Source organism: Myotis yumanensis, unplaced genomic scaffold (assembly GCF_028538775.1).
Source record: "Myotis yumanensis isolate MYYU_CA2020_CCGP unplaced genomic scaffold, mMyoYum1.0.hap1 SCAF_13, whole genome shotgun sequence".
Classification (NCBI taxonomy): domain Eukaryota; kingdom Metazoa; phylum Chordata; class Mammalia; order Chiroptera; family Vespertilionidae; genus Myotis; species Myotis yumanensis.
Window position 1 is genome coordinate 49,702,845 of NW_027223764.1, and position 62,679 is coordinate 49,765,523.

General features: G+C 47.7%; 2 protein-coding genes across 4 annotated transcripts in view; both read left to right on the top strand.

Annotated features, from left to right (window-relative positions):
* Nucleotides 1-6,556, top strand: part of LOC139022064 (pulmonary surfactant-associated protein D-like) — a 40,476-nt gene extending 33,920 nt beyond the window's left edge. Inside the window, exons 2-6 of one of the 3 annotated variants that reach the window (XM_070433083.1) lie at nucleotides 455-653; nucleotides 2,188-2,268; nucleotides 2,687-2,758; nucleotides 3,344-3,427; nucleotides 5,981-6,556. In XM_070433083.1, the coding sequence (XP_070289184.1) occupies nucleotides 458-653; nucleotides 2,188-2,268; nucleotides 2,687-2,758; nucleotides 3,344-3,427; nucleotides 5,981-6,441 (894 nt within the window). In that variant the 5' untranslated portion in view covers nucleotides 455-457 and the 3' untranslated portion in view covers nucleotides 6,442-6,556. Of the gene's footprint in view, nucleotides 1-431; nucleotides 654-2,187; nucleotides 2,269-2,686; nucleotides 2,759-3,343; nucleotides 3,428-5,980 lie in introns of those variants that run through there. The other 2 variants (XM_070433084.1, XM_070433085.1) reach the window with 2 other exon arrangements.
* A 24,816-nt stretch (nucleotides 6,557-31,372) lies between these two features.
* On the top strand, nucleotides 31,373-39,530 carry LOC139022062 (pulmonary surfactant-associated protein D-like). Its single transcript, XM_070433081.1, has 6 exons — nucleotides 31,373-31,422; nucleotides 33,453-33,651; nucleotides 35,184-35,264; nucleotides 35,683-35,754; nucleotides 36,340-36,423; nucleotides 38,969-39,530. The coding sequence occupies exons 1-6, from the start codon at nucleotides 31,420-31,422 to the stop codon at nucleotides 39,427-39,429; spliced, it is 900 nt and encodes a 299-aa protein (XP_070289182.1). The 5' UTR covers nucleotides 31,373-31,419; the 3' UTR covers nucleotides 39,430-39,530.
* The last annotated feature ends 23,149 nt before the right edge of the window (nucleotides 39,531-62,679 follow it).

The following is a 62,679-nucleotide window of genomic DNA, read 5'->3' on the forward strand; positions in this document are numbered from 1 at the left end:
TCCATGCAAGGCTACAAGTGACAGGAAATGGGATTGCCCAGCCACCTTGCTGACACAGACAGGGAGACGGAGGTTCAAAGAGGGGAACTGTCCTGCCCAAAGGCACTTCATGAGTCCTTCCTGATGTGACAGGTGGCCTCAGTGAGGAGTTCACATCCCAGCCGTGCCGATGGCAGTGAAAGGGAAGTCACTAGAAGGGACAAAACGGGGCATCTGAGAAGAGGTAGATGTTGCTGATAACCATGTCAGAGTTCAGCTGGGTAACTCATGCCCTCCCAGGCCAGACTGTATGGCCGCCTTGTCCTAAATTGTTTTTGGAGTCCTGCTGCTCCTGATCCCACAGAAGGGGCGAGGTGGTAGGAAAGTGCCTCTCTGACTTCCGGGCGCTGGGCTAAGTCCTAACCCGTGTTCTGAAACCAAGAGCATGTCCTTTCTCTTTCTGTCCACCCTAAAGGCCATGCTTCTTCTCCTCTCTGTGCTGGTCGTGCTCACACAGCCTCCATTGTCAGGGGAAGCAGAAGTGACGATCCTTCCCCAGAAACCTTTGATTGATGACTGCACCCTGGTCACGTGTAGCCCTGTGGAGAATGGCCTGCCTGGTCGTGATGGACAAGATGAGAAAGACAGCCCCTCAGGCGAGAAGGGGGATCCAGGTACAGCTGGGACCGTGGGCTTGTCCTCGTGGGCATGGGTGGCCACTGGAATTGTAACCAACTCAGCAAGTCTGGATGTTCTTTGGGGAAGCCCTGGAAATGGAAGCCCACCTCCTTGGGAAGAAGGCCCCTAGACATTCAGTCCACCTAAAGCACCTCGCTACCAGTTGGCAAATGACAGGCTGCCCTGAGCCTTGAGGTGTTATTCCCCTCCCCTAGCTGTCAGGATTCCTCCCCTAGGATCTTCTGATTCCTCTCACCCCAAGAATGAGGAAATCATGAGTAAATGACTGGTCTTTGGCGCCCCGTAGAACCAAGCTGCTGCACTTATAGTTGTTCATGTGGTTGAATGATTTCTGTGCAGTGTGTGAAATATCTAACTAAATTCTACTGCATGAGAGGTGGGCAAAGATGAGGCCCTGTGGCCCCACACTCAGGCCTGATCAAAAGGATTTACCTAAATACACTACGGAGAGGAGGAAAAGGAGCTCATTTTTTATAACTGGACATTTGTAGCTTTTGACCTCACCGATTTTGCCCACCACCCAGCTCCCATTTAATGTAACCACCAATAATCTCACCTCTGCATTTAAGGGTTCAGATTCTTTGTTGTTGTTTTTTTATAATCCAGATGTAAGTGAGATCATACTGTCTCTGTCTTAATTTGTATGACTTATGGCACTTAGCATAATTTCTTCAAGATCCATTCTTGTTGTGGCAAATGGTAGGATTTTTTTTTTGTGGCTGAATAATATTCCAGTGTGTGTGTGTGACATTTTTATCCATTATGAACACTATTAGGTTGTTTCTGCCTCTTGGCTACTGTAAAGAAAATGTTGCAATAAACATGAGGGTATGGATATCTTTTCAAATTAGTGTTTTATTTCCTTTGGGTAAAACCCAGAAGTGGTATTTCCTGGATCATACTTTTTTTAATTATCTTTTTAATGTCTTAAGGAAACTTCCTATTGGTCCCCATAGTGGCTGCACCAATTTACAATCCCACCAACAGTGCATAGGGGTTCTTCTTCTCCACATCCTCACCAATACTTGAGATCTTTTGTGTTTTTCATAGTCGCCATTCTAGGAGGGGTGAGATGATATCTCATGGGTTTAATTTAATTTCCCTGGTGACTTATGTCAGGGAGCATTTCTGATATAAAGTTTGGTCCTAGGAAAGGGAAAGCAATGAGTCCATGGCCAAGGTAAAAGCTGGCAGATCCCCTGCTGTAAATCCTCAGCCTTGGGACAGGGAAAGTGCACTGTATGGAAATCAGACAGTTCTTGGCTTGACCCCCCATCCAGCTCTGGCTGGCCTGTTTCCTGACCTAAGGATACTCAGCATGCCAGTGAAGCCAGGCCATCACCACTGGCAGGCCTTGCTGCGGCCTTTGCCCCCCGCACTCCCAGCTCTGGAGGACACAGAGAGTGGGGTGCACAGGCCCCTAGTTCTCTTTCTCCAGGTGGAGCTGAGGAAATCATCCAGAGTGCAGACACTCTCAACAGCCTTTGTCTCAATCTGTTCCTTCCTCAGGAGAAGTGGGTGCCCCAGATGTGCAGGGTTCTGCAGGAACAAGAGGCCCCCCAGGTCCCAAAGGAGAGAAAGGTGCCCCTGGTGAGTGTGGAGACCCTGGGTTTGCAGGGAAAGCAGGTGAGTGATGGGAAAAGCTGGGGCGGGCCTTCGGTCCTCCTGTGTCCACCTGAAGCTGCGGAGGCCTGTCCCTCCCCTGTAACCCGCCAGCTCAGAGTTGCAACACTGGGCCTTGGGGAGTCTGTGCAAGGAGGTGCCTCACTGGGCTTGAGCTCTGTAACTGGGGAGAGTGCGGTGTGAGCAGCAGGGACAGTCCGCATCCTGGGAAGGCCGGGTGCTGGGTGATGGGACAGTACTGTACAGAGAGGGTGTGTGACTGGCTATGGGACAGACCGTACGTGGGAGGGTGTATTGCTGGACAATAGCACAGCCCATATGCTGGGAGGGGGAAATGCGGGAAAATGTGTGCCGAGCTCACCCTCCTCTTCTTGTCTGATCTCAGGCCCTGCAGGACCCATGGGTATACCGGGAATTCCAGGTGCCTGGGGCCTCTCAGGACCGAAGGGGGACAGAGGTGATCCTGGGTCCAGAGGAGAAAAGGGAGAGAGTGGGCTAACAGTTAAAGTCACCTTCCTTAGCTCTGGGCACCCCACTAGGGTGCAGAGGGAGGAAGGCCTTCTAGGTCAGTGGTTAGCTCATTGTGGGGGTGGTGGTGTGTGAAAGCAGGAAAGGCTGTTGGACTGAAGGCAAGAATATGAAGCTCTGGCTTAGACTTAAAATACGGGGTAAGGCAAGCCTGAGCAGCTTCCCATCTGATCACTGAGACAGCTCAGCTCTCTTCCCAGTTCATGAGAGAGCTTTGAGCATCAAATAACACAGGGATGGGGAGTACCAGAAGGACGTGCAATCCACCCCCCTTTCAGGAATGTGCTCCCAGACTCTCAAAATTGGCTGTGAAATGTCATCTGGATCAGAGTTAGTGGGATGCCAGGACCCTGTTGGCAGCAGGGGCCAGCTGTGTCAGTGGCTGTGGGCTTCCTGGGGCCCAGCTTCTTACCCTCCCCCAGGAATACCTGTCACTGAGCACCCTTCCCTTGGGACCCGGACTCTTCCCCTGGATGTGAGGGACTGGTCTCCACTGAACCTCTCTCTCCTGCAGACATCACTGCTCTGAGGCAGCAGGTGGAAGCCTTGCAGGAGCAGGTAGGACGCCTGCTGGGAGCCTTCCTTCAGTATAAGAAAAGTGAGTTCTGGACTTGGAACTGAACCTGAGCCAGTCGCCAAGGGCAGGCCCCAGGTGGGGTCTGTGTTGGGTTTGGAGTTGGCCGGGCCTGAGGCAGGCCTGGTTCTAGGATTGGGGGCTCTAGGGGGGTGGAGGGTTTGGACGATGGGCTGGACCTGGGCCTTGGGCAGCACCTGGGACTAAGGATAGAGTGGGGCAGAGCAGAGCAGCCACATCTTCCAGGAGCTGGAAGCAGATTCAAGGGACACGGAGCAGGGTGTGGCCCCTACACCAGTTCAGTGGGCTGGCGCCAGCATGTTCAAGGCTACCAGGCTCCAGCCCCACCATCACAGCCACCTGTGACCCGAGTCAGATCAATGCCCCAAGCCCAGTGCAATTCAGACTTCCCCTCCTGCCAACCTGTGCTGGTCCCTGGACACCCCACTACCCAGGATGCATTTCTTATCTCTATGGGGCTGGGTGTGCAAACTCCTCAAGATGTTGTGCCCAGCCCACAGCAGAAGTGACTCCAGACACTGTCCTCAGAGTTGGGGCTGGCATGCTGTGCTTGCATTCAAGGCTGTGAGGGTCTGACCTTGGCATGTGGCCATTGAGTCTCAACTGAGACAGGCCCTGGGTCCGGCAGTGGGCAGGCTGCCTCTGGGCTCTGCCCAGTGCTGGGCTCTGCCTGGGTGTTCATGGTGGAGACTCTCCCCCAACCTGGGTGCTGAGGAGTCAGAGGCTCCAGCAGCACAGCCCAGTGCCTGTGCCTGTGGGCATCTCCACCTCAGACCCTAATTTCCCCCCTCCTCCCCGCTTTCCCCATGTCAGCTTTGAGCTCAAGTAATTCAGCAAATCTCAATGATCCAAAGAGGAGTTTCTGTAGCAGGAGAGAATGCAGGGGTGAGAATTAGGGCTCCTATGTACCTAAAACCACTAAGTACCCATGTACCAAGGGTGAGGTTTCAAGCATTTAGTATATCTCCCTCTCTCCACAAACATGCATGTGTGCTCACTCCCTCATATGCACACTTAGGAAAACAAAGGAAAATTTGTGATATACACCTGCCACACATGTGTGTATTACACACATGCCATCACTCACCTCACATCATCTACACCCATGAGCACCCACGCATATACAACATAGAAGGTGGGCCTTCAGTGCTCCCATGTACCTTCAGATGGACACGTGGCCTTGTTCGTGTATGCACACACAGACCCACCCGGGTGCATGTAGTGAATGGCAGAGGAACTCCTGTCCAGGGCTGCTCTGGGTGCCCTCCTGAGCCTGTGGAGAGTCTGGCCCCTGAACCCTTGTGGAAGGGTCACAGTGGGTCCTGGTGCAGCCTGGGCTCCTCACCAGCCCTTTGGGGCTGGAGCACAGCCCTCTCAGGAGCCCTGAAGGCTTGTATGCACGAACCCAGAAGTCAAAGGGATGGAAAAAGAGCCCGGCCAGTGTGGCCCAGTGGTTGATTGTCGGCCTATGAACCAGGAGATCATGGGTCCATCCCTAGTTAGAGCATGTGCCTGGGCTATGGGCATGGTTCCCAATAGGGGTGGGCAGGAGGCAGCCAATCAATGATTCTCCGTCATCATTGATGTTCCTATCTCTGTCTCCCTCTCCCTTCCTCTCTGACATCACTAAAAAAATATTAAAGCACACACACACACACACACACACACACAATAACAACAACAGCAACAACAAAGGGATAGAAAATGAGATGGAATGAAAACATATAGTTAAATGTCGCACAGTGATGCTTTTATAAATTGTATTCCCATCTTAGAGATGAGGAACTGGAAACCCCAAAAAAGGAAGTGACTTTCCCTTGTCCACCTGGACAGTCATGGCCAAGGCAGGGCTGAATACCTGGCCCTCTGACTCCCAGACAGGCCACTCCCCAGCACTGACTCTCTCCTGCCCCTGACGCCCATGCACACCTCTCCGCTGTCCTTGTCCTCTCTCCCAGCTCTCCAGCCTCACCCACATGCACACCTAGAGGCCAGCACTGGGCGCACACAGTGCAGAGATTAGCACAGTGCTGCCCTCAGATGGCCCACCCTCTCCTCTTCTTTCCCACATCCACACCCGGCACAGACCTCCCTGTCAATGCCACATGCCCTGCTGTTATGCAGGGTCCACAGTGAGATCAGAGTGAGCACCTTCCTTGTTTTCAGCTCTCAGAGGCTGCACGATGCCAAAGCTTCCTGGTCCCACCCAGTACCTGGGAGAGCGATTCTGCCATGCAACATGGGGTGCAATAGAAAGAGCACGTCTCAGCTCTAGTGTGAGATCAGATAAGGGTGACCCCCAACTCTACATGTGATGGTCACATGATGTTGAGCCTCTTACTTAACCTCTCTGAGCCCAGTGTTCTCACCTGTAACTAGACAGACAGATCTACCTCCCAGAGCGTACCGCGGACCCAGGGTCTCACCTTTGTCCTTCCTGGTGCTCTGAGGCCCTATATGGGAGGCCTGGGCTCTGGTTGGAGCACAAAGGTCTCAGAGCCATGGAGCTTTGGCAGGTGCCCCCAGATCCCCAAACTGACTGTGCTCTCCTCCTAGTGGAGCTCTTCCTCCATGGCCAAAGTTTTGGCCAGAAGGTCTTCAAGGCAGCAAGGTTTGTAAAGCCTTTCCAGGAGGCACAGCAAGTGTGCGCACAGGCCGGGGGGCAGCTGCCCTCCCCACGCTCTGCAGCTGAGAACGAGGCCTTGAAACAGTTGGTTGAGATTGAGAACAAGGGTGCTGCATTCCTGAGCATGACTGACTCCCAGACGGAGGGCAAGTTCATCTATCCAGGAGGGGAGTCCCTGGTCTATTCAAACTGGGCCTCTGGTGAGCCCAACAACTATCGAGACAATGAGGACTGTGCGGAGATGTACACCAATGGCCAGTGGAACGACGGGCCCTGTGAGGAGAAGCGCCTTGTGATCTGCGAGTTCTGTGTCCTTGGGGTGGGTGAGGCAGCCTTGGTCCAGGAGCCTGGCCCAGACCTGTGTGCTGCCAACATGACAAGGAAGAGCTGACATCACTGTGGCTGGGCTTCTGCACAGAGCTATGGGATGAGGCCAGCCAAGGGCTCCCATGGAACTCCTCTCTCAGAATAAAATACGAAACTGGCTTCACACACTGGCTGCTCTGGCAGAGGAATTAGGGGCCAGCCTGCTTTCCCAGTTGCAAGGAATAAAATTAGGCCCCAAAATCTAAAGCTCCACCTCAGCCCTCTGCCTCCTCAAACTGTCAATCCAGCAAGTCACTCCCTCCTCTGTCACTCCCTCCTCTGTCACTCCCTCCTCTGTCACTCCCTCCTCTTACTTTGGTGTCCCCTTATGGCAGTTCCTTATCATCCTCTTTTTGCTAGCCCCTCCCCCTTTTCTTGACCACTAAATGGTGACCTGCTCAAGATTTAGCTCTTTGTTCTCTCCCCTCCTCACCCTCACTCCAGGGAGGAGCTCATTCCATCCAGGGCTCAGATCCCTGGCACCCACATTACATGCCTGCTCAGAACCTCCCAGAGCCCCGGACTCCTTGGCCAATGCTAGCTAGAGGATGTGCCTGGGAGGCCCAGGGATTGGCAGTTCCAGTGGCTGAACCTTCTTCTAAGGCCTGAGCGCCGGAAGGTTCACAACGCCATGGGCTGACCTGGCAGGTCATCTGCCTCCCTGGCAGGACTGTGTGGCCCAGTTGAGTAGCCTCCTCCGCATCCCTGCACACCAGGACCTCCTTCTGCCCTGTCATTGTGACTGCCTGTCGGCTCATGGGAGGGAGTCCCACCTGCACAATCCCCATTCCAGCTGAGATCTCAGGCACAGAGGGTCCAGCCAAGCTCAGGTTCACCCCCAGCCCTCCCCTGGCCTCAGTCCAGGAGGTTTTTCCCCCATGCCGCCTCAGAGACAGCTGGGCAGTTCCTCCTCCTCCTCCCACAGAGAGGGGGGAGACTTGCTCAAGGCCCCAGGTGTGTCAGTGCTACAACTTGGTCACATGAAAGGACATCTGATCCCAAACCTTATTTTCCTGGCCTGTCAACTTTTAGGCCAAAGGCCTCTGTATACCAGTTGATTTTAATGACACTTGTGCTTAAGAAATTGGAAGGACACCTGGATGAAGCCCAGGCTCATAGGAGAGGCAACAAGACAGGAAAGCAGCCCTCCTTTGTTCCCAGGGACCAGAGGCCATACCCCTCTTCCCACCACTCAGCAGCCACACCTCAGATGTAGGACAGCAGGTCTGAAAGCAAAAAGCCACACATAATAACCTTGGTGTCAGATGGGTAGGGGATTGATCAGGATGATCACTTAGTAAGTTATGTATGACTATCCACTGGGATGTACACCTGAAGTTAATATAACACAGTATGTCACCTATAATTTAAAAATGAAAAATCGTTCAAATAAAGTGATTATTGATAGGTCTAAAAAAAAGGAAAAGAAAAACCACACCTCCCAACAGCACACAGCTCAGTGTCTCTGCTGAGACCTTTTTCCTGTTACTAAAAAAAAAAAAAAAAACCCCAAGTCCAGGTAGCTTCTGAAATATGTCAGTTATGCAACAGGGAGCAAATAGTCTTCAATTTAGAAGTCACACCTGGACACCATCCACCAGGGAGCTTAGAAAGGTATTTCATTGCAAATATAAAGGAAAAAGCCGTGGCTATGGTTTAAGCCCAAGGAGGCATTTCTTTTAAGAATGAAGAGTTCTGAGGTGGCTCAAGGACTGCAAGTGCACAAGCAGCGCTGTGCGGTCTCCCTGCTTCTGCCTCTGTGCATCCTCACCTCTCTTCTTCCTTCTCCCACCACCTTCTTCTGCTTCAGGCTCTCAGCTGCCCAAGCACAGAGTCATGTGTCACACAGAGATCAGAAACGCTTGCTTGTTATCAGGTCAAAATTCCTGTGGAAGTGAATCTGCCTGTCTCAGATGCCCACCTTTGTCCCAATAGACTAGGCCTGAGGGTGAACCACAGAGCACAGTATGGCCATTGGGACCCATGGAAGGTCATGGTGGTCTGGCAGTCCTTCTAAAAGTGACCACTTCCCATCCTAGCACATAAGGTAACCTATTTCTTTGACAAAAGTAGAAGGAAATGGCATAACTGACTCAATAGGGAGAAAAGATGTGTCCTGTGGGGTTGAAGGCCAGGAATGGGGAAATCCCAGGCCCTTTAGATCCACCTCAGCACAGGGTCCGGTTCACTCTCCAGCACAGAGAACAAGTAAGGAGGGTCATTTTGGTTCTGTAGACACAGCCCGAGGAAAGCCATGGACTAGGGCAAGTATTTCAAAAATTCAGGTTTTAACCCTTTCTTAGCACAGAGACCTCTCCTACACTCACATTCATGGGCAGAGGTGAACACGGGCCTCAAACAGTATTAGTCCTGCCCCACGCATAGTAGTCTTGGTCCCTAGCATAGTAGCCTGGGTGCCAAGTGAAGCCAGGACTGCGTGACTCTGACCTCTCAGGAGATGCTATGACCCTCACAGTGCCAGGTGACGTCCTGGGAGCAGCCTGGGGCCCTTCCATGTGGGAGGGTGACAACCACAGCAGCTCCATGGGGAAGTCCCTGCTCAGTTCCATAGTATATTCTCAGATCACCTCCTGGTTCTCAACCCTCCTGCTCCTCAACCAACCCACTTCCCAGCATGAGCTGACAGTGGGGCGCACTCTGGTGTTTGCTGGTGTTAGGATATTCTATCTTTGTCCTGAATTTCCTCGACATAAAACACCGAGAACTGAGTTGCTTAAGTTCGGGGCATTCTCAATCACTCTTGTCTTCGGATATCCTTAACTCAAGCTTAATGGTGTGCTTGATCTTTTCAAGCTACCGGTGTTTATACACTAGAGCCAAGAACCCAGGTATCTACTAAAGGGGACAAACTATTTATAAGCTAAATATTTATCAGGATGGATCTTTCTGGACCTTGAGTGAGATTTGGCGGTAGTCACTGCAGCATATGTAGCCCACGTTTACTGCATAAATTTTGAATATTAACCTACTTGACTTTCAGTTACCTAAGCAATACAGTCTCTCTCAGGCTGCCTGATCAAACAACCTTGAGCCACAGAAGGACTCACGAAGGCCCTCCCTACCTGAGCAAGACAGTACTGTTCATATTTGTTCAGTAAGAAGACAGAGTGAAAAAATGAAAGAATTGAGTGAATGAAATCCTGAATTCCTATTTGTAAGCCTGTTTGTACGGTTGAATAAAGTGTTTTCAAGACATTTCCAGGCCCATTGACCTGAGGAAATAGCACTGTGACCCCACTGCCTGCCTCTCTGCACTTTTATTAATTCCCTGAGTGCTTCATTTCACATGTAAGTGGCTGGGTTCAGGCCAAGGTCAAAGGTCAGATGACAACTTCAGGCCAAGGGAATGCTTTCTGTGATCAGAGTGCTGCATTGGGGCAGGAAAGGGAGGGTACAAGTGCTGCTGGGTTTTGAGCAATCCCAGGACAACTGACCCTGGCCACAGAGGCCTGAGAGGATAGGAAGAGGACGAGAGGGATGTGAGTTTTCTAAAGACTCAGTTCCAAAAAGGACTGAGGCTGGAGGACCTCATCAGGAGGTCTTATGATGGAATAAACAACCTAGAACAGTCAGAAAAATTACTTAAGAAATAATGAGAATGGAGTTGGTCCTCTTATGTTAAAAGGTTTTATAAAACTAACAAAATTGTAATAGTGTGTTACTAACACAGAAATAGATGAGCCAAAATGTAAAGGTCACCAAAACCGTACCCAAGTATGTCTATACATATATGTCATATATGCATGATAAAAATAGATTACCAAGATTATAGGAAAATAATGAATGGTTCAATTAATAATTCTCAGTTAAATGGTTAAGCATTTAGAAGAAAAATAAAATCATATTTTTTACTTACATATAAAATTCAAAATCTGAATTAAAATATAAAACTTCTCTGCCAAAAATAAAGCAACGTAAGATTAAAATTAAAATGCTTATTTATCTGCAAAGTATATAACATAAATCAACAAGAAAATGATGACTATTGAAGTAGGAATGAGAAGAGAAATATCTAAGAATGAGAAGAGAAAATTCATGAAATAAGATATACTGATGGCCAATAGTAATGAAACATGAAAAAATGTAAAATCTTAGTAGTAATTAAAGAAACTCAAATTAAACAGCAATTATTTTCCAAAAATTTATGGACTAGAGTTCAAACTATTCTAGAGGAAAATGTACTTTACAGTCATTATTAAAAATGACAAAATAAAAGCATGGACATTGAGTGTGGTGTTAAGCCATCTCGGAAGCATCTATCCATCCTCCATCTCGGACCGTGGGTGCTTCCACCTCTGGACTCCCCAGACGCCTTCCACATGGTGCATCCTAAATGCACCCACCATTCCTGGTCCCTGCCCTTGGGATGCTTGGGAACCAGGCCTCATGTAAGGGGAGAGGCTCACCAGGAACTGCAGACAGAGCAGGAGAAAGGGTCCTCAAAGGAGGTCAAGGTTTACTCTCCAAAGGATGCACTTGCTGGGTAAAGGGTCACACAGGCAACTCTCCTATGGAATCTGAAAGAGCTTTTGTGGTCCCAATGCCTCGGTTTGTTAAGTGAACAAGAAGCTGAACTCGGCAGAAGCACCAGGCAGAGCTGGGCAGTGGGTTCTTTTCCACACACCATCTCAGATCCGTTGGTAGTCACTGCAGGGTTAAAACGGCTCCGGGATCTCATCCCGGCTGAGTATATGGCAGTTGAGTGGCCATGCCTGCTGCTGATATGGGGGAGGAGAGGGGCAACACGTGTGCTAGTGTTTGCTGTTCTTGGTGTAAGAGGACAGGGCTCCACAGGACCTGAGGGAACCCAACCAGAGGAGCCACTGAGCTGCATCAGTGAGCAAGTGAAGGCACCTTCTGGGTCTCCTGCAATAATTCCGGTGCTCCCATCAGCTGGGCTTCCAAGAAGCCCAAGGACACTTACAACACAGAGTAACATCTAGTGGGACAACAATGTCATCGCCACTGGAGACCCTGCAGGAGATCCCCACCATCTCTATGTGGGCTGAGGTCTCCTAGGTGTCCTCATGGGTCCCAGGGCAGTCTCTCAAGTTTCCTTAGTTACAGGTCCTCAGCCTGAACTCCTCTGTACCACAAAGGTCAGAGGTAAACACTTCGCAATGTTGTAAAAAGGAACCTGGTTCAGAGAGAAGTGCACAGTCTCTCCTGGCTGATGCTGATGTGGGGGTGAGGGGTGCAAGGGGAAAGAGGGTAGCATAGAGCTTGATTCTGGTTGAACTTCACAGAGATACACAGAGGTAGCTAATGGGGATGCCCACACACCCAGCCTCCACAGAGCCAGTTCTAGCCTCTCAGGGATTCTGACATCAGCCTAGACCAGTGATGGCGAACCTTTTGAGCTCGGCTTGTCCAGCATTTTGAAAAACCCTAACTTAACTCTGATGCTGTGTCACATATAGAAATGTTTTGATATTTGCAACCATAGTAAAACCAAGACTTATATTTTTGATATTTATTTTATATATTTAAATGCCATTTAACAAAGAAAAATCAACCGCCCAAAAATGAGTTCGCCTGTTACCTCTGACACGTGTCTAATAGGTTCGCCACCACTGACCTAGACACAGAGATCTGAGGAGGGCAGATAAGAAGGAGGATGGAGTGGCACTCTGAAGATCTCACAGTGAAGGTGTGGACATGAGAGATGCACAGACAAGGAGCAGAGAATTCACCAGTTCCAGGGATTGCTGGACATGAGGGCTATCTGGTCACCCAGTGGGAGAGTGTGTCTGCCTCTGGCCCTACAGGGGAGGGGAATTTAGGAAATGCATTCTAACTGGGCATAGAAATCAGGACAGAAGGGAAGAAAGCAGGAACATCTGAAGTTGCAGACAAGGGCCCTACCACTCACCTGGCCCCCATGTTGGTTCTCTGAGTTTGCTAGCCATGTCTTAGAGACACCAGCAGAGGGCAGCATTAAGCCACTGCTCCTGCTGCCCACCTAAGCCCAATTACAGCACCTGAGCCCAGAGCCATATTCCAAAATAAGTCTTACAGCTTCTCTCTTGGTTCCAGCTTGGTGCTGAGTCAAACTCCAGAGAGGTTGTGGGGTCACACATTTTTGGGGACTGCAGTTCCTTTGTTTATTTGTTTATTCTTTTATTCATTCAACAGTTATTGAGAGTGAGGTGGTTCCCAGACCTGTTATGGGTCCTGGGACTTCATTGTATGACTCAGATGATCATACTAATCCCTGTAACACCAAGAAGGAGTGCTTGCATGACATTCATTAGGGCCAGTGCTCTTCTGGCTGCCTTACTTGTGCCAGTACATTTACTCCTCACAACCCGGTGAGGGGGCACTATTCATAACCCATGTTTACCAAGAAAAGAACCAACGCTGAGAGTGTGTGTGACTTGCTCAAGACCTCATGTGCATGGGGTGTGAACACAGGCAGTCTGGCTCCAGCGTCTTCTCTTTATTTTTTAAAATATATTTTGATTGATTTCAGAGAGTAAGGCAGAGGAGAGAGAGATAGAGACATCAATGATGAGAGAGAATCACTGATCAGCTGCCTCCTGCACACCACTCACAGAGGATCAAGCCTGCAACCCAGGCACTGGCCTTGACCAGAAAAATACCTGGGACCCTTCTGTCTGCAGGCTGATGCTCTATGCACTGAGCCAAACCAGCCAGGGCTCCAGCATCCTCTTAATGACTTTGCCACACTGACAAAATCCAACAAGTAAATGGTCAGGATGATTTCAGATGTCCACCACTGCCAATAAGAAAATAAACTTGGGTGTTGTAATGGGGACTAGGGTTGGAGTAGCCTTACATTCAATGGTCAGATAAAGGCTTTGAAGGGGAAGACAATGGTGACAATAAGAGCCAGGACCTGCAGGAGGGGTATCATGTTATCACCCACACAATCTCTGTTGAGCCCTGGGATTGTAGTGCTCAGCTCAAGGCCATTTGTGAACACTTTGTCCATGACCAAGCATGCACATACCTCACCCAGAGCCCCTGACACCACCCAAGGCCAATGCTCCTCAGTGAGGGGTGTGCATAGTAAGGCACTGGATATAGGCTAAGTGTGGGGGGTGTGGAGCTATGGACTGAGGCTGCTAACAGCAGGTTGCTGGGAATTTCAACCACTGGGTCTCCTGGTTTCTATACAGAAACTCACACACTCACACATGCACAAAGATCCCAAATTCATGTGCACAATTCCCCACTCAGGGTTCACCTGTGCAGTGCCTCACCTTCTCTGACACTCGGCAGAGGTGTTCCAGACCCAGGCCCATTGCTAGAAGCCAGGAGGCAGTCAGACCCTGGAAATGCAGAGGGAACGATTTGGGTCAGCAGTTGCGTTTTACTAATGGGACATGAGCAATTGAAGGATGTAATTTGACATCAGACATGTAGAGTTAAGCAGGACCCCCTTCACCTTCTGAAGGGCTACACGGATGGAGAAGCCCTAGCCCCTGGCTTCTGAGTCTCCCTATGAAGGTAAAAGGCAGGCAGAGAGCTGCTAGGATGGTTGTATTTCCTTGAGCAGTGGTTTCCAAAACTGGCCAAACATCTTGATGGCCTAGGGACCTCACCGCAGTGAAGGTCTCTGAGCTTCTCATGCACGGGGTCCAGAGCAGAGCCAACTTGATCCTATGACTCTGCCAAGCCTTCCAGGTAGCTCTGCTGGCACTCCTCTGAAGAGCCACATGAGGTGGCAAGGAGGGTTACAGAGACAACATCACTTTGCAAAGTTCATTTCCCGACATCCCCATGATGACATTTGGTCTCTTCCTGGTTAATGGGTATGAATCCCTGATTCTTGGCGGGTTCTAATGCACAGGTCAGTTACACAATTATAACAAACAACCTTCCAGGTCAGAGGCCCTCTGCCACATGCAAATACAAGTCCAGCTCTGACTGTGACCCGGCGCTGGTGGACCTCTGACAGCCACACAGAGGGAAGCAGGTGGCCCAGTGCACAAAGGAGGGTTGAGGAATGCGAGTGCCAGGCCACTAGCCTGTACCCCAAGACCCCATCCTCTGGCATGGGCATGGCTGAGAGTGAGAACAGCAGAGCCTTAGGGCTCCACAGAAAGATGATCCTGCAGGAATGAGGCCCTGCAATTCCAGGTGCAGAGCCCAGCTGGAGCTGGGCCTTGAATGCTGCAAGATTTCCCTCTGCTTGCGGAAGCAAATCACACTGGCTGAGTCTATACACCCTCAGGAGACCGTTTACTTACATGTACTTTAAATTCAAGGTTCCCTTCTTGAGAGCAAGGTAGACTCGCCATTCTAACTTTCTCGGTCTGGCTTTCTATGGACTTGAGAAACAGGTGATCAGTGTTCAGGCCACAATGACTTTGGACAAAATGGCAGGTAACAAAGACTGAAAACAGTGCTGAGATCCTGCAGCGTTTGCTCCTGAAATGGGCCCCACGGATCTGAATCTGTGTGACCATTGACTCCTCCAGCTTTAGCAGGGAGAAGCCTTGACAGAGCCATTTAGATATAGAGATGGAAGCACAGGGAGCTCACATGCCACTCAGTGCATTAGGCAGGGAGATGCTTGCCAACCTTGCATTTCCCACCAACCTACCGCCTCTCCTCCAGCCTCAACTTGGCACAGACACCCAGGCCTGGTTCTCTCTTGGACCTCAGATTCCAGGCTCCACAGAGGTCTCAGCACCAGCCTCCTGTCCATGAATGCACTGAGCCATGACCTTCAGGTCCTCACTCTTTGCAAGACACAGCAGAGAAAACTGCAGCTCAGATAGGCCTGCCATTTCTTGGTCCAAAAGCCAGCCTGGGAAAGGATTCGGCAAACAGCGGGGCTCAAGAGGTCCCTCAGTCCTCCCAATTCCTGATGTCCAAGGGGAATGTGCTGCTTAAAGCCCAAAGGCCTGTCTTTGGAGCCCCTGGTTTCATTAGGTGCCCTGTGCAAGAGGTTGTCATCTCATATCCCTGAGTGAAGGGAACTGCGAGCCCTTAGCCCGTGGGGGAGTGAGAGAGGCTGTCTGGAGAGTTTTCTTGATCCATATAATCCTCTTGTTCCAGGTCCTGGGAAGCCTGGATGAACTGTAGTTACAATCTTTAGATTCTCATGAGAATCCTGTATCTTTAGATTTATGCCACCTTCACCGGAGCTAACTTGCATGGGTTCCACTACTTGCTGATAAGAATTGGAAAGTAAATTGCAGGTATGTGGTGGCCTCAATCCTAGTTTGAGGAAGAATGATGGCAGGCAGATGCATTTAGAGAGAGGAGCTCTGAAAAGACGACCAGATGCGAGGTCAGGGAAAGAACAGGCAGAGGAGAAGGCTGGAAGGGGAATGGAAGAATTTGAGCTTTTCCTGTAGATTTTTACTGTTTCTCTGACTAGGGGGCAACCATTACATATGGGTAAACCAATCCATGTGAAGTACATGACTGTCTTCTACAATTTTATATCTAAAGATACTGTCCTTTATGCACAGTATAAACTTGAACACATTCCCCTCAGGGGAGAGCATAATCCCCCTAACCCTTACAGAAAACAAAAAGAATTATATAACGGTTACCAGTCCATTTTCTCCTTGTTTCCTTGGCTGTGAGAAAATTTAGGCCTTAACTCTCATGCTGGGTGGCAGTAATCCTTCTTTGCTGAGTCATCGTATGTGTATCTTCCTTTCTTCTTAACAGTTTCTGTTCTTTCCTTTTTCTATTTGCCTTGATGACTGGTTTGATATGTGCCTCTAAACATGAAGTAGTCTCCCGCTCCTCTGGTAAGCAGAATGGACTTTAATTGAAAATAAAGAACTGTTCTGCTTGACATTACAAAGTTACTCTTGGCATTGCCCCCAGGTGCAGTGCCTAAAGGAGAGTCTCCTGGGATTGAAAACACACCGATGTGACAGTCTAGGTATGCTAGATGCCTGATCCTGCCCTGTCACCCCTACATTGCCAGCCTTCAGCATTTCCCGGGCCACTTCTCACCCCTGCCCTGCAGTCCTGCAGAAGGAGGGCACCTGGGAGAGGCCTCTCTCTACATTTACTTGTCAGATCCAATCTATGTGGGGATTTTTTGGTGTGTTCCCATTAAACAAATACTCATCAAGAACTACCTAAGTTTAGGGTGCTCTCTCTGGTAGTTCAGATACAAAGAAAAACAGAATAGAAAAATAATTTTAATATAAATATTTTATTAAGTTTCCTTTGGCACATTCATGAACTATATTTCAATCTTATTTGGTGAATGGCCTCAAAGTGGAGCCAAAATTCACTCTCTCCAATTGGCTGCATGGGTTCTACAGCCTCTCAACTCCACTGATCCTGAGATTGCTACAAACATGCATGGTCATGAGCAGGATTGTGAGCCAGCTTTGCTGGGTAGAGTAATCTTGGTTGTAAGTCGTTGCTATTCATCACTTTGAATATTTCCTGCCACTCCCTTCTGGCCTGTATGGTTTCTGTTGAGAAATCAGCTGACAGTCGTATGGGTATTCCCTTGTAGCTAACTAACTATATTTCTCTTGCTGCTTTTAAGATTCTCTCTTTGCCTTTAACCCTTGGCATTTTAATTATGATGTGTCTTGGTGTGGTCCTCTTTGGATTCCTCTTCTTCGGGGTTCTCTTCACTTCCTGGACTTGTAAGTCTATTTCTTTCATCAGGTAGTGGAAGTTTTCTGTCATGATTTCTTCTAATAGGCTTTCAGTATCTTGTTCTCTCTCTTCTTCTGGTACCCTGATAATTCGGGTGTTTGTATGTTTGAATTTGTCCCAGAGGCTCCTTACACTATCTTCATATTTTTGGATTCTTTTTTTGTTTTGCTTTTCCAGATGGATGTTTTTTGCTTCTTCGTATTTCAAATCTTTAACTTGATTCTTGGGATCTTCTAGTCTGCTGTTGGATCTCTGTATATTATTTTTTTAAAATATATTTTATTGATTTTTTACAGAGAGGAAGGGAGAGAGATAGAGAGTTAGAAACATCGATGAGAGAGAAACATTGACCAGCTGCCTCCTGCACATCTCCCACTGGGGATGTGCCCGCAACCCAGGTACATGCCCCCGACCAGAATCGAACCCGGGACCTTTCAGTCCGCAGGCCGACGCTCCATCCACTGAGCCAAACCGGTTTCGGCTCTGTATATTATTTTTAATTTCAGTCAGTGTATGCATAATTTCTGACTGGTCCTTTTCCTTTTCTTTTTTTTTTTTTTTTTGGCATTCTCATTAAGATCCTTGAAGGTCTCACTAAGTACCTCAGAGGTTCATAGAAGATTCTTGAGTAACCTTATAACTGTGGTTTTGAACTCTATGTTCTCCATTAGTTTGCTTTCCTCCATTTCTTTCATTTCTGACATGTTTATTTGTCTCTGAATTTTTGGCTGACTGCAAGGACACGCTGTGTCTATAGTGGAAGAACTGCTGTGCTGGAGACACCCTCATGGGGTAGGACTTGCTTCAGTGGAACTTTGATGCTCACTGAGTCTGCTTCTTTTTTTACCTGCACACTCACGCACGCACCCATGCTCACACACATGCACATGCATGCACCCATGCACCTGAGTCTGCTTCTTGAGTGTGTCCCTTATGGATGTGAGGAGTTGAAATCTGGTATCTGACCACTGGGTACCCTGGCTCCTGGATCTCCAAATCTACCACTGTGTGAGTCCACCCAGCAGGAGCTACAGCGATATCAGCAGATTTCTCCCCTTTTTGGGGGTTTGGAAGTTTTGGAGCTCTCTGACCTAGCTGCAGCTTGTTAGGTTAGGCTGCAAAATGGCAGGTCATTCCTTTGTGCTGCTGCGCACAGCTTGGGTGGGGATGTAAATTGAGTGGGGCAGGGTCTCAGAGAATCACCAGGACGGAGCAAACAGAAATGGCTTTGGTCAGCCGTCTTCGTGACTCCTGGCATCTCCGCGACTCCGTGTCTCTGCGTCCCCGAGTCCTGCGCCCCCACAGTAACAATGATCCCTGCAAGCAGTTCTGTGAGAAAGCCACCCTCGCTTTCTGATCCACTACAAGACAGTCCAGTTTCTCCCCGTAGGAGTTTGGGAAGCCAGAATCTCGCCGTAAATGAGTTCAGTGCATTCAAGAGCTTCTATCCCCTTCCGATTGAAAAAAACTGTGCACCCAGGTGCAGCCACCTCGTACCCGCAGCTCTGTACCTCTGTTCTTGGGGCCTCTGCACCTCCTATCCGGTCTCAATGCACTTTTTTCTTTCCTTCTAGTTGTAGAACTTCCACTTGGCCAGCTTTCCCATGGTTCTGGATGATAGCTGTTTTGTCTTATAGTTATTATTTTTAATGTGGTTTTGGGGGGTAGCACGTACAGGTTTATGCCTTATGCCGCCATCTTGGCTCTCCTCACTCTCCTTTTTGAAAAGTTTTCTTAATCATGCTTTCGTTTCTTATTCCAGGCGAGCTCCTCAATCTCTATTATAAAATCCCCTTGGCCAGGATGCTGTCATGTCCTAACAACAAAAGACTGGTCACCAGGAGGCTGTGTGAAAGCCAAGGCTTGGGCGGTGGGTGGCGCTGTGTGCCTGGGGAGGCAGGTGCGGGTGGGCAGGAACTTGACTCTGGGTCTCCCGGCCCAATGGGACTTGGGGTGTCCCTTGGCATGGTGGGATCACTAGTATTCTTATAATGATGATGGGCCAGTGGGCAAATATTTATGTGAGGTCATCACTTTTGTTTTCTTGTTACTAATTATTTTATTTCACTTTGGATGAATTGATTTAGTTCCTCTATTCATTACTCTATTGCACCAGGGATCTTTTTTATTATTATTAAATCTTTATTGTTCAGATTACATTTGTTCCTCTTTCCCCCCGCCCCCCATAAGTCCCCTCCTCCCAGTTCCCATCCCACCCTCCGCCCTCACTCCCCACCCACTGTCCTCATCCATAGGTGCACAATTTTTGTCCAGTCTCTTCCCGCATCTCCCACACCTCTTTCCACTCCAAGAATAGTCAGTCCATTCCCTTTCTATGTCCCTGATTCATTATAATCACCAGTTGATTCTGTACATCAGATTATTTATTCACTTGATTCTTAGATTCACTTGTTGATAGATGCATGTTTGTTGTTCATAATTTGTATCTTTACCTTTTTCTTCTTCTTCCTCTTCTTAAAGGATACCTTTCAGCATTTCGTATAATACTGGTTTAGTGGTGATGAACTCCTTTAGCTTTTCCTTATCTGTGAAGCTCTTTATCTGACCTTCAATTCTGAATGATAGCTTTGCTGGATAAAGTAATCTTGGTTGTAGGTTCTTGGTATTCATCACTTTGAATATTTCTTGCCATTCCCTTCTGGCCTGCAAAGTTTCTGTTGAGAAATCAGCTGACAGTCATATGGGTATTCCCTTGTAGGTAATTGAGTCTCTTTCTCTTGCTGCTTTTAAGATTCTCTCTTTGTCTTTTGCTCTTGGCATTTTAATGATGATGTGTCTTGGTGTGGTCCTCTTTGGATTCCTTTTGTTTGGGGTTCTCTGCGCTTCTTGGACCTGTAAGTCCATTTCTTTCACCAGGTGGGGGAAGTTTTCTGCCATTATTTCTTCAAATAGGTTTTCAATATCTTGCTGTCTCTCATCTTCTGGTACCCCTATAATTCTGATGTTGGTGCGTTTGAAACTGTCCCAGAGGCTCCTTACACTGTCTTCATATTTTCGGATTCTTTTTTCATTTTGCTTTTCCAGTTGGGTGTTTTTTACTTCTTCGCATTTCAAATCTTTGACTTGATTCTTGCGCTCCTCTGGTCTGCTGTTGGGTGTCTGTATAATATTCTTTATTTCAGTCAGTGTATGCTTCATTTCTAGTTGGTTCTTTATCACAACATCGAGGGTCTCATTAGATTTCCTGAGGCTCTCATCAAGTTTATCGGCAGTTTCTAGCAAATTATTGAAAGCCCTCAAAAGTGCTTTTTTTAGCTCTATATCCTCCATTTCTGTCAGGTTTTTTTGTCTCCGCATTTTTTATGCTTTCTTGGTGCACCCCCTTGTGGTCTTTGTGCACAGTCTTGTTGTAGTTAAGCCTTAATTGTTGTCGGCAATACTAGGGGTGAATTAATCTCCAGGCTAACCCCACCAGGGATCTTATAAAGCAGACCATCTTCATGCCAATCTTGTGACAACAAACTTAAACCCAACACCTGAGGGGAGCAGTTTCCTCCCGCACATCCTGGAGCCTGGCATTGGCTGCTCCAGCTGAGGGAGCTGGTCCATCTGCAGTGGCCATGAAGGGTGGCCAGGAGGGTTGCAAGTCTGTTCTCAGGTGCCTGTGAGAATCCCTTCAGGCCCCAAGTAGGACTGGGAGGAGTGAGAGTGCTGGGTCAGGAGGCACAGGGGAGGTCTGCCAGTGGGGCAGCGGAGAAGGGCTCCTCCCACCTGGCCCTCGAGTTCCCTGACTGGTCCTCTCAGCCCACGCCCTGCTGAGATGAGCCTCTTACCTGAACTGTCTCCACGATCTCCTTTTAGACCCTTCACTCCTTGTGTCCCAGGAGCCCCTCTACTTCCTGGAGGCCCCAGTTTCCCTGGAGGGCCCTGCAAGCCTCGGAGCCCCTGCCCTGTTGGAAGGTGAAGGACATGTGGCCCAGTGTCTGTCTCTCATTCTCTTCCTCCAAAAGCTCAGCACTAGATTCTCGTTCACTCCAGAAACCACAGCAAACTAGTGGTGACCTGAGAAAGAAAGACCTCCTGCCTCCAGCGCCAGCTGCCCGGGCTGCAGAATATCACTTCTTACGGACAACAACACACCACCGATTCCCCCGTTGAAAGGTAGGAACCAGGTCACAGCAGCGTCTTTGTTTAGGAGAGAATGACAATGTACAGGAATTATCCTGAGAGATTCATGCCCATCATAATGTAAGGGGAGCCTGCTCATGGCTCTGTCCCAGATCCCTCTGGGGAGTAAAGATTCAAGAAGTCAGACCAGCCTGGGTACCTGGTTCTCCTTTTTCTTCCTTGGCTCCGTCTTGCCCATCTCTGCCTGGGGTGCCATTGGTGACCGGGATGCCACAGGCAATCACTGAGCAGGCCTTCTGGGCATCTTCACAGGTTGTGGGTTCTGAGAAAGACAGTCACCACACACAGAAGGGTGGGAAGTGATACAAACCACAACATGGTCCTCACCTGGTCGTGGAGAGAGTGAGGGAAAGAATTGCATCTCATCCCGTGTAGCCAACATCCGCTACCACCTCTGGTGTGCTGGCCCCTGTGCTCGGGACACAGACACGCCAGCTTTGACTCTGAGTTTCTCCCAGGCTGCTAAGGAGACAGACAACTTACACATTAACTACTGTAATGTGTAATACTCAGGAAACCATATTATGGTTTCATATACATAATGTACTGGCTGAGCTCTCAAGGCCTCTAAAAACCATATACTTTTTTGCCAACTGAATTAGAATTCTTAATTCTTAGAAAACTTGACTTGTGGTGACATCTAAAAGCAAGTAATTAGCATCTTTTTGGATTGACATTTTACAACTTCTAGAAATAGGTGTTTTTCATTGGCAAATAGACTCACATTTTCAAGCAACATACTTCAAATAAAGTACAAAATTTATTCATTTACAGATTCAAATTTATTTGTTCTTACCAACGGTATGAGATTTTAAAGTTAATTATTACCCAAGCCATTTTATTGACAAATTTTGTAACAGAGGTAACATGAACTTTGTTTTGTAAACCCAGGCAAAACAAAGATGTATTTTATGTTAATAACTTTGAAAGACCTTCACTAACCTTAAACCACCATTTGAATTCTTGGTAATTATTGCATTCCTTTAGTGTGTTGCTTAATTCCCTAGTGACCTTGCCAACTTTTAAAAAGGCTGGAAATGACGGATGGTATTAGGCTTGGACACCTTCCACCACTTCAGTTTTTAAAGTGTCAGTTTTTGCCTCTCACAGTTCGGGGGGCGGTGGGGGGCGGATAGTACCCCTACTGCTCCTACTGCCCACACAGAGTTTGGGGGAAACACCATTTCCTGCACTGTCCCTGGGACCACAGCTTCCTCGGGGCCTCCAGAAGAATTTTGGGGGTTTAAAAGAACCATTTTCTTTTCTTTTTAAAATATGTTTTTATTGACCTTAGAGAAAGAGAGGAAGGGAAAATGACAGAGAGAGAAACAAAAATTGGCTAACTCCTGTGCACCCCCTACTGGGGATGCAGCCTGCAACTCAGGCATGTGCCGTGATCAGGAATTAAACTGGTGATCTTTCGGTTCATGGGATTATGTTCAACCAACTGTGCCACTCTGGCCAGGCAAGAGACCCATTTTCTTTTCTCTCCTTTTTTTTTTTGTAAATCATATATCTGATTTATGTATTCAAACTGTATAAAGGACACATAAAATTCAATAATAAAAATAACAAAAACTCAATTTTAAAAATGGATAAAAAATTTAAATAGAAATTCCTATAAATATAAAGGAATACCAATAAACATGTGTAAAGTTTCCCATTAAGAAAATGCAAATCAAAACCACAATGACATTTCATAACCTCTAGATTAATTACGATAAAAGACAGAAAATAACAAATATTAGCACGGGTGAAGAAAAATTGAAACACTGGTACATTGCTGGTGGGATTGTACAATATTGCAGCTTCTTTGGGCAGTTCCTCAAAATGTTAAACATAGAGTTATCAGATGACCCATGCCCCCAAATTCCAAAATATACCCCAAATAAATGAAATATATATTCATACAAAAACTTGTTCATAGCAGCATTATTCACCATGACCATAAAGTGGAAACAAACCGAATGTCCATAGAATGACGCATGGTTAAGTAAAAGATTATTCAGCAGCAGAAAAAAGGGAATGAAATATTGATACATACTGCAATCTGGGTAAATCTCAAAAATATTACGGTAAGTGAAGGAAAAGCAGCTACAAAAGACCATATATTGTATGATGGCATCTACTGGTATACAAAAGTTCAGAAAAGACAAATCTATAGAGACAGAGAGTAGATGAGTGGTTATATAGGGCTGGGGCATGAGAAAATGGAATGATGAGTAATGAAGAGTGACCACCAATAGGTACAACGCTTCCTTTGGGAGTGATAAAATAAAAATACCTATAATTACATTTTAGTGATGGTTGTAGGATTCTGTAAATATATCAAAATTCACTGAATTACCTACTTTATACTGCTGAGCTTTATGGCATGTGAATTATATCTTAAGAAAGTATTTATAAAATGACTGAGAATGGGGCTGACATGAAAATTGGTACAAGCACTTTGAAGAACAATTTGGCAACATCTAATAAAGTTCAATATTCACACATACCTGGCAATTTCACTCTTAAGTATATAACTAGGCACAAGGAGACAGGCCCAAGAATCTTCATTGTAGCATGACTTTCAATAGTTGAAAAAAACCCAGAAACTATCCAAATGCTTATGAAGAGATGAATGGACAAATTGGGGGCATATTCTTAAAATGGAATACCACATAAAATGTATCAATGAAAATAAATCTCAAAAATAGGACGTTAAGGTAAAATCAAACTGCAGAATGACAAACATAGTGTGATACCATTTGTAGCTCAAAACCATGCCATACAACATCACATACCACTTTTGGATAAAAAAAAATGTGTAATAATAACATAAAAAATTCTTAGGAATAAAATCCATTAATTTCAGGGTACACATTACTTCTTTGAGAAGGACAGTAAAGAGACCCATTTTCTTTATTTTCCTTTCTTTTGCCAGTGCCAGCTATCACACCACTATTTCCAGGACTAAAAATAGTCCTATTGGCGTTTTCCTGGTGTTGTGGAGCAACATTCTCGAGAATAAGACCACCGACTCCAATTAGGTCTTAAACAGCAAGCGAGGATTTATTGAGCTGGCCAGCGACTACAGTTACAGCACCCTGCTGAAGCAGAGGTTGAACTGCAGCACTGACTGCAAGAGATACATTTTATTATTAAATTCTGTGGAGGCCCAGAGAAAAATGTGCCTTTCAAATTCTGGGCCCCCAATGTGGAGGAAACTCTCTTTATTCATACTTTTTCCAGTCCTTTGTCTCTCCAAATTTGGAATGAGACTTCCGGGCCTTCTGAGAAAGAAGGCCTGCGTGCTGGGAAGGGGCCATGAGACCACATCTCAAGGCCTGGACGGATGTCAGTACCTTCTTATCTATGTGTTTTAGGAACAGACAGCAAAGCATGAGCCGTCCGGCCAAAGCACCAGATATGCAGCCCAGCACACAGGTGGTTTGAAACTGTCAATTAGGATTGCCACCTAGGTTTTCCCCACTGCATTCACACCACCTACCGTCTTGCCTCCACCAACTGGACTACGGGACTTGTTCTGCAAAGAGCTAAGGTCTGAGGAAAACATCAGTGTGTTGCTTGCTGATTTTTTTTTTTTTTTTATGATTTCAGAGAGCAAGAGAGAGATAGAAACATCAATGATGAGAGAGAACCATTGATTGGCTGCCTCCTGCACACCTCGTACTGGGGATCGAGCCCACACACCGGGCATGTGCCATGACTGGGAATTGAGCCTGGGACCTAAGCTCTACCCACTGAGCCAAACCGGCCAGGGCTTGCCTGCTGGTTTTAAAGAAATAAACCAGAGGACTGGCTGTGAAGGACCTGGGTTTATTAGACTTATGTGGACACCGGTGGGGCCTGCTGGTGAAGGTTTCCGCATCACAGGCTTTCACAGCTCATGGTTATAGAGAGTCCAGAAAACAAAGCAAGCAGGTGTGGGCAGGGGTGGGGTGTACCTGTGTTCAAACTAGTGAGATCAAAATGCCAGCTGTTTCCCTGCAGTTTGCAGTCTGGGCTCACACACTCACCAGGCTCCCAAGGTCCCACGGTCCACTTCCAGATGGCCTTCCTCAGAGTCCCACAGGGTGCGAGGCTCACATACCATACACTGGTATATGTTAGGGATATTTCCAAAAGCATAAAGGACTCGGTGCATATTCCATGATGCTAAGATTAAAATAAGAACCTGAAGTAAGAGAGATTTTTAAAAAAGCTTTGATGACTTAGGGAGGAAGATTAACCTTAAGGCTGGGCAACTCAGGGCCTTTGTTGACCTTTGCCAATGAGATTGAAATAATGGAGTAGGCAGACAGGCACTAGTGACTGGAGTTGAGAAAAGAATTAAAGGAAGGAGTTGAAAGTCTGGTGGAAATGTTTTTTGGAAGCAGCTTGATAGAGGAGGCACAGGGAAGATTGTCACATGTGAATTCAAGGTACTGAGAGAAAAAATAAAATAAAAAACAACTCATGTGAACTTGGGATTATTGGGGAAGGGGAAAAAGAGCAGCCAGATAAATTAGTTTAGGCTGAACCTTACTTTGGTTTGCTCTCTTAGTCTCCAAACTCCTTCAACACTTCCAGCTTCGCACATGTCGCCTCTCCTGCCTCAGAACACCCAGTGCTGCCCAGATGCACTGGCTGAGCTCTCAGGGCCTCTAACTCCCAGCAGCAGCCAGGACCCATCTACAGGCAGGACTCACAGGCCTCCATGAGGTCATCTGCCCATCAAGCTGTTCCTGGTGCTTATCCTTCATTTTGGTGGGGGAGGCATGATCTATGCTGGAATCTAGTCAGAAACTCCCTCCGCCTGCACCTCAGCCATTGACTTCCCCAATTAAAAATCGTACTTTCACCTGCTTTGTGTTCCTCTGGGCATATTCCTCTTCTTAGAGTTGGACCTCAGGCAAGTTAATGTCTGTGCTTCAGTGTCTTCAGGTAGCCAAGACCCTTGTGATTTCAATGCCCCTATTATTTTGGCAACTAGAATAAAATAATTTAATTCTTTTCTTTCTTTTAAAATTTATCTATTTATTGTATTAAATTTACTGGGGTAACATTGGTTAATATGATCATATAGGTTTGCAATGTATATTTCTATGATATATGACCTAAACATTGCATTGTGTGCCCACAAACCTTCGTCAAATCATCTTCCATTACCATACATTTGGCTATTTTTTTTATTTTCCCCCTCTACTACCATCCACCTTCTTTTGTCTGGTAACCACCATGGTGTAGTCTGTGACTATCAGTTTCAGTTTTATATCTCACATATGAATTAAATCATATTGTTCTTAAGTTTTTCTCACTTTCATTTTTTTCTTTTTAAATCTATTTTTATTGATTTCAGAGAGGAAAGGAGATGAAGAGAAAGAGGTAGAAACATTAATGATGAGAGAGAATCATTGATCAGCTGTCTCTTACACACCCCACTCTGGGAATTGAGCCAACAACCTGGGCACCTGCCCTTATTGAGAATTGAATCGTGACCTCCTGGTGCATAGGTCAACACTTAACCACTGAGCCATGCCGAACAGGCCTGACTGACATTTTTTGCATAGGATTATATTCTCAAGGTCAGTTCATGTTATCACAAATGGCAGTATCTCATTTTCTTATGGCTGAGCAACATCCATAGTATGTACGTACCACATCGTTATCCAGTCCTCTATTGTACTACACTTGGGTTGTCTCCATGTCTTGGCACCGTGAATAATGCTGCTATGAACACTGGGGTATATATATCTTTGTGAATAAATGTTTTTGAGCCTGGGGGTAGATACACCAGAAGAGGGACTGTTGGATTCTATGATTATTCTTAATTTTTTGAGAATCATCCATACTGTTTTCCATAACAGCTGTACCTGTTTACATTCTCACCAGCAGTGAATGAGCGTTCCTTTTTCTTCACAACCTCTCTAACACTTGTTATTACCTGTCTTGTTGATAATAGCCATCTAACAGGTGTGATGTGGTATCACATTGTAGTTTTTCTTTGCATTTCCCTAGTAGCTAGTGAAGTTTAACATGTTTTCATATTCTGTTGACTGTATGTCTTCTTGGGAGAGCTGCTTGTTTAGGTCCTCTGCCCATTTCTTTATCAGATTGTTTGTTTGCTTGGTGTTGTCTGAGTTCTTTATGTATTTTGGATATTAGCCCCTTGTTGGAGCTGTTGTTTGCAAATATCATCTCCCATTCAGTTGGTTGCCTTTTTGTTTTGTTGTCAGTTTCGTTTGCTGCACAGAGCTTTTTAGTTTGATATAGTTCATGTCATTTATTTTTTTCCATTTCTTTCCTTTGCGGTCAAATTCATAAAATGTTCTCTACAACCAAGGTTCCTATGTTTAGGACCTATGTTTTGTTCTATGCAATTTATTGTTTGAGATCTTATATTTAGGTCGTTGACACACTTTGTATTAATTTTTGTACCTGGGGACAGGCTGTAATCTAGTTTAATTCTTTTGCATCTGACTTTCCAACTTTCCCAGTGCCATTTATTGAAGAGACTTCTTTTCTCCTTATTGTGTTTGGGTTCCTTTGTCAAAAATTATTTACCCATATACATGTGGCTTTATTTCTGGCTCTCAATTTTGTTGCATTGGTCTGTGTGTGTTTTTTTCTGCTAATGTCATACTGTTTTGATTATTATAGCTCTGTAGTATAATTTGAAGCTAAGTAGTGTGATACCTCTGGCTACGTTCTTTTTTCTCAGGATTGCTCTGGTTATTAGAGGGTCTTCGTGGTTCCATACAAAGCTGATGTTTTTGTTTCTGTTTGTTTAAAAAAATGCCTTTGATTTTGATAGGGCTCACACTAAATCTATATATTATTTTGGGTAATATGGCCATTTTAGCTATATTGATTCTTCCAATTGATGAATAAGGATTATCTTTTCATTTTATTGTATGTTTTTCAATGTCTTTTAATCATGCTTTATAGTTTTCAGTACACAGGTCCTTCACATCCTTTGTTCAGCTTATTCCAAGGCATTTTATTCTTATGGTTGAAATTGCAAAAGGACTTTATTTTTCATTTTTTTTTTGAGGTTTTGTTGTTAGTATATAGGAAAGCAGTGGATTTTTTACATTGATTTTATATCCTGTAACTTTCAGTTTTACACCATTAAGTATGATAAAGGCTGGAGGTTTATCATATATGGTCTTTACTATGTTGAGGTACTTTCCTTCTATACCCATTCTACTGAGTATTTCAATCATAACTGGGTTTTATGCTTTTTCTGCATCTATTGATAAGATCATATGACTTTTTAAAATATATTTTATTGATTTTTTACAGAGAGGAAGGGAGAGGGATAGAGAGTTAGAAACATTGATCAGCTGCCTCCTGCATACCCCCTACTGGGGATGTGCCTGCAACCAAGGTACATGCCCTTGACTGGAATGGAACCTGGGACCCTTTAGTCCCCAGCCCGCAGCTCTATCCCGTGAGCCAAACCGGCTAGGGCGATCATATGGTTTTTTTATCCTTTATTTTGTTACTGCGGTGTATTACTCTGATTGATTGTATATGCTGGCTGAGCTATCCTTGTGCCCTTAGAATGAACCCCACTTAATCATGATGTATTATTATTTTAAATGTGTTATTGCATTCCATTGCCTAGCATTTTGTTTAGAATTATTGCATCTTCATTTGTCAGTGATATTGGTCTGCAGTTTTCTTTTTCTGTCTTATTCTTGACCCTTTTTGGTATGAGGGTTAGGTTGGCCTTATAAAATGTATTAGAAAGTATTGCCTCTTCTTCAATATTTTGGAAGTTTTTCAGAAGAATAGGCATCAAATATTTTAATATTTGGTAGAATTTACTAGTGAAGACGTCTAGTGCTGTATTTTTATTTTTATGCATTTTTTATGGCCATTTTTAGTCTTTATGCCTACGTTCTCTCCCTTCTCTCTCTTTTTCTTCTTACAACAGTCTCTTTAACATTTCTTGCAATGCTGGTTGGGTGGCAATAAAGTCCTTTTGCTTTTTGTGTTTTTGTGTGTGTGTCTGGGAAGCTTTTTATCTCACCTTCAATTGTGAATGATAGCTTTGCTGGATAGAGTAGTCTTGGATTCAGATCCTTGCTTTTCATGACTTTGAATACCTCATGCCATTCACTTCAGGCTTATAGTGTTTCTGTTGAGAAATCAACAGACAGCTTTATGGGACTTCACTTGTAGGTAACTGACTGTCTTTCTTTTGCTGCCCATAAGATTATGTCTTTGTCTTTAAAGTTTGCCATTTTAATTGTGATGTATCTTGATGTGGGTCTCTTTGTCTTCATCTTTATCAGCACTTTCTGAACTTGTATAACATTTTCCTTCTCCAGGGTAGGAAGTTTCCTTTCATTCTTTCTTCAAACAGGTTTGTTCTCCCTTGCTCCCTCTCCTTCTGGTACCCCTATTTGTGAGTATTGTTATGCTTCATGTTGTCCCAAAGTTCCCTTACACTATCCTTGGTTTTTTTCAAAAAAATTTTTTTGTTTTTGTTGCTCGATTGTTTTTCTTACATTGTCTTTTAGATCACTGATTCTCTTCTCTGCTTCTTCCAGCCTATTTACAAATTTTTTTCACTGTATTCTTGATGTCAGCTATGAGAAACTTCATTTCTGACTGGTTCTTATTCATGAAAGCCATTGTGATCATCATTTGAGATCTGACTCTTCTCACCTGTGTTGGTGTAACTGAGGAAGGCAAAGGTTATCATTGTAACAGGAGTGTCTGGGTTGGATCATAAATAAAATTAGACTTTGTTGTAATGTGGAGTTAGACGAAGGAAACACTATACTCTGTGTTATAGGGGGATCCCAGGGCATTGAGTGGGAGTACTTAATAGGCTAGGAGGTAGCAGTTAATAGAAGCTAAGTTGCAAACACAGAAAACATATAGAGCTTCTGAAATAAAAGTCTGAAATAAATAGGTGTTTGTTTAGCTACCAGGTTAAGACTTGTCAGGAAAGCTCTGTGGGGAGTGAAGAGCAATGGGTCAGTTCAGTTCAGCCTACATGCTGATCCAGATCTCTGGGAGGCACACAAACATCCTAGGATGGGGATGTTAATAATGAAAGAGTTTTATCATTTGGGGCACAAGTGGCTCTACTATGGGATCCTGCTTCAAAGAAATTCCATTAAGGGAAACAAGAGCCTCTCCTACCAGCTGAGGAAACTGGCATTAGAGCATCTACAACCCACAAGGAGATGCCACAGCAGCAACTACACCCAGGAGCAGCCGGCACCACCAAATGAGTGCCCAAAGGAGAGCACTGTGGGCATAGGCAGCTGGTATGTGGACCTAGGCAAAGACTTGATGCAAGAGATGAAGCCACAGGGATCTAGAAGGGAGCAGAAATGACAGTGTCAGCAGTAGGGCAGGCAACTACCCCATGGCCACTGGAAGTCAGAGTTTCCTGGGGGATGCCCCCAATAGTGTATCAGTGGCTCAGGGGTCCAAACTGCTTCCTAGAGCAATACACAGAGGAAACACCAGCTAAGGAAGTGGAGAGATGAAGGCAAGGATGTAATGACATCCATCCCATAAAAAGCAAGTGAGGGGCTCTCCAATATCTAGACCAGGAAGCAAAAGAGTGACCCCAGCCAGGTGGAAGCTCCCCTGCCACTGTCCTCACAGAATGCTGCAGCCTCTGCAACCCCTCTAACTCTTCCACCCCTGCCCAGAAATGCCAAGAAGCTCCCAGCTCTTGGGTCATCTGTCCCACTATCTGGGCAGTAATGTTGAGGTGAAGGACAAAGAGAAGTTGGCACAGCAAGCCCTGACTCTTGAAATATGCAAATGCATATGCTTCTGCAATAGTTGTAGGTTATTGTGCAACTTGCTTCCTCATCTGCCTCTCACTCTGCTTCCCTGGCTTTGGTCTTTCGTGAGTGGGATATGACACCCACCCAGAACCCAGATGCCATTCTCTGGAATTCAGATTCATAGAAATCAGTAAAAACCAGACACTGATGATGACACTTATCTCACAGGGTTCAGTGAGGTGCAGATGAGGCCATGGACTGTGGGTGCTCTGTAAACTCTAAGGTGACATGTGTGTAGTGGCAAGTTTCCAGAACCCAGGTGGGGGTGAGTGTGAATTAGTCAACAAGGGAGGAAATTGTCCAAAAGAGTTCTTAAAAGACCAATATCTGGTGGCTCAGCATAAATAGCCCGTGTGTGTGGGCCAAGGAAGTGCTCATTTGTCTGGAGAACCTGGTCACTGGAGGACGCAATGGTGAGTGTCTGTGCCTGCCTCCTTTTTGTTTTCTCTGTGTCCAGTGAATGTCCCCCTGCCCATTGGGGGTGCTCTAATGTACTGGTGTTGAGGAAGACAGGGTCTATGTAGCTCTTTTGCTCTGGGAGGTGTGGGTGTGGGTGTGAGAGGGCAGCATAGTGGGGAAGAAGGACCATTCTTCTGCCCCTCACTCTGCTTCCTTTGCTCACTGGGAGATTAGCCTTCTGGGCTGGGGGAGGGTGGGTGAGTGGGATATGACACCCACCCCAACCCCAGATGCCATTGTCAGGAAGCCTCAGTTGGGAATGCAATTTCAACTTCTTGCTTGGCTCTCTCCATCCCTGATTTCTTCAGAAAGGAAGGTGGATGAGGAGAAACAGCCCCAGCATTCCCAGGCCCGGGTCAAAGTTCATCCTGGTACCAACTGCCCATTGGACATGGATAAACATGATTTTCTCTTAGCTTTATATTTTCTTTTAAAAATGTACCCACTGGATAAGTTTACTGATATTCAGTTAATTTTTAGAGGCATCATTTTTCAATAATACTTTAGTCTGACATTGAGGCATAAAGTGAACATTATGTCGTTTAAGGGGATGTGGCTCTGCCCAATACCGCTGTAGGCCCAGCGAAGAGGCCTCATCCCAGTCCTAGGTCTCCAACCCTGTGAGAGGGCTCCTGCCCAGGCCCCTTTCTGCTACAATAAGCTGCGATGCCTTCTGTGCCATCTCGCGCTGTTGGGCAAAATGCCTGTTGCTTTTCAATCTTTCCCAGTTGTGGGCACAGGGCCCTTGATGTGGCAGCTGCACACCAGCGGGCAATGCCCTGGCTCTGGCTGGAGCCTTTGGTGTTCCTGGCCGAGCCTCTGCTCCAGCAAGTGCCACTCTGCTGGCCTGTGAGCTTGCCTGGTGTTTAGAGACTCCCATGGTGCCCGAGGAAGTGGTAAACTCAGAATGAGAAAGAACCGGTGCAAACAGGGTCCTCAGCAGCCCAGAACCACCAGCAGGTGGAGAAGAAAGCACTTCTGTGGCCAGGAAGGCCCTCCACTGCCTCCCCCTCAGGCTGCCTGGCGATCCCTTCCCCTTTGCTCTGTCCCTCAGGCTTGTTCCCAGCCTCTGCCACTCCCGTGTGCGCTTTCCTGGCTCCTAACTTTAAGGTTTCTCTCAAGAGGAAAGAAGCCCACCATTGGGAGTGACCAGGCCCTGCACCCACCCTGACCTCACTTAGCTGCAGAGTCCCTCTCACCCGTCACTGGACACCCTATTGAACATCTGTTTTTTCTCCAGCTGAAACCACTCTTTTCCTGACGGAGCTCACCTCACATGCCCTCCTCCACGAGGCCCGTCTCCCAAGTCGTCCCAGGTGGAGGGGCAGCACTCCAGGCGTCCCAGGGTCTCTCCAGCTATTCTGAGAACTTTTTCTGGGTTCCCCTGGAACTTTCTTCATGGAGACAGCATCTAGTCCAGGAATGGCAGGCCACCTGGCAAACATGTAGCCATGTGCCCATCGTGTGTTAGGACACATGTCACTGAGCATTCTGGCTCTTTCCAGACAAGCACTGAAACGGCCAGTGCTGGTCCATCCAAGGCTACAAGTGACAGGAAATGGGTTTGCCCGGCCACCTTGCTGACACAGACAGGGAGACGGAGGTTCAAAGAGGGAACTGTCCTGCCCAAAGGCACTTCATGAGTCCTTCCTGATGTGACAGGTGGCCTCAGTGAGGAGTTCACATCCCAGCCGTGCCGATGGCAGTGAAAGGGAAGTCACTAGAAGGGACAAAACAGGGCATCTGAGAAGAGGTAGATGTTGCTGATAACCATGTCAGAGTTCAGCTGGGTAACTCATGCCCTCCCAGGCCAGACTGTATGGCCGCCTTGTCCTAAATTGTTTTTGGAGTCCTGCTGCTCCTGATCCCACAGAAGGGGCGAGGTGGTAGGAAAGTGCCTCTCTGACTTCCGGGCGCTGGGCTAAGTCCTAACCCGTGTTCTGAAACCAAGAGCATGTCCTTTCTCTTTCTGTCCACCCTAAAGGCCATGCTTCTTCTCCTCTCTGTGCTGGTCCTGCTCACACAGCCTCCATTGTCAGGGGAAGCAGAAGTGATGATCCTTCCCCAGAAACCTTTGATTGATGACTGCACCCTGGTCACGTGTAGCCCTGTGGAGAATGGCCTGCCTGGTCGTGATGGACAAGATGAGAAAGACAGCCCCTCAGGCGAGAAGGGGGATCCAGGTACAGCTGGGACCGTGGGCTTGTCCTCGTGGGCATGGGTGGCCACTGGAATTGTAACCAACTCAGCAAGTCTGGATGTTCTTCGGGGAAGCCCTGGAAATGGAAGCCCACCTCCTTGGGAAGAAGGCCCCTAGACATTCAGTCCACCTAAAGCACCTCGCTACCAGTTGGCAAATGACAGGCTGCCCTGAGCCTTGAGGTGTTATTCCCCTCCCCTAGCTGTCAGGATTCCTCCCCTAGGATCTTCTGATTCCTCTCACCCCAAGAATGAGGAAATCATGAGTAAATGACTGGTCTTTGGCGCCCCGTAGAACCAAGCTGCTGCACTTATAGTTGTTCATGTGGTTGAATGATTTCTGTGCAGTGTGTGAAATATCTAACTAAATTCTACTGCATGAGAGGTGGGCAAAGATGAGGCCCTGTGGCCCCACACTCAGGCCTGATCAAAAGGATTTACCTAAATACACTACGGAGAGGAGGAAAAGGAGCTCATTTTTTATAACTGGACATTTGTAGCTTTTGACCTCACCGATTTTGCCCACCACCCAGCTCCCATTTAATGTAACCACCAATAATCTCACCTCTGCATTTAAGGGTTCAGATTCTTTGCTGTTTTTTTTTATAATCCAGATGTAAGTGAGATCATACTGTCTCTGTCTTAATTTGTATGACTTATGGCACTTAGCATAATTTCTTCAAGACCCATTCTTGTTGTGGCAAATGGTAGGATTTTTTTTTGTGGCTGAATAATATTCCAGTGTGTGTGTGTGACATTTTTATCCATTATGAACACTATTAGGTTGTTTCTGCCTCTTGGCTACTGTAAAGAAAATGTTGCAATAAACATGAGGGTATGGATATCTTTTCAAATTAGTGTTTTATTTCCTTTGGGTAAAACCCAGAAGTGGTATTTCCTGGATCATACTTTTTTTAATTATCTTTTTAATGTCTTAAGGAAACTTCCTATTGGTCCCCATAGTGGCTGCACCAATTTACAATCCCACCAACAGTGCATAGGGGTTCTTCTTCTCCACATCCTCACCAATACTTGAGATCTTTTGTGTTTTTCATAGTCGCCATTCTAGGAGGGGTGAGATGATATCTCATGGGTTTAATTTAATTTCCCTGGTGACTTATGTCAGGGAGCATTTCTGATATAAAGTTTGGTCCTAGGAAAGGGAAAGCAATGAGTCCATGGCCAAGGTAAAAGCTGGCAGATCCCCTGCTGTAAATCCTCAGCCTTGGGACAGGGAAAGTGCACTGTATGGAAATCAGACAGTTCTTGGCTTGACCCCCCATCCAGCTCTGGCTGGCCTGTTTCCTGACCTAAGGATACTCAGCATGCCAGTGAAGCCAGGCCATCACCACTGGCAGGCCTTGCTGCGGCCTTTGCCCCCCGCACTCCCAGCTCTGGAGGACACAGAGAGTGGGGTGCACAGGCCCCTAGTTCTCTTTCTCCAGGTGGAGCTGAGGAAATCATCCAGCCTGCAGACACTCTCAACAGCCTTTGTCTCAATCTGTTCCTTCCTCAGGAGAAGTGGGTGCCCCAGATGTGCAGGGTTCTGCAGGAACAAGAGGCCCCCCAGGTCCCAAAGGAGAGAAAGGTGCCCCTGGTGAGTGTGGAGACCCTGGGTTTGCAGGGAAAGCAGGTGAGTGATGGGAAAAGCTGGGGCGGGCCTTCGGTCCTCCTGTGTCCACCTGAAGCTGCGGAGGCCTGTCCCTCCCCTGTAACCCGCCAGCTCAGAGTTGCAACACTGGGCCTTGGGGAGTCTGTGCAAGGAGGTGCCTCACTGGGCTTGAGCTCTGTAACTGGGGAGAGTGCGGTGTGAGCAGCAGGGACAGTCCGCATCCTGGGAAGGCCGGGTGCTGGGTGATGGGACAGTACTGTACAGAGAGGGTGTGTGACTGGCTATGGGACAGACCGTACGTGGGAGGGTGTATTGCTGGACAATAGCACAGTCCATATGCTGGGAGGGGGAAATGCGGGAAAATGTGTGCCGAGCTCACCCTCCTCTTCTTGTCTGATCTCAGGCCCTGCAGGACCCATGGGTATACCGGGAATTCCAGGTGCCTGGGGCCTCTCAGGACCGAAGGGGGACAGAGGTGATCCTGGGTCCAGAGGAGAAAAGGGAGAGAGTGGGCTAACAGTTAAAGTCACCTTCCTTAGCTCTGGGCACCCCACTAGGGTGCAGAGGGAGGAAGGCCTTCTAGGTCAGTGGTTAGCTCATTGTGGGGGTGGTGGTGTGTGAAAGCAGGAAAGGCTGTTGGACTGAAGGCAAGAATATGAAGCTCTGGCTTAGACTTAAAATACGGGGTAAGGCAAGCCTGAGCAGCTTCCCATCTGATCACTGAGACAGCTCAGCTCTCTTCCCAGTTCATGAGAGAGCTTTGAGCATCAAATAACACAGGGATGGGGAGTACCAGAAGGACGTGCAATCCACCCCCCTTTCAGGAATGTGCTCCCAGACTCTCAAAATTGGCTGTGAAATGTCATCTGGATCAGAGTTAGTGGGATGCCAGGACCCTGTTGGCAGCAGGGGCCAGCTGTGTCAGTGGCTGTGGGCTTCCTGGGGCCCAGCTTCTTACCCTCCCCCAGGAATACCTGTCACTGAGCACCCTTCCCTTGGGACCCGGACTCTTCCCCTGGATGTGAGGTACTAGTGTTCACTGAACCTCTCTCTCCTGCAGACATCACTGCTCTGAGGCAGCAGGTGGAAGCCTTGCAGGAGCAGGTAGGACGCCTGCTGGGAGCCTTCCTTCAGTATAAGAAAAGTGAGTTCTGGACTTGGAACTGAACCTGAGCCAGTCGCCAAGGGCAGGCCCCAGGTGGGGTCTGTGTTGGGTTTGGAGTTGGCCGGGCCTGAGGCAGGCCTGGTTCTAGGATTGGGGGCTCTAGGGGGGTGGAGGGTTTGGACGATGGGCTGGACCTGGGCCTTGGGCAGCACCTGGGACTAAGGATAGAGTGGGGCAGAGCAGAGCAGCCACATCTTCCAGGAGCTGGAAGCAGATTCAAGGGACACGGAGCAGGGTGTGGCCCCTACACCAGTTCAGTGGGCTGGCGCCAGCATGTTCAAGGCTACCAGGCTCCAGCCCCACCATCACAGCCACCTGTGACCCGAGTCAGATCAATGCCCCAAGCCCAGTGCAATTCAGACTTCCCCTCCTGCCAACCTGTGCTGGTCCCTGGACACCCCACTACCCAGGATGCATTTCTTATCTCTATGGGGCTGGGTGTGCAAACTCCTCAAGATGTTGTGCCCAGCCCACAGCAGAAGTGACTCCAGACACTGTCCTCAGAGTTGGGGCTGGCATGCTGTGCTTGCATTCAAGGCTGTGAGGGTCTGACCTTGGCATGTGGCCATTGAGTCTCAACTGAGACAGGCCCTGGGTCCGGCAGTGGGCAGGCTGCCTCTGGGCTCTGCCCAGTGCTGGGCTCTGCCTGGGTGTTCATGGTGGAGACTCTCCCCCAACCTGGGTGCTGAGGAGTCAGAGGCTCCAGCAGCACAGCCCAGTGCCTGTGCCTGTGGGCATCTCCACCTCAGACCCTAATTTCCCCCCTCCTCCCCGCTTTCCCCATGTCAGCTTTGAGCTCAAGTAATTCAGCAAATCTCAATGATCCAAAGAGGAGTTTCTGTAGCAGGAGAGAATGCAGGGGTGAGAATTAGGGCTCCTATGTACCTAAAACCACTAAGTACCCATGTACCAAGGGTGAGGTTTCAAGCATTTAGTATATCTCCCTCTCTCCACAAACATGCATGTGTGCTCACTCCCTCATATGCACACTTAGGAAAACAAAGGAAAATTTGTGATATACACCTGCCACACATGTGTGTATTACACACATGCCATCACTCACCTCACATCATCTACACCCATGAGCACCCACGCATATACAACATAGAAGGTGGGCCTTCAGTGCTCCCATGTACCTTCAGATGGACACGTGGCCTTGTTCGTGTATGCACACATAGACCCACCCGGGTGCATGTAGTGAATGGCAGAGGAACTCCTGTCCAGGGCTGCTCTGGGTGCCCTCCTGAGCCTGTGGAGAGTCTGGCCCCTGAACCCTTGTGGAAGGGTCACAGTGGGTCCTGGTGCAGCCTGGGCTCCTCACCAGCCCTTTGGGGCTGGAGCACAGCCCTCTCAAGAGCCCTGAAGGCTTGTATGCACGAACCCAGAAGTCAAAGGGATGGAAAAAGAGCCCGGACAGCGTGGCCCAGTGGTTGATTGTCGGCCTATGAACCAGGAGATCATGGGTCCATCCCTAGTTAGAGCATGTGCCTGGGCTATGGGCATGGTTCCCAATAGGGGTGTGCAGGAGGCAGCCAATCAATGATTCTCCGTCATCATTGATGTTCCTATCTCTGTCTCCCTCTCCCTTCCTCTCTGACATCACTAAAAAAATATTAAAGCACACACACACACACACACAATAACAACAACAGCAACAACAAAGGGATAGAAAATGAGATGGAATGAAAACATATAGTTAAATGTCGCACAGTGATGCTTTTATAAATTGTATTCCCATCTTAGAGATGAGGAACTGGAAACCCCAAAAAAGGAAGTGATTTTACCTTGTCCACCTGGACAGTCATGGCCAAGGCAGGGCTGAATACCTGGCCCTCTGACTCCCAGACAGGCCTCTCCCCAGCACTGACTCTCTCCTGCCCCTGACGCCCATGCACACCTCTCCGCTGTCCTTGTCCTCTCTCCCAGCTCTCCAGCCTCACCCACATGCACACCTAGAGGCCAGCACTGGGCGCACACAGTGCAGAGATTAGCACAGTGCTGCCCTCAGATGGCCCACCCTCTCCTCTTCTTTCCCACATCCACACCCGGCACGGACCTCCCTGTCAATGCCACATGCCCTGCTGTTATGCAGGGTCCACAGTGAGATCAGAGTGAGCACCTTCCTTGTTTTCAGCTCTCAGAGGCTGCACGATGCCAAAGCTTCCTGGTCCCACCCAGTACCTGGGAGAGCGATTCTGCCATGCAACATGGGGTGCAATAGAAAGAGCACGTCTCAGCTCTAGTGTGAGATCAGATAAGGGTGACCCCCAACTCTACATGTGATGGTCACATGATGTTGAGCCTCTTACTTAACCTCTCTGAGCCCAGTGTTCTCACCTGTAACTAGACAGACAGATCTACCTCCCAGAGCGTACCGCGGACCCAGGGTCTCACCTTTGTCCTTCCTGGTGCTCTGAGGCCCTATATGGGAGGCCTGGGCTCTGGTTGGAGCACAAAGGTCTCAGAGCCATGGAGCTTTGGCAGGTGCCCCCAGATCCCCAAACTGACTGTGCTCTCCTCCTAGTGGAGCTCTTCCTCCATGGCCAAAGTTTTGGCCAGAAGGTCTTCAAGGCAGCAAGGTTTGTAAAGCCTTTCCAGGAGGCACAGCAAGTGTGCGCACAGGCCGGGGGGCAGCTGCCCTCCCCACGCTCTGCAGCTGAGAACGAGGCCTTGAAACAGCTGGTTGAGATTGAGAACAAGGGTGCTGCATTCCTGAGCATGACTGACTCCCAGACGGAGGGCAAGTTCATCTATCCAGGAGGGGAGTCCCTGGTCTATTCAAACTGGGCCTCTGGTGAGCCCAACAACTATCGAGACAATGAGGACTGTGCGGAGATGTACACCAATGGCCAGTGGAACGACGGGCCCTGTGAGGAGAAGCGCCTTGTGATCTGCGAGTTCTGTGCCCTTGGGGTGGGTGAGGCAGCCTTGGTCCAGGAGCCTGGCCCAGACCTGTGTGCTGCCAACATGACAAGGAAGAGCTGACATCACTGTGGCTGGGCTTCTGCACAGAGCTGTGGGATGAGGCCAGCCAAGGGCTCCCATGGAACTCCTCTCTCAGAATAAAATACGAAACTGGCTTCACACACTGGCTGCTCTGGCAGAGGAATTAGGGGCCAGCCTGCTTTCCCAGTTGCAAGGGATAAAATTAGGCCCCAAAATCTAAAGCTCCACCTCAGCCCTCTGCCTTCTCAAACTGTCAATCCAGCAAGTCACTCCCTCCTCTGTCACTCCCTCCTCTGTCACTCCCTCCTTTGTCACTCCCTCCTCTGTTGCTCCCTGCTCTGTCACTCCCTCCTCTGTCACTCCCTCCTCTGTCACTCCCTTCTCTGTCACTCCCTCCTCTGTCACTCCCTCTTCTGTCACTCCCTCCTCTGTCACTCCCTTCTCTGTCACTCCCTCCTCTGTCACTCCCTCCTCTTACTTTGGTGTCCCCTTATGGCAGTTCCTTATCATCCTCTTTTTGCTAGCCCCTCCCCCTTTTCTTGACCACTAAATGGTGACCTGCTCAAGATTTAGCTCTTTGTTCTCTCCCCTCCTCACCCTCACTCCAGGGAGGAGCTCATTCCATCCAGGGCTCAGATCCCTGGCACCCACATTATAAGCCTGCTCAGAACCTCCCAGAGCCCCGGACTCCTTGGCCAATGCTAGCTAGAGCATGTGCCTGGGAGGCCCAGGGATTGGCAGTTCCAGTGGCTGATCCTTGTTCTAAGGCCTGAGCGCCGGAAGGTTCACAGCGCCATGGGCTGACCTGGCAGGTCATCTGCCTCCCTGGTAGGACTGTGTGGCCCAGTTGAGTAGCCTCCTCCGCATCCCTGCACACCAGGACCTCATTCTACCCTGTCATTGTGTCTGCCTGTCGGCTCATGGGAGGGAGTTCCACCTGCACAATCCCCATTCCAGCTGAGATCTCAGGCACAGAGGGTCCAGCCACTCTCAGGTTCACCCCCAGCCCTGCCCTGGCCTCAGTCCAGGAGGTTTTTCCCCCACACCGCCTCAGAGACAGCTGGGCAGTTCCTCCTCCTCCTCCCACAGAGAGGGGGGAGTGGGGGAGAGACTTGCTCAAGGCTCCAGGTGTGTCAGTGCTACAACTTGGTCTAGTGAAAGGTCATCTGATCCCAAACCTTATATTTCTGGCCTGTAAACTTTTAGGCCAAAGGCCTCTGCATACCAGTTGATTTTAATGACACTTGTGCTTAAGAAATTGGAAGGACACCTGGATGAAGCCCAGGCTCATAGGAGAGGCAACAAAACAGGAAAACAGCCCTCCTTTGTTCCCAGGGACCGGAGGCCACACCCCTCTTCCCACCACTCACCGCTACACCTCAGATGTAGGACAGCAGGTCTGAAAGCAAAAAGCCACACATAATAACCTTGGTGTCAGATGGGTAGGGGATTGATCAGGATGATCACTTAGTAAGTTATGTATGACTATCCACTGGGATGTACACCTGAAGTTAATATCACACAGTATGTCACCTATAATTTAAAAATGAAAAATCATTCAAATAAAGTGATTATTGATAGGTCAAAAAAAAAGGAAAAGAAAAACCACACCTCCCAACAGCACACAGCTCAGTCTCTCTGCTGCGACCTTTTTCCTGTTACTGAAAAAAAAAACCCCAAGTCCTGGCAGCTTCTGAAATATGTCAGTTATGCAACAGGGAGCAAATAGTCTTCAACTCAGAAGTCACACCTGGACACCATCCGCCAGGGAGCTCAGAAAGGTATTTCATTGCAAATACAAAGGAAAAAGCAGTGGATATGGTTTAAGCCCAGGGAGGCATTTTTTGTAAGAATGAAGAGTTCTGACGTGGCTCAAGGACTGCCGGTGCACAAGCAGCGCTGTGCGGTCTCCCTGCTTCTGCCTCTGTGCATCCTCGCCTCTCTTCCTCCTTCTCCCACCACCTTCTTCTGCTTCAGGCTCTCAGCTGCCCAAGCACAGAGTCATGTGTCACACAGAGATCAGAAACCCTTGCTTGATATCAGGTCAAAATTCCTGTGGAAGTGAATCTGCCTGTCTCAGATGCCCACCTCTGGCCCAATAGACTAGGCCTGGGGGTGGACCACACAGCACAGTATGGCCATTGGGACCCATAGAAGGTCATGGTGGTCTGGCAGTCCCTCTAAAAGTGACCACTGCCCACCCAGCATGTGAGGCAACCTATTTCTATGACAAAAGTGGAGCGAAATGTCATAACTGACTGAATAGGGAGAAAAGATGTGTCCTGTGGGGTTGAAGGCCAGGAATGAAGAGATCCCAGGCCCTTAAGATCCAACTCAGCACAGGGTCCGGTTCGCTTTCCAGCACAGAGAGCAAGTAAGGAGGGTCATTTGGGCCCTGTAGACACAGCCTAACGAAAGCCAAGGACTAAGGCCAGTATTTCAGAAAATTCAGGTTTTAACCCTTTCTTAGCACAGAGACCTCTCCTACACTCACATTCATGGGCAGAGGTGCACACGGGCATTAAATAGTATTAGCCCTGCACCACCCATAGTAGCCTTGGTTCCTAGTGTAGTACCCTGGGTACCAAGTGAAGCCAGGGCTGCGTGACTCTGACCTCTCAGGAGATGCTATGACCCTCACAGTGCGAGGTGACATCCTGGGAGCAGCCTGGGGCCCTTCCACGTGGGAGGGTGACAACCACAGCAGCTCCATGGGGAAGCCCCTGCTCAGTTCAATAGTATATTCTCAGATCACCTCCTAGTTCTCAACCCTCCTGCTACTCAACCAACCCACTTCCCAGCATGGACTGACAGTGGGGCTCACTCTGGTGTTTGCTGGTGTTAGGCTCTTTTATCTTTGTCCTGAATTCCCTCGACATAAAACACTAAGAACTGAGTTGCTTAAGTTCGGGGCATTCTCAATCGCTCTTATCTTCCTGATATCCTTAATTCAAGCTTAATGATGTGCTTGACTTTTTCAAGCTACCGGTGTTTATATACTAGAGCCAAGAACCCAGGTATCTACTAGAGGGAACAAAATATTTATAATTTAAATATTTATCAGGATGGATCTTTCTGGACCTTGAGTGAATTATGGAGGTTGTCACTGCAGCATACGTAGCCCATCTTTACTGCATAAAATTTGAATATTAACCTACTTGACTTTCAGTTACCTAAGCAATACAGTCTCTCTCAGGCTGCCTGATCAAACAACCTTGAGCCACAGAAGGACTCATAAGGCCCTCCCTACCTGAGTAAATGGTACTTTTCATATTTGTTCAGTAAGAAGACAGAGTGAAAAAATGAAAGAATTGAGTGAATGAAATCCTGAATTCCTATTTGTAAGCCTGTTTGTACGGTTGAATAAAGTGTTTTCAAGACATTTCCTGGCCCATTGACCTGAGGAAGTAGCACTGTCACTCCACTGCTAGCCTCCCTGCATTTTATTAATTCCCTGAATGCTTCATTTCACATGCAGGTAGTTGGGGTCAGGCCAAGGTCAAAGGTCAGATGGCAACTTCAGGCCAAGGGAATGAGTTCTGTGATCAGAGGGCTGGATCAGGGCAGGAAAGGGAGGGAACAAGAGCTGCTAGGTTTTGAGCAAGCCCAGGACGCCTGGCCCTGGCCACAGAGGGCCTGAGAGGATAGGAAGAGGATGAGAGGGATGTGAGTTCTCCAACGACTCAGTTCCAAAACAGAGTGAGGCTGGAGGACCTCATCAGGAGGTCTTATGATAGAGTGAACAACCTAGAACAGTCAGAAAAATTACTTAAAAAACAATGAGAATGGAGTTGGTCCTCTTATGCTAAAAGGTTTTATAAAACTAACAAAATTGTAATAGTGTGTTATTAACACAGAAATAGAGGGACCAAATGTAAAGGTTACCAAAACTGGACCCAAGTATGTCTATACATATATGTCATATATGCATGATAAAAATAGATTGTCAAGGTTATAGGAAAGTAAAGAATGGTTCACTTAATAATTCTCAGTTAAATGGTTAAGCATTTAGAAGAAAAATAAAATCAGGTTTTTACTTACATATAAAATTCAAAATCAGAATTAAAATATAAAACTTCTCTGCCAAAATAAAGCAATGTAAGATTAAAATTGAAATGCTTATTTATCTGCAAAGTATATAACATAAATCAACAAGAAAATAATGACTATAGAAGTAGGAATGAGAAGAGAAATATCTAAGAATGAGAAGAGAAAATTCATGAAATTAGATATACTGATGGCCAATAGTAACGAAACATGAAAAATGTACAATCTTAGTAATAATTAAAGAAACTCGAATTAAACAGCAATAAGCTTCCAAAAATTTATGGACTAGAGTTCAAACTCTACTAGAGGAAAATGTATTTTACTTTCATCATTAAAAATGACAAAATAAAGCATGGACATTGAGTGTGGTGTTAAGCCATCTCTGAAGCATCTATCCATCCTCCATCTCAGACTGTGGGTGCTTCCGCCTCTGGACTCCTCAGACCCCTTCCACATGGTGCATCCTAAATGCCATGGTCCCTGCCCTTGGGATGCTTGGGAACCAGGCCTCATGTAAGGGGAGAGGCTCACCAGGAACTGCAGACAGAGCAGGAGAAAGGGTCAGCACAGGTGGCCAAGGTTTTCTCTGCAGAGGATGCACTTGCTGGGTAAAGGGTCACACAGGCAACTCTCCTATGGACTCTGATAGTGTTTTTGTGGTCCCAATGCCACGGTTTGTAAAGTGAACAAGAAGCTGAACTTAGCAGAAGCACCAGGCAGAGCTGGAAAATGGGTTCTTTTCCACACACCATCTCAGATCCGTTGGTAGTCACTACAGGGTTAAAATGGCCCCAAGATCTCATCCCAGCTCAATATATGGCAGTTGAGTGGCCATGCCTGCTGCTGATATGGGGGAGGAGAGGGGCAACACGTGTGCTAGTGTTTGCTGTTCTTGGTGTAAGAGGACAAGGCTCCACAGGACCTGAGGGAACCCAACCAGGGGAGCCACTGAGCTGCATCCCTAAGCAAGTGAAGGCACCTTCCGGGTCTCCTGCAATAATCCCGGTGCCTCCATCAGCTGGGCTTCCAGGAAGTCCAAGTTCAGTTACAACACAGAGTAACAGCTAGTGGGACAACAATGTCATCTCCACTGGAGACCTGCAGGAGATCCCCACCATCTCTATGTGGGCTGAGGCCTCCTCTGGTGTCCTCATGGGTCCCAGGGAAGTCTCTCAAGTTTCCTTAGTTACAGGTCCTCAGCCTGAACTCCTCTGTACCACAATGGTCAGAGGTAAACACTGTGTAGGGAAGACCCTGGCAGAGCCCCGCCTCTCCTGGGGGAGCCTGTCCTGGAGACAGTCCACCACACAAACTGCCCCAGTGCAGGTGGACAGGGAAACAGGGGTGGACCTTATTGCCAGGCTTGAAAGCCAGGATAGAAAGGGGCAGGGACAGCCGTCTGAGAACAGTGGGTGCTGAGGAAGGAGCAAGGATTTGGAGGCAGCAGACCTCCATGCAAGCTTTCCTTTGCTGCTTCCCATCTGGGTGATGGTGAATGAATTGTCTACAAATCCTGGACCTGTTTTCTCTCACTTGTAAGTTAAATAAGTGTAATGCTCACAAACAGCAGTGACGAGAGGACAGAATGAAACTATATTATGAGAAAATGCCAGCCTAGCACAGGCCCTGGTATATAATCCGTGTTCACTACTGTTAGTTCTCTCCCACCTCCTGAAAGCCCAGAGCGCTCAAGGACAAGGGGAGAGCGGGAACCCAGTGGGGCAGGCAGAGGCTTACATTTTTGATGCGGTCCAGTTCCGCCTCCAGGCTCCTCAGCTCTCTCTCTAAGTTAGCCAGCTTAGTCTCCGTAACTGCACAGCAATGGGAAAAGGGCATATATTGAGAAAAAGACTTTAAATTCAAGAACAGAGTATTTTGGGGGGAATAAAAGCTTATTAAGAAGTATGCTTATTCCAGAAAAATAAGAAAACAAAAGGAAGCGAAAAAAAACATAACTGTATTTCTGCCTTCTCAGACATAATTCATAACTCTTATGAACTGTAACTCTGAAACTAGGAATAACAATAGCAATAACGGTAACTTGCAAACTGTAGCTCTGGATCCTTTTCTTCACATACTGCTTAAATACTGCAATATTATACTCAATTATAGGAAAAGACAACTCATTCTCCTTTTTAAAGCATTTTCTTAATCATGCTTTCATTTCCTATTGCAGGTGGGCTCTTTAATCTCTATTATAAAAACCCCGTGGCCCTGATGCTGTCACACCCTAACGACCAAAGACTGGTCACCAGGAGGCTGTGAGCGTGGTGAGGAGGGACTTGATATGGGTCCTGAGGTGAGGCTTTACTTGACTGTGTGTCTTGAGGCACCATGGGACTCAAGGGACTCCCTCGGCGTGCGCAGGATTTGGGTGAGTCACGCAGCACAGTGGTGTCACTGGTATTCTTATCATTGTGATGGGTCAGTGAGCAAATATTTATGTGAGGTCATCACTTTTGTTTTCTTGTTACTAATTACTTTATTTCACCTTGGATGAATTTATTTAGTTACTCTATGCATTACTCTATTGCATCAGGGATCTTATGAAGCAGACCATCTCCCTGCCACTCTTGTGTCAACAAACTTAAACCCAACTCCCTAGGGGACCGGTTTCCTACCTTGCATCCAGGAGCCTGGCATCGGCTGCTCCAGCTGAGGGAGCTGGGCCATCAGCAGGGGCCAAGAGGGGAGGCCAGCAGGGTTGCAAGTCTGTTCTCAGGTGCCTGTGGGAATCCCTTCAGGCCACAAGTAGGACTGGGAGGAGTGAGAGTGCTGGGTCAGGAAGCAGAGGGGAGGTCTGCCAGTGGGGCAGCGGAGACGGGACCCTGCCACCAGGCCTTCGAGGTCCCGGGCCGTTCCCCTCAGCCCACGCCATGCTGAGATGAGCTCCTTACCTGAACTGTCTCCACGATCTCCTTTTAGACCCTTCACTCCTTGCGGCCCAGAAGCCCCTCTACTTCCTGGAGGCCCCAGTTTCCCTGGAGGGCCCTGCAAGCCTCGGAGCCCTGCCCTGTTGGAAGATGAAGGACATGTGGCCCAGTGTCTATCTCTCATTCTCTTCCTCCAAAAGCTCAGCACTAGATTCACGTTGACTCCAGAAACCACAGCAAACTAGTGGTGACCTGAGAAAGAAAGACCTCCTGCCTCCAGTGCCAGCTGCCCGGGCTACAGAATACCACCTCTTAGGGACAAACACACACCACCGATTCCTGCATGGAAAGGTGGGAGCCAGGTCACAGCAGTGTCTTTGTTTAGGAGAAAATGACAATGTACAGGAATTATCCTGAGAGATTCATCCCCATCATAATGTAAGGGGAGCCTGCTCATGGCTCAGTCCCAGATCCCTCTGGGGAGTAAAGATTGAAAAGTCAGACCAGCCTGGGTAGCTGGTTCTCCTTTTTCTTCCTTGGCTCCATCTCACCCATCCCTGCCTGGGGTGCCATTGGAGACCGGGATGCCACAGGCAATCACTGAGCAGGCCTTCTGGGCATCTTCACAGGTTGTGGGTTCTGAGAAGGACACTGTCATCACACACAGAAGGGTGGGAAGTGATACAAACCACAACATGGTCCTCACCTGGTAGTGGAGAGAGTGAGGGAAAGAATTGCATCTCATCCCGTGTAGCCAACATCCGCTACCACCTCTGGTGTGCTGGCCCCTGTGCTCGGGACACAGACACGCCAGCTTTGACTCTGAGTTTCTCCCAGGCTGCTAAGGAGACAGACAACTTACACATTCCATTACCAAAACCATATACTTTTTTCCAACTAAATTAGAATTCTTAATTCTTAGAAAACTTAACTGGTAGTGACAACTAAAAGCAAGTAATTAGCATTTTTTAGATGGACAGATTCATGAATACATTTCATAACTTCTAGAAACAGGTTGTTTTCATTGGCAAATAGACTCACATACTTCAAATGACATATAAAATATATTCATTCACAGCTTCAAATTTATATGTTCTTACCAATGGTATGAGCTTTTAAAGTTAATTATTACCCAAGCCATTTTCTTGACAACTTTTGTAGCAGAGATAAATAACATGAACTTTGTTTTGTAAACCCAGGCAAAACAAACATGTATTTTACGTTAATAACTTTGAAAGACCTTCACTAACCTTAAACCACCATTTGAATTCTTGGAGATTATTGCATTCCTTTAGTGTGTTGCTTAATTACCTAGTGTCCTTGCCAACTTTTTAAAACGCCGGAGATGAGGGAGGGTATTAGGCTTGGACAACTTCCACCACTTCAATTTTAAAAATGTCAGTTTTTGCCTCTCACAGCGGGGTGGGGCAGTCACCCCTACTGCTCCTGCTGCCCACACAGAGTTTGGGGGAGGCACCAATTCTTGCACTGTCCCTGGGACCACAGCATCCTCAGGGCCCCCAGAAGAATTTAGGGTGCTTAAAAGACCCATTTTCTTTTCTTTTTAAAATATGTTTTTATTGATTTGAGGGAGAGAGAGAGGAAGGGAAAGAGAGAGAGAGAAACATCAATTGGCTAACTCCTGCACACCCCCAACTGGGGATGGAGCCTGCAACCCAGGCATGTGCCCTGATGAGGAACTGAACTGGTGATCTTTCAGTTGATGGGATGATGCTCAACCAACTGAGCCACTCAGGCCAGGCAAGAGACCCATTTTCTTTATTTTCCTTTCATTTGCCAGTGGCAGCTTTCACATCACTGATTCCAGGTCCAAAAATAGTCCTATTGGCGTTTTCCAGGTGGTCCCCAACTGTCAATCAGGGCTGCCACCTGGGATTTCCCCACTACATTCACACCACCTCCTGTCCTGCCTCCACCAACTGGACTACTCGACGTGTTCTGCAAAGAGCTGATGTCTGACAAAAACATCAGTGTGTTGCTTGCTGATTTTATTTTTCTTATGATTTCAGAGAGCAAGAGAGAGAGATAGAAACATCAATGATGAGAGAGAATCATTGATTGGCTGCCTCCTGCACACCCCGTACTGGGGATCCAGCCCACACCCCGGGCATGTGCCCTGACTGGGAATCGAGCATGGGACCTAAGCTCTATCCACTGAGCCAAACCGGCTAGGGCTTGCCTGCTGGTTTTAAAGAAATAAACCAGAGGACTGGCTGTGAAGGACCTGGGTTTATTAGACTTGTGTGGACATCGGTGGGGCCTGCTGGTGAAGTTTTCCGCATCACAGGCTTTCACAGTTCATGGTTATAGAGAGTCCAGAAAACAAAGCAAGCAGGTGTGGGCAGGGGTGGGGTGTACCTGTGTGCAAACTGTGTGAGATCAAAATGCCAGCTGTTTCCCTGTAGTTTGCAGTCTGGGCTCACACACTCACCAGGCTCCCAAGGTCCCACAGTCCACTTCCAGATGGCCTTCCTCAGAGTCCCACAGGGTGCGAGGCTCACATACCATACACTGGTATATGTTATGGGATATTTCCAAAAGCATAAAGGATTCAGTGGATATACCACGAAGCTAAGCTGAAAATAACAATCTGAAATAAGATTTTTTTAAAAAAAAAGTTTTGATGACTTAAGGAGGAAGATTAACCATAAGGCTGGCAAATTAGGGCCTTTGTTGACCTTTGCCAATGAGATTGAAATAATGGAGTAGGAACAGAGGCACTAGTGACTGGAGTTGAGAAAAGAACTAAAGCAAGGAATTGAAAGTCTGGTGGAAATGTTTTTTGGAAGCAGCTTAATAGAGGAGGCACAGGGAAGGTTGCCACCTGGTGTGAATTCAAGGTACTGAGAGAAAAAATAAAATAAAAAAACGCTCATGTGAACTTTGGATTATTGGTGGGGAGGAAAAAAGCAGCCAGATAAATTAGTTTAGGTTCAACCTTATTTGGGTTTGCTCTCTTAGTCTCCAAACTCCTTCAACACTTTCAGCTTCACACATGTTGCTCTCTCCTACCTCAGAACACCTAGTGCTGCCCAGATGCACTGGCTGAGCTCTCAGGGCCTCTAACTCCTAGCAGCAGCCAGGACCCATCTACAGGCAGGACTCACAGGCCTCCGTGAGTTCATCTGCCCATCAAGTCTGTTCCTGGTGCTTATCCTTCATTTTGGTGGGGGAGGCATGATCTATGCTGGAATCAAGTCAGAAACTCCCTCTGCCTTTGAAGCATGGTAGTAACCATGTTTGGATAAATGTTTAATATTTTAACCCTGCTGACTTGGCTTCTGTCATTATTTGCTTGCTAAAACAATAGAAAAGTTACTTTGATTTTCTGAACTTATGTATGCTATCCCAATCGATTGAATCCTTCGCTGTTGGTGGTTTGAATATCCCATTGATTGTGATCTCACTGGTTTTAGAAATCACATTCTTCTGTACCTGGGAACAATTATCCTAAATTACCTCAGTGGCTCCAGATAATGTCTTCCTGTTAACTCAGAGGTCCCAAGACCCGATGGCTCCAGGCAATGTGTTTCCGTTGATTCAGTGATCAGGAGCCCCAAAACTATAATTTAACTAACATGCTCAATTCTGCTCCTGTAAACTGCTTTTTTGCAAACCAGGTTCCTCATTCCAAACCCCAAGATGTAATCAATATGTTTGTGATTTTTTTGCCTATATAAATCTGGTATTGGGGCTAGGTAAGGACTGCGAGACTTGGAGAGCAAAATGCCCCCCCTCATATTCCCGGATTTGCAATAAATGTGACTCCTTAATTCAACTTCTTGAGGCGTCCTTGTGTGATTCATGGGGTACATTATAACACCTGCACCTCAGCCATTGACTTCCCCAATTAAAAATCATACTTTCACCTTCTTTATGTTCCTCTGGGCATATTCCTCTTCTTAGAGTTGGACCTCAAGCAAGTTAATGTCTGTACTTCAGTGTCCTCAGGTAGCCAAGACCCTTGTGATTTTAATGCCCCTATTATTTTTGGCAACTAGAATGAAATAATTTAATTCTTTTCTTTCTTTTGAAATTTATCTATTTATTTATTTATTCTATTAAATTTATTGGGGTAACATTGGTTAATAGGATCATATATGTTTCAAATGTATATTTCTCTGATACATAATCTTTACATTGTATTGTGTGCTGTGAATGCCGCATCCATTTGCAGCTAACATTCAGAATCTGAAGAAGGGGCCACGCACAAATGAATACACTAGACAAAAAATATGAATTTAGAAGGCATGGGGAGGCAGGTGTCAAGTTCCCTTTAGTGGGGAAGCTCCCTGACTTCTGGGTCCCGTATGCTTATATTTACTTGAATACACATTTACCCTTTAGGAATGCATACAGGCATATCAAAAGTAAAATTTAGTAAACAGTAAGAGGATCATCAGGTTAGTGGATTGCCTTGAGTCATTTGGCCAACAGCAGGGCAATATTATGCTGATTTTTAGCCCTGCTGAATATCATATTAATATGCTAACTACTGTTGGTCTTAGCCTTCAGCATTTCCCCCTTCTTGTTTTCTTAATAAATTTAGAAAGGTGTATGCCATCTGCAGGGCTTGAGTCCCTTTAAGACTTTTCATCCGCTTCTGTAGACTAGCAATAAACATATAAGACAATGAAAAGGATTGAGTTCTTTTATGTCCTTTTTAAATTGCTGCCAGGGATCTAAGGAACTAGTTTGCAGTAGGCTCCTCTCTGGGCCATCAGTTCTTTAAGGGTTCCCTTCTCAATCACTGTCCCTTGTGACATGGCAGCAATGTTATTCGAGTTCTGGATGGTGGACAAATGGTGGGCAATGACAATGCAGGTCTGATCTGCTTTGGCTCTGTCCAGGGCAACCTGCACCATCACACAACTGATGACTGCCAGCATGGCAAGCTTTCTTCACCACCCCCCAGGTCATCTCTGGACTGTTTCTCCTCTGTTTCATTCTACTCCCATTTCTTATCTTCAGCGTGTTGCTCAGGGCTTCTGCTATCTGTGGCTGGAGTAGTCTGGTCAGTTCCTCTCTCAGATCCATGTTGAATGTTCCTTGCAGGAATCCACAAGAGCTTGGATGAGTTTTCTGGAAATACACAAGCTTATCCTCAACCAATGGTTAACAAGGGGTCAGGACCCTTCCATAAACCAGATTTAGGATCTTTCCATTTAATGAGACCATTTTTCGTTGGCATATTCTGACACCAGTGTAATTCCATGGGTGTCTTAACATTAGCATTACAAGTGAAAAAATTTAAAGTAATTAAGGCTTGATGTAGTTTACTTACGGAATAGGATCACATAGGTTTCAAATATATATATTTCTCTGATACATGATCTTTACATTGTATGTGTGCCCACAACCCTTTGTCAAATCATCTACATTACCATATATTTGGCTTTTATTTTTCCCTTTTACTACCCTCCACCTCCTTTTGTCTGGTAACCACCATAGTGATATCTCTGTCTATGAGTTTTAGTTTCATATCTCACATATGAATTAAATCATATTGTTCTTAGGTTTCTCTGACTGACATTTTTCTTTTTTAATGTATTTTTATTGATTTCAGAGAGGAAGGGAGAGGAAGAGAAAGAGATAGAAACATTAATGATGAGAGAGAATCATTGATTGGCTGTCTCTAACACACCCAACTCTGGGGATTGAGCCCACAACCTGGGCACGTGCCCTGACCGAGAATTAAACTGTGACCTCCTGGTTTATAGGTCAACACTAACCACTGAGCCATGCAGAACAGGCCTGACTGACATTTTTTGCATAGGATAATATTCTCAAGTTTAATTCATGTTATCACAAATGGCAGTATTTTATTTTTTCTTATGGCTGAGCAGTAGCCATAGTTTGTATGTACCACATCTTTATCCAATCCTCTATCGAAGGACACTTGGGTTGTCTCCATGTCTTGGCCACCGTGAATAATGCTGCAATGAACACAGAGGTATATATATCTTTGCGAATAAATGTTTTTGAGCTTGGGGGTAGATACTCAGAAGAGGGACTGTTGGATTCTATGATAACTTTCTTCTTAATTCTTTGAGAATCAACCATACTGTTTTCCATAATGGCTGTACCAGTTTACATTCCCACCAGCAGTGAACGAGTGTTCCTTTTTCTTCACAACCTCTCTAACACTTGTTATTACCTGTCTTATTGAAAATAGCCATTCTAATAGGTGTGATGTGGCTGTTTGTTTGTGTTTGTTTCCTTGTATGAGTGTGGACAAAAGGGGCCACATGCTAACCTGACAAGCTCAGGGAAGACCTGCATGGCAGTCTTGCAAAATCAGGGAACTAGAGTAACCACAAAGAATGGTCTGAAATTAAACTTTAACTAAAAACAGGTTATAGTGGGTATTCATGTCGCAGGACAGTATTTTCCCTGACAAAGATCAACTTTCAGAGGTTCTCAACCTATGGGTCACGAACAATGAAAATACATCCTGCATATCAGATATTTACATGACGATTCATAACAGTAGCAAAACTACAGTTATGAAGTAGCAACGAAAATAATTTTATGGTTGGGGGTCACCACAACATGAGGAACTGTATTAAAGGGTCGTGGCATTAGGAAGGTTGAGAACCACTGGTAGATCTTGACTGAGCCCATTTGTTTTTTTGCATCTCAGATAACATATCTGTGAAATGTCTGGGTAAGTTGTACTAGTAACTTCCTTTTTGTTTTCCAGACCCCTTAGAGTGCAACAAATGGCACCAGGACTTCCCCTCATTGTTATTGTTATCAAGTTAATTGTTAACTGTTAACTATGTTAAACTACCCTATATCCATCTGTGTAAAAGAAGCACATGTCCATTATTTCATTTTTTATCCTATCCCAGCGATTTCCTCCCTTTGCTTTCTCCCACCTCCTTAATCTATCACCAATGACTTTCATAGAACCCACTTATGTATTTTCCTTTTGATGCTGTTAACATAAAAAACCATTGAAACCTGTAAAGAATTTTGTGAGTTTATTTGAGCCAAACTGTCGACATATGCCAGGAAGCAGAACCTCAACGAATTGAGATAGTGCTCAGGAGAATGGCAGGGTTACATCCGTATTTATACATGAAATTCATTGGTGACAGATTTAAGGAGGTGGGATTAAGCGAAGCGGGGGGGGGGGGGGGGGGGGGGGGGGGGAACCTCTGTGATAGGATAAAAAGTAAAATGATGGACACATACGTAGGTGGGTGCAGGAACAATTAACATGACAAATGAAAGAATCTGCTGCATCTGTCCTGGGCCCAGCACACCTGGCTGTGCCCTAGGGGCTTCAGATACAGGGAAATCACAAGTTACCCAGACATTTCAAGGGTATGTTATCATAGATGCAAAAAGACAGATAGGCTCAGGTACGGTAAAGGTTGACCTTATCAGTGAAGATATCAGCTTAGAACGTAACTGCCCACCATAACTGCTTTTAGTTAAGGTTTAATCTCAGACCATCCTTTGTGGTTACTTTAGGTCTCCGAGTCTGCAAAATTGCCATGCAGGCCTCTCCTGAGCTCATCAGGTCAGCATGTGGCCCCTTTCGTCCACAATGCTAATTTATAAAAACAAGGTATGAACTCCCCATTCTCCAGAGCATTATCTCAATTCGTTGAGGTTCTGTTTCCTGCCATATGTTGACAGTTTGGCTCAAATAAACTCACAAAAATTCTTTACAGGTTTCAATGGTTTTTTATGTTAATATGAGATAGAGCTGCTGTGACGCCCCATCCTCGTGGGGTGGCCTTATGAAGTAGGTGTCTGTGGGGCCCAGTGCTGGTCTCTTTGTTCTCTCAAGTTGGGTGCTCTAGGAATGTCCCTTGTGTGGGTTAAGTTGGCCCATTTGAGTTAAGCCTCCAGGCTGGGTGACTATAGGGGTGAAGCTCAATCACCAGGTATGAGATGCTCTGCAGGGGCTGCCCTCTCAGGCAGGGCTGTTCCCAGCAGAATCTGGTGCCTGCCGGGATCCCCCTTTGGGTGAGCCACTTGTGTGGCTAGTTGTGATGAGCTCTAGTGAGGTCTGAAGGCCTTCCCTGATTGTGTTAATTCTGGGTCCCCTGGAGTGGGTTTCATGTGCAGGTTGCCATCAATCACTGTTTGTGTCTGTGTGAGCTAGACCTGCATGTGTGTGGGAGGGGCCGATTTGTGTAAAAAGTTCAGCTTCTCCCAGCTTAGAGCTGCTGACAGATCTGTCTCCAACAGTCAGCTCTTCTGACCCCGCCCCCCCCAAGTTTGCATCAATGAGGAGAAATTAGTACCTGTTTCAAAGCCAAACCCTTCAGTTTCTGCCAGGGTCTCCAACTCCAGTTCACCCTAGAAGGGCCTGCTGTAGGTTCAGGTTGGGTGTAGCAGGCTGTCTCCTCTTCAAGAGCAAGTTCAGCCACCCTTGGCTAGGGGTACAGATCAAAGGAGTCTCCCATTGAGGATGATACTGGCCCAGCCTGCAGGGATGGGCTAAGCATTTCTGTCTGGTCGCAGGCAATAGCCTCCAAGGGTCTCACACTTTGCATATCCTCCCCTCTGAGCCACTCCTCCCCCCCCCCCGCCCCCCCCCCCCCCCCCCCCCCCCCCCCCCCACACACACACACAGAATTGTATCCATTGGGGATAGTTGGGACTTGCCAGGGCTCATTCAAACAGTCTCCCTTTGGAGACTGTAAGAGGTGAGGCAGGTACTTCTTCTCCTTCCTGGGACATTAGGGGAGCTCAGATTTGCTTCCCTGCAATGCAGCCTCAGAGACCAGTCCTCACTCCATTGGCTCCCAGACAGAAGCCTCCTTGCGAGACTCAATCCAAAAATCCCAGCTCTGTGCAGCTCCCTGGCACCCTTGTGAAACAGGAATTTTAGGGGAATATAGTCAGGCTTAGGAAATTTTTAGAATTGGGGTCCCTGGAAAAACACAGAGTTACAGGTTAGGAGAAGGCACATCTCCATAACACAAGGGAGCCAGTTGCAGTAACATTTCCATAAGACAAGGAAGCAGCAACATTTACATCTCCATAACACAAGGGAGCCAGTTGCAGTAACATTTCCATAAGACAAGGAAGCAGCAACAGGTACATCTCCATAACTCAAGGAAGCCAGGTGCAGGGAGCAGCAATAGTTGTATTTACATAAGACAAGGGCGCCTGGAAGTAGCCAAAAAATATCTATATTTACAAAATAAAGAAGAATGAAGAAAGCCAGAAAGGAAAGAACAATGAGGGAGGAGGGCATCACATGTCCCAGGTGGTGTTTGACTTTTGAGTTCAGGAGTTACTATTGTATCCAGTCTCCCCATGAGGGAGTCCATTCTGTGGGACTCTTTCCCTCTCCCCACGTGGGAGTCTGTACTTGTTCTTCAATAAATCTCCACCTCTGCTATACTACTTGTAAAGTTCGTGATGCAGGAAAACAAAGAGAATCAAGCCGGTCAGATAAGGGAAAAGAGAAGGTGTAATCTGCATCCCTGGGCAAGACTCATGAGCCCCAAAGGCGGGGACAGTGAATTCGCACCAACAGGGAGGGGGCACTTCTTTTTATACAGGTGTTTGGGTGAGGGGCGTGGGGCATGAGCTGAGGAAGTTCCCGCTGCAGGGGTCTTCATGGTATTAAGCTGAGGAAGTTCCTGCTGCGGGGGGTCGGCATGTTGACCTGTTAGGAATTCCAGGGTGAAAGGGAGAGGACTACGCCCTCCATCTTACCCTGGGTCCTCCATTTTTGGGCAGCCATGTGCTTGGCAAGGCTTCTTCCCGGAAGCCCAAGCCTCTGCTAGCCACACCCAGGACTTCTTTAAACTAACCAATGACAATCAAGGGAAGTGCGCGCCATCCTGTGTAACGAGATACCGACTTGCGCCTGGCCAATCGGCAGGGCCCACAGTCCTCTCTCCTCCCCTTACTATAAAACCTCTCTCCCCACAGGGCTGGCCCTCTCTCTGCCACTTGCTGCTGTGCCAGTAAGGAGGGTAGGGGAGCCAAGCCCGGGTTTGAATAAAAGACTCTCTGCTTTTGCATCGGACTCGGCTGGCTCCCTGGTGTGGTCTCTTGGGGATCCTGAAATTTAGGCATAACACAGGGAGGGTCCATTATCTCTGTCACCATCTGCCTTACGGTGGCATGCATCCACTCCTGAGCTTCCCTTGGACCTAACATCCCGGCATTTGGTGATAGAGGGCGCCGGTTTGTTATGACTACTTCCTGCTGACCAGGGACAATGAGGGAGGGGAGGGGGTTAAAGTCCAGGGTCAGGCAGAGGCAGGTCGGAGAGCAACCGAGTGTAGAGATGGAGAAGGAGTTGATTTACATTCACCCGTGACATCTCCGTGATCCTGGAGTGGATGAACTTGAGGAGGCAGGGGGCTAGGAGAAAAAAGACACAGATGAGAATCAGGGCCCCTATCATGGGTAGGACCTAGGTAGCTAAGGGGCTTTGGAACCAGCCAAAAAGAGAGTTGTCCCAGGAGTGTCTGCATGTAGTTCTTCTGCACGTTTTGTTCCACTACTCCGGACTCATCAATGTAGTAGCAGCATTCCTCCTGAAGGAATATGCAGGTTCCTCTTTTTCCTGCAGTCAGAAGGTCTGAGGGACCCTGGTTCTGTAGGGCTACCTGGGCTACTAATGTTACCTGCTGCTGTAGGGAGGCTAAAGAGGAGGTAGTAGACTCCAGAGCTAACTGGAGCTTGTCATTGAAATCCTGAGCAGAGATCAGGCTGTTCCTGAGGGCCCCTCCCTGGCAAGGCCCACCAAGGCAGCGATACTCACCCCTAACATGACAGGGAGCAAGGTGGCCCAGCAGGCCTGGGGGCAGGATGAAGGGAGCAGCCAGGCAAGCTCCGACTCTCCATACAAGGTTAGTTGGGGAACTACTGTGACCACAAAGCAAGGCCCGGGGTCAGAGGAGTTTATGCAGTTGCTTAAGGTGCCGTTGCACCAAAAGAAGATACCTGGGCTGGCCTTGGTGGGACTGGCTGCAGTGTGGTTTTAGGTACAGTTCCAAGTGACTCATCCCCCAGTTACCGGATTACTTCTATGGTAGCATATCCATGGAGGCAGGGTAGGCTCTGGAGTTTTGGGAGGCATCACGGACCTTGAACCTCCACACATAAGTGGTTGGGGGTGGGTGTAGGTTGCTCAGAGCCGGGAGGAGAAGGAGGAGGGGGGAGGGCAATTAAGGCGGACCTTAGTGGGGCTCAACACTTCACATTTATCGAAGTCATGCTGCTCCAGGGTCCTCTTGAGTCTGGAGAGGTGGTGCCATGATGGATCGCCAAGCAGCTTGGCCACAGTGGAGGTTGTAAGGATTACAGTGTGAGGTGCTGTCCACCTAGGCTCCAAGGCTTTTGGATGTAGATTCTTAAGGAGGACTGAGTCACCAGGGTGAAGGGCTGGTCTTTGGTAGCCCTGTTTGGTCAGTTCTGGCTTGGGCAGAAACCTGTCTGCGTGTTCTCGGAGCAGCTGCCTGAGTAAGGACAGATATGGAAGATAAGTACCCAGGGGAGGAGGATCAGTAGGGAGACAGTGGTTGAGCAAGAAGGGTCTCCCATATAGGAGTTCAAAAGGGCTTAAGAAGGTGGGGCTCCTTGGTATAGCCTGGATTCTGGTCAGGGTCATGGGCAGAAAGTTCGGCCAGGAGCTGCAAATTTCTAGAGAGAGTTTAGTTAGATGGTCCAATAGGTTGGGATTGAGTGGCTATGATGAGGGTTTGAGCCAGTGACAGACAAATCCAGCTGGATGTAGAGAAGGAGAGATTGATGTTAGAGAGTAGATAAAAAGTTGTGTTGATGGGGGTGGGCAAAGGAGTAGGTCCAGGTTCTGCAGGGCGAGAGAGAATGTCCTTTAGTAAGGGAGGGATAGGTCAGGGATTAATATAGGTTTTGATAAAGACAATTATAGCAGAATTGATGACTTCTTTGTCATTCCATGTCCATTTCTCCTGAAAATATTAAAAACATTCATTGGTGCATTCATTGTTAGCTGCTTGTAGGAGGATTATAGTGAGGAGATGAGACACAAAAAAGGAATTCAAAAACCTGAGCTTCCTCTGGAGTAAAAATTGGAGGGTCTCCTGCCAGGTAACAGCCTGTGAGGAATGATGGGTCATCAGGTCCTAGATGGTGCCGCTGAATCTTCTTCAGGGATGGTGGGAAGACATTTGGTGAGCCTGAGAGAGGTAGGTATTGTAGTGAAAGTGGGATTAAATGTTACAATGCGCTGTTACCCACGGGAAAAGAGAAAGGGAAGGAAAGAAGCAGTGGAAGCCAGGGACCTGGATATGAGGCTAGAGAAAAGGCAGGGGGAGGAGGGAGCAGGCCTCACAGCCTGCTCCCAAGCCTCTAGCAGCTTGGATTTTAAAGTTGCCGCATTTTTTCCTAAAGATAATGATCTCAGTTTCTGATAATAGCCGGACTGTTGAATAAACCTGTGCAGTCCAGGAAGTTTCCTTTGGGAAGGGTGGAGTGGGCGAGGGGGATGGAGAAGAAGGCGCTGAGGTCAGAGTAGTTTTCAGAGCATTAAAGGGGTGAGAATGTTGGCCTTGGGATTTATGGGCTTAGTGACGGGGTCCCTTCGCCATGTCATGTCATAGAGGAGCTTTGCAAGAAGACTACAGTTGTGAACCCGGAGGCAAGAATACCCAGTGAGCCTGAGGAAGGAGAACATTTCTTGTTCAGAGGAGGGGACAGTCGTGGAGGAGATAAGGAGATAAGGCGTCCACAGTCCCAGGAATGGCACGACCCTGTGGGGTGAGAGAGCGAAGCTGAGGTAGGCGACTGTGGTCTGGTATAACTGGGCCCCATAAGGGGACACATGGCAGCCCTGGCTGGGCACCCAGGCAGAACGAGAAAACAGTGAATGAGGGAATTTAATAAGATGCAGTGTAGAGTGAGGTGGCTAATGGCTGTGAGACTAATCCTTCAACCCCCATAATAGAGACTGAGGAGTGGACAAGGGTCGAATTAGGAGAGGGCAGAATAAGTGGCCCTAGTGTCAGTTAAAAAGAAGATCGGCTTACCTGCCACCACAGTCATTACCCGAGGCTCTGTCCTGGTGGTGTAAGTCTGTGGGGCCCTGTTGGGGCCTGGGCAGCTTCTTCGGTGGCCAATCCCAGGAGGTCTGGGAACTCCAAACCAGATCCAGAGGGTGGCCATCCTGGACTGGCTGAGGCCTGACCTGGAGGGCCAGACTACAGTCTGATTTCCAGTGGCCTTTCCCTTCCGCACCTTGGGCAGGGCCCAGGCAGGGGTCTCGGGTTTGAGCAGGACTTGGCTCGGTGTCTTTCCTTGCTGCTTTTGAGGCATGGGCCCGGAGGAGGCTTAGCCCCTGACTTACCCGCAGTTGGAGGACCGGCACTTCGTTTGGGGTTCGTGAGAGCGGTGGCTAGGAGCTGAAAGGCCTCCTAATGGGCCTCAGCCTTGGCCTGATCTCGCCTTTGATTTTGGATTTGGGTCTCCTCGTCTCTATTATTAAAGACCTTAAAGGTCAGATTAACGAGGTCTTCTTGAGGGGTTTGTGGAAGTTTGCTACACATGTCGGGGGAGTAAAGGTGGTCAGGTCAGTGGAAAAAGAAACCTGAGAATGGATGCAGCAATAGAAGAGGCTGTTGAGGAAGACAGTCTTGGGATGGCCTGAGAATGAGTGTTAGAGGGGAAAGGCTGTTTCGGAGCTCACATTCTCAGGATTTGGGCTCTCAGGGATAAGGGAGAAGGTGGCTGCTGGTTAAGAGGATCTGAAGAGAAATAACCAATGCATTTTTTAATTTGAGGAAGATCAGAAAGTGAGAGAGAATGGCTATCCAGATAATATTCAATTTGAGGAAGATCAGAAAGTGAGAGAGAATGGCTATCCAGATAATATTCTTCCCTGCTGCAACCTCTCGCAAAGGGAACTGGCCAGCCACCTGTGAATTCAATTGCTGGAGATTCAGTGGAGCGCACAGGGGAAGGAGGGCGTTAGAGTTCTCAGAGGGTACAGCATTGGGTTCAGGTTTCTACGGCAGGGTTGTAAGTGGGGGGGTGGCGGGGAGCGGGAGAGGTGGAGATGAATGATCCTGGGCAGGCCTGGGATAGGTATCGGAATTCCTTGATGAATGCAGTGGGGTTGGCGAGAAGGTCCCCTGCCGCTTTTCAATCACCCTCAGATGCAGCAACCTCCCGTGTAGGGAGGGGCGGACAGAAGGGAGGAGGGGCCTGCGAACACGTTGTGTTTACTGACTGGGGAAGCAGGCGGGGGGGTGGGGGAGCAGTTGCCTGGCTACTTGAGTTTCTGGCTCTTGCAGTGGCGGGGGAGGGGGGGGGGAGAGGGGGCGGCGGGGGGGGGGGGGAGAGGGGGGCGGCGGGGGGGGGGGGCGGGGGAGGGGGGGGTTCGAGTGACAAGTTGAGCTTCGGGCTCCTGAAGCAGCCGCAGCCTCGGGCAGAAAGAGGGAGGAGGTCAGCAGGTAGAGGAGGTGTTGCCGGAGGGAGGTAGCAGAGGGAGGAGGAGGAAAGGGAGCAGATGGTGAGGTGGAAGGGGCTTTAGGGGAAGGGACGGGACGCAGACAGAGAGAGAGGCTTGGGCATATTTCCTGGTTTGTCGGCAGAAATTACTGAGGTCGGTAAGGATGGTAAAGTCAAAGGTCCCATTTTCGGGCCATCTGGACCCGTTGTCCAATTCATACTGAGGCCATGCTATGTTACAGAAATAAACAAGGCGTTTAGGATGCAGATCCTGGGACAGGCCTAGTTTTTAGCTAGGTTGGTGGGCAGGCACCCTAGAGTTATGCTGGGATCAGGTTTGGAATTTCGATTCCCCATGCTCGGTATCTGAGGTCAGTAGCCGGGACCAAAGGGCCAGCGTCCCAGCGGTTTGGCCAGGGCTACAGATGGATGGAGGAACCAAGGGAGATAGGGATGTCTCTGCTACCTCCCTCGGTCCAGAGGAGCCCTTCCTGGAAGGGTCCGGAGAACAGGGCAATCTCTGACACGGCTGCGCTTTACAGACAGAGATGCTGGAGGGCGACCTCAGGGATCGACATGGGGCGGGACTTACTGCTAAGCTGCCAAACCGGGAAAGATAGCTGCTAAGCTGGGGAAGCTGAGAAGCCAGGAAAGAAGCCGGTGGGGGGGGGGGGGGGGGGGGGGGGGGGGGGGGGGGGGGGGGCCTGAGCCTCGAGGAGGGAGAGCAAGTCACCCCGAGCCGTGGAGGGATGGCCAAATGGGGTGCTCGCGCCACCAGGGTTTCAAGGCACCAAATGTAAAGTTCGTGATGCAGGAAAACAAAGAGAATCAAGCCGGTCAGATAAGGGAAAAGAGAAGGTGTAATCCGCAATCTGCATCCCCGGGCGAGACTCATGAGCCCCAAAGGCGGGCCAGTGAATTCGTGCCAACAGGGAGGGGGCACTTCTTTTTATACAGGTGTTTGGTGAGGGGCGTGGGGCATGAGCTGAGGAAGTTCCCATCACAGGGGTCGTCACAGTATTCAGCTGAGGAAGTTCCCGCTGCAGGGGTCAGCATGTTGGCCTGTTAGGATTCCAGGGAGGGTCCATTATCTCCGTCACCATCTGCATGACGGTGGCATGCAAATGCTCCTGAGCTTCCCTTGGACCTAACACTACTCTTTGTCCATGGATTCATTCTTTGACTCTGGTGGACAAAGAATCCGGGTTCCAGTTCAAAAATTCTGTTTCACTTGCACCACCAGACCAAGAAGGAGGGGCTGAAAACCAGCCTTTCACAGCCCTCAGATTTCTCCATGTGTCTGGTCTTGAAGCATAGCAACCTGCATCTTGGGTAAAAACTGCTGTTTGAAATGTTAATCTTGCTATTTTGGCTTCTGTAACCACTTGCTTGCTTAAATAATAAGGAAAAATAAGACTGCTCCCATTCCAGAGAGGCCATAAACTATGTCCGAGACAGAGTTGTCAGTGCTGGCGCCAGGCCAGGCTTTGAGATATGGTCTCACGGCCCCTTCCCCACACACAGGACTTCTTTCTCAGAAGGTCCAGAAGTCTCATTCCAAATTTGGAAGACAAAGAGCTGGAAAAAGTACAAATAGGAAAGGCTTCCTCCATGTGGGGCTCAGAATTTAACAGAGATATTCTGCTCTGAGCCTGCTAGTGCTAGCATAATAAGACTCCAAATTAATTTGGCTTATTAAGGCATCTCATGTCAGCTCGCTGATTTACAATATAACAGTCTCAGCAGGGGAGGGCTAAAATTCTCAACTATGTTCAGGTCCTAACCCAGCTGGACAGGCTGACATTTCGGCTCTCCTGCACCATCTTACCAGCAGTATGGGCCGAAAAGTCCCGGTCCTGAGCTAGTTCCCTGTGCCTCTGCACCCAACAGGACAGGGCAGGCCTAGGAGCTCAACAGGTCGGGGAAGGGG

Coding starts and splice junctions, on each gene's coding strand:
- LOC139022062 (XM_070433081.1), top strand. Junction 33,652..35,183: donor AGGCGAGAAGGGGGATCCAG/GTACAGCTGGGA, acceptor TTCCTTCCTCAG/GAGAAGTGGGTGCCCCAGAT. Junction 36,424..38,968: donor CTTCCTTCAGTATAAGAAAA/GTGAGTTCTGGA, acceptor CTCTCCTCCTAG/TGGAGCTCTTCCTCCATGGC.